The sequence below is a fragment of the Triticum aestivum genome, chromosome 5B, assembly GCF_018294505.1.
Source record: "Triticum aestivum cultivar Chinese Spring chromosome 5B, IWGSC CS RefSeq v2.1, whole genome shotgun sequence".
Taxonomy (NCBI): domain Eukaryota; kingdom Viridiplantae; phylum Streptophyta; class Magnoliopsida; order Poales; family Poaceae; genus Triticum; species Triticum aestivum.
In genome coordinates this window covers 1,698,003-1,767,054 of record NC_057807.1, presented here as the reverse complement: position 1 = coordinate 1,767,054, position 69,052 = coordinate 1,698,003, and the positions used below count along the sequence as shown (strand labels likewise).

At 46.0% G+C, this 69,052-nt stretch overlaps 1 protein-coding gene and 1 long non-coding RNA gene across 12 annotated transcripts; one reads left to right on the top strand and one right to left on the bottom strand.

The window, feature by feature from the left end:
* The first annotated feature begins 29,202 nt into the window (after positions 1–29,202).
* Positions 29,203–35,322, top strand: LOC123110038 (uncharacterized). 11 transcript variants are annotated; one of them, XR_006453116.1, is made up of 6 exons: positions 29,203–29,433; positions 33,127–33,412; positions 33,500–33,638; positions 33,732–33,803; positions 34,629–34,744; positions 35,013–35,322. XR_006453116.1 is itself a non-coding variant. In XM_044530441.1 (2 exons), exon 2 carries the CDS (start codon positions 31,311–31,313, stop codon positions 31,992–31,994), a length of 684 nt encoding a protein of 227 aa, XP_044386376.1. In that variant the 5' UTR covers positions 29,203–29,433; positions 31,281–31,310; the 3' UTR covers positions 31,995–32,195. The 11 variants fall into 11 exon arrangements, 2 of the variants coding, with proteins under 2 accessions (XP_044386376.1, XP_044386377.1); XR_006453113.1 differs by having other exon boundaries at positions 33,120–33,412; XR_006453117.1 differs by lacking the exons at positions 33,127–33,412; positions 33,500–33,638; positions 33,732–33,803; positions 34,629–34,744; positions 35,013–35,322 and adding exons at positions 29,991–30,058; positions 30,182–30,428; positions 31,281–32,195.
* Positions 35,323–37,218: 1,896 nt separating this feature from the next.
* LOC123115379 (uncharacterized) lies at positions 37,219–38,822 on the bottom strand. Its single transcript, XR_006456600.1, has 4 exons — positions 38,774–38,822; positions 38,461–38,660; positions 38,301–38,370; positions 37,219–37,948 (listed from the first exon to the last, which is right to left on the bottom strand). It is a non-coding gene; the product is annotated as an uncharacterized lncRNA (long non-coding RNA).
* Positions 38,823–69,052: the final 30,230 nt, after the last annotated feature.

Genomic DNA, 69,052 nt, shown 5'->3' with positions numbered 1-69,052 from the left:
CCCCGCTCCACCACCGCCGCCGATGATATTTCCATGTAACAAATTTGAACATATTTTTTAAAAAATTATTTCTGTTTTTATAAAAAAATATTACTGTTATGATTTAAACAAGTTTGAACATATTTAAACACAAATAAATATTAAAAATAGCATTTAAAATGCATAAAAAAATATTGGGGAGCCTGGGAATTGAACCCAGGACCTCCTGGTGTGTGTGTGCTACGTGCTGACCAGTCGGGCTAGTAGGTGGGTTCTATTGTAGATAGGGTTAGGTTGTAGATAGGGCTAGTGGGCTAGATTAAAACAAAATTCTAATGGCGCACCGAGCGCTGGTGCGCCATTAGAATAATTGTACTTATGGCGCACGAGATGGTGGTGCGCCATTAGAATAGTCGTACACTAATTAAAGCCCCAATCTCTCTAATCTCTCCCCTGCCTCATCGATCTCACCCGCTGCCCCACGTGTTCGCCGTCCCCCTTGCCGCCCCCCTTGCCTCCTTCGCCGTCCCCGAGCCGAGCCCCGAAGTTGTGCCCCCGCCCGCCTCCTCCTCTCTTCTCCGGCGACCTCCCCCCTACCCCCTCTCAACCGCCCCGTCCCCTCAGCACCGTCCGCCGTCTCCCCGAACCCTAGCTCTGCCGGCGTCGGGGACGACCACCTCATCGGCCTCACCAGGCCGCAGGCACTCAAGCCCCACGCCGTCCTCGGCCTCGCCCTCTCCGCCGGCGGCGCCCCTTCCTCCGCCCCTGCAGCGCAGCAGCAGCAGCAAACAGCCAGGTAAGATGATTATGCATTTTCATTCAGTCTTTCTATTCAGTCTTTCTATTTGTACTACTTGTTTGTTGTGAAGCTAAGATGATGAGGACATGGAGCCTGTCTAGCTTAATTTTCAGTGCCATAGTGTGGTTTTGGAAGAAGATGAAAACACTGTGATAATATAGTGCAAAGCTATTGGCATTGTGCATGGCAAAGGCATTAACTGGTGATAAAAAGAGTGGTGGAAAGCAGTAATATATAGTGTGTTAAAAACAGGGTGAAGATAAGAATAAGACCAACATTATTTGAAGGGGGAAGGAGGAGTGGCTGCCACTGCACCACACACTGAAGCCACCATTGCTAAAATATCAGCTCCAGGGCCCACAACTTTGAGCTGTGACGTAGGACAACCAAATTAACCCCAGTACATCAGCAGCTAGCCCACATGCTCGGCAGCAACATTGCTAGCTTGAGTTTGACCGTCTATTTTCTAGGAATTACCACACACTTAAATTCAGTACCACTACTTTGCCTACTTTTGTGTACTGTATATATAATGCACTAAAATACGGGGTATTTTCTTTCCAACAACTTTTGAGTGCACAACCATAGCCCTCCATTAAGAATGTGATCTGCAGAAAATAGTGGTAGGTGCAACTTCCAAGCCAGAACACTAGAAAACAAAAAGATTTCTCACAACTATCTAAAATACCAGTCTACTTGTCAATGGACCAGTGGCTGATATGATGCGTCTGCTTAAACATATTTGCCATGCAGCACAATATATGGCACTTCCCATAAAGGCTATCAGGAACTAGATTCTGCTTGCCAAGATGGCTGACACAGTACCAAAATCTAGTTGGCTCTCCACCAATGGAAAGCCTTTTGGACGGCAGCACCTTTTTGTGCTACAAAATTGAAGTTAGGTTTTGTGGATAGAGCTCACTGAGACTGAACCTATTTGGGGCCCAATACTAGCTCTTTAGAGGGTATACTGCTTTCTTTTCTTATCTTAAAACATGCTACAAGGGGCAAAGCATGGATCATGACAAAATCAGCTGTTATCTTATTCCAAGATGCACATTTCCTTTAAAACTGACTGAACTATTCTTAATTTTGCAGGTAGAGGGCAAGATAATTTGTTGGTTGCTTGCTGTCATGTTCTTATTACTTCCATTAGGGCATCTGTTGGTTCATTAACCTTTCTAACATTTGCATATTTCAGGTTTTTGAGGAGGTAAAGGAAGTGAAGTTCAGACAGTGCAGCAGCAGCAACACCTTCAAGGTGAGAAATATGTTCCTATTTATCTTTTTTTGCTCAAGTTCTTCAGTACATCATATAATATAGAGAAGTGCAGATCAAGTGGTACTTGTGATGATGTTGTAGGTACCCCGAGAGGCCCTTGAGTTTGCCGGAATGTCGATTAACTTCCGTTCCGGCAAATTCGGGTACTCCATATGTCCTATTTTCAGCAAAGGTTATGCTAAAATTTTCCGTGAATTTTAGCATTACTTTGCTAAAAATAGGACATATGGGGTACTTGCGACTAATGCCTGTTATCATGCATGGGTACTAATTGGTCTCTTCTGCTGCTTATCAGAGATGGCGGGAAGCAGCCACCGCCGATCTGCGACACCGCAGTACGAGTTGGATGCTTCTGAGTTCTTCACTATCATACTTGAGGCTTCAGTATCATCCATGACGCAGGTATATAAAACGAGAGATCTCCCCTTCACCCATCTCATTATGATATCTGTTGTTTGCTACATCACTCATTGTCCCAAACTGCAGAGGCTGCCTGACAGTTTTATGAACATGCTGATGGGTGAAGATCCGCCAAATAATGTGAAGCTGCGACAGGCCGGCAGCGGGTTTCGCAGGCAGTGGGATGTGCAGTTGGTGATCAAGAAGGGCCACATGTACTTGTCTCGTGGGTGGGAGAAGTTCTATCGTGCCTACGACCTGCAGCTGGGGTACTTCCTTCTCTTCAGGTACGACGACGACGCCAACATGCTCATCGTGAAGGTGTTCAACAAGACTATGTGTCGCATGCGCTACGCTGCCGATGATGATGCCGGTACGTTCTGCCTCTTCGTATTCCTCTACATTTGGCTTTGTCTCACATCGATTGTTAACGGTCATTGTTGTATTTTTGGGAGGTAATGGGAGCAGCAGCAGCGACACTGGCTACAGCCAAAGCAGCAGCGACTATGGCTGTAGCGAAAGCAGCAGCGATTCTGGCTGTAGCGAAAGCAGCAGCGATTCTGGCTGTAGCGAAAGCAGCAGCGATTCTGGCTGTAGCGAAAGCAGCAGCGATTCTGGCTGTAGCGAAAGCAGCAGCGATTCTGGCAGCAGCATAGACAACAAGAAGGATGATCCAGACTGGAGTGCGGGAGAAGAGGAGCAGAGTGAGGATGAGGAGCTGCAGGATGACGATGGGCATCAGGCTGAGGATGACCTAGCGCTGGTGGTGGCTGACCAAGGGCAAGAGATGGTGGTGGCTGACCATGGGCAAGAGATGGAGGTGGCTGAGGATGACCTAGCGATGGTCGTGCCTGAAGGTGGCCTCGCGATGGTGGTGGTGCCTGACAATGACCACGCACCGGTGGTGGCGCCGGCGATCCCACAGCTGGGCGACATGACCACGCCAATTGTGGTAGAAGACTACATCCCACTGCCTCCACTGCCTCCACTGCCTCACCGCTCTAGGCGCATCAGGGAGAGGAAGGAGAAGAAGGAGAAGAACAATGCATGAGAACTGAACTTTGTCAGGTATGTCAGATCTCCTATAAGTTAGCTATCCAAAATGATATATATATATACTTAGTTACCTATGTTATCTCTAATATGCTTAGTTTCCTATAGGTTAGCTTCATTTTTACCTAAGTTGGCTCTAATATACTAACTTAGAGCTTATATGCTTAGTTTCCTATATGTTAGCTCCAAAATAACTTATGTTAGCACAAAATGATCAAGTTTACATAATAAGCTTATAGTCTTTTTCTTATTCTTCTTCTTTTCCAAAATGACATAGGTTAGCTTCATTTTACCTAAGTTGCCTCTAATATACTAACTATAAGCTTATATGCTTAGTTTCCTATAGGTTAGCTCCAAAGTAACTTATGTTAGCACGAAATGATCAAGTTTACATAATAAGCTTATAGTCTTCTTCTTATTCTTCTTCTTTTCCAAAACTCTTCTTATTCTTCTTCTAGTGTTCTTCTTCTTCTAGTATTCTTCTAGTCTTCTTATTTTTCTTCTTCTAACTTCTTGTTTATCATTTTGCAGATTTGATTTAATTGATGGAAGCTTGCATGGATGGAGTGCTTCTTTTCCATTTGTGTTTTTATTTTGTATCAATGTGAAACTTTTGTGAATTGATGAATAACGGTGTTGGATGAACAATGTGAAACTTTTGTAATATGTAACGACGGAACTATGTGTTGGCTATGTATGTATATATGATGAAACTTGTGTGTTGGATATGATTGTTATATGGATGCTTGTTGTATATATATGTGTTGAATATCTCATATGTGAAATAGTGACCTGAGATTAAGAAAAAAAATTAAAAAAATTGTTACTAATGGCGCACTACCATGTGGTGCGCTATAAGTATAGCAGATAATAGTGGCGCACTGTGGGCAATACTAATGGCGCACTACGTGGTGCGCCATTAGAATACCAGATTCTAATGGCGCACCAGTGGTGCACCATTAGTAAAAAATTCTAGTGGCGTGATACTAATGGCGCACTGGTAATGCGCCATTAGTAGGCAAAACCAGTGCACCATTAGTAGGCCTTTTCCTAGTACTGAGTCATGGACGTGAGATATCGATAGAATTGAAAACAGGGATGAAGTGTGTGGCAGCACGATCGATAAAGAGTGCCATCGAATTTGTGTTTGCCCACGTCAAAGATACAGGGCGGTTGGCCTAATGGAATTTGAGAGGGCAGAGGTGTAGTTTTTCTCCGTGGCATGGATACCTACCTACAACGTTTGACTATCGGTGTGTGGGGGGGAGGGGGCAGAGACCGATCGACTAGTATATGTGTGGGGAAGGAGAGAGACCTAGCTCTGTATTGAGGGAGATCGATCGACATCCATGGATATGTGTAGCTGAGGAATAAGGTTGGAAAAAGACAAAGGTAGAGCCTCGGAGGGTTGGTGGTGGAGTGGCATCTCACAAATGGTGGGAGAGGCCTGCTAGACAAACGGAGGGTACGAGTGCAATACCAATAAGAGAGGGCGGGGGGTGTCTGTCTGTCTATGCACGTGCGCATGAGAGACGAGTCGAGAGGTATGCAAGGATGATGAGGGGAGATGATATGGTTGTGGTAAGCATACGTAACTACATAGGCAGATCAACCGTCGTGTGTCCGAGAAAGGGAGAGACATAACTAGCGAGGTAAGTGTATCGGTGCATGGGGAAAACGACTTATAGTCGACCTGGCTATATGTAGGGAGATCAGTACATATACACGCCTGCATGTGTTAGAAGCAAATAAGGCCCGGAGAGACACACATGGGGAGAGGGGTGTGGCTAGGAGGTGGTGCGAGAGGCCTACCATGTCGAGGGGGAAGGAGTGTGCGAGTATGAGATCAATGAAAAGAGGGGCGGGAGTGTGCACCTGTGTGGAACCGTATTGAACATAGGGGGGCATGGACGGTGAGAAGAGAAGAGGGGAAGTATATATGTGTTTGTGGTAGGCACACTTGGCTAGAGAGGCATATCGACCGGTGTGTGCAGGAAAGAAGGAGCCGGGGGCCTACACACACCATGGGTGGACGACTTAAAGAGAAATAACGAACGTGCGCGATGGAGGACGCTAAGGGTGGGTGAGAGGGGCGCGCGCATGTGCATGCACGATAGGAAGTTAGTGCTAGCTAGCTACAAATAGAACAGGATCGTGAAGGTGTAAAAGATGAACAAAGATCATAATTCATTATAAAAAGTGGATACGAATACTTGAACAAGATATCATAATGTAGAACATTGATTATAATTTGGGCTAATGTGTCGCTTTTGCAACTCAGGTCTAAATACTTGTCATAATGTAGCGGGCGAGGAACTATACTTTGTGTGATAAACACGGTGTACGTATGGAACGTGGTTGAGATTATGAATATATAGTTAGTACATCAAATGTACTATTATTTGGAATCAACATCAAGTGTATTAAAAAAATAGAATTCAAGTTCATGTAGTACAACATTTGGAACGCACTTAAATGTTGGTATGAGTAAGTTACATGCATTATACAGCAAGCTAAAAAATTTAATTGGACATAACATGGATCCATACTCCCTCCTTCCATATATATAGGGCGTAATGCATTTTTTAAGACCGCCTTTGACTATTGACAAGATTAATAGTACATGACATGCACAATGTGAAAATTATATCATTGAAAGCTCCTTTCACACATGAATTTAACGGTGTGCTTTGTGTACGTTGCATGTCATATATTATTGCTCTAATATTTGGTTAAAGTTAGCATCAAAAAACACATTAGGCCCTATTTAGATCAAAGGAGGGAGTAGCTTTGAATAGCATTTGCATAGTAAAATGGGGCAAGACTCTCTCTTTGTGTGGTGTGAATAGTTTTAATTTTTTTTGTTTTCTTTTTGGTTGAGGGAAGTGCGAATTGATTTGGTACGTACAAGTACAATATTAAACGTTAGGCTTGTCCCTAAAATTCAACCCGCGCCTTGTTATATCCCGAAAATTCAGATATCGTGCTCCCAAAACTGGCGCCTTCACAACCCACGCCTTGCTATCCCGAAATTACAACACGCACGAAAACTCCCTCCAGCTGCCAAATCCCGACACGTGAAATCCCCTTTTTAACCCTGAGCCGAAAGGGCCACTAGTTCAAATCGGCGGGGGGTACTTTTGTAACACACCTTACATTTTGGACAAGCGCGTCCCTAAGTCATGGTTCACCCCCTCCCATCGCCTCCTTTTCGCCATTCCAAATCCCAGGCTGCCATAACCTCTCCGCTCCAGCTGCAAAACCCCACCCTCCTTCGTCCGCCACCTCACCGCTGCCCAGTCGGAGCCTCTTCCCCGATGACGTCGTCCACCGCAACAGCTCGACGTCCCTCGTCCACCTCCCCGTAGGAGGATCTGTCGTCCATCTTGTCGTCCCGCCAGTTCAGCCGCCACATCCTCCACCTCCAAGGAGCTGCTCCGACGATCACCTCGTCTATCGCGGCTGCTCCATCCCCACAGCACCTTAACCTGCTCCACCAGAACTGCAGCATCCTCACCGACTCCTCGGACGAAGCTGACGCCTATTCGGCGCCACCAAAGAGGTTGTACACTAATAGCATCACACCTTCTCCTTAACTCGACCTCCCGGCGCGACACTGGTCCATCTCGCACCCCCATGGAGCGGCTACCTTGAAGCCTGTGTCGTGGGCGACATCTCCATGAAGGCTCTCCCCAAGTGCGAGGCCCCTTTGGCGGTAGCGTCCATACCAATCGGATCTGCTGCTGGTGCTCCGGCTCTAGCTCGCTCGCTCGCACTGCTGCTGTTGCTCCGGCTCTCGCTCGATCGCTTGCTCGCCCAGCTGCTGCTGCTCCGGCTATTGCTCGCTTGCGCTGCTGCTGCTGCTCTCCCCCTTGCTCGCGCTGCTACTCTGCTCCGATTTAGCTACACTTCAGTCGACTGAATCGATTTTTGGGTTAGTCAATTTTCAGGGGGTGGGGGGGGGCTCGCCGGAGTTAAGGAAGAACCACCCGCAGCGTGGATGGGGGCTCGCCGGAGAGGTACCCCACTATCTATCTTAGGGTTCAGGGTGTGGGACGGGGGGCCTAGAGGGCTGGTCGGGGCGGCGGCGGACCGACGGTGGGTAGTTGTTTCGGGGCAGCGAGGCGGCGCTGGGGCCGGCGGTTCGGCCGGTGGTACTTGGCGGCTCAGGGGGGTGCAGGTTGAAGATGAACTGTAGGCCCTCCCTAAACTACATGTCAAGTGCCTCTCTGCTACCATTGCGTTCAGTTTCGACAGTAACATTCAGATTCCACAGTAAATTTCAGTTTCGACAGTTAAGTTCAGAGTCAACAGTTTTTACATCATCTGTTGTAGTCAAGTGGTTTTTGGTGATGTAAATTTTACATCTATTTTACATCATCTATTGGAGATGCTATTAGAATCCCACTTGAGATTGACGATGTATGTCTTGTGCTGCTTCAGCCTTGACGTCTTACGGCTCACCAGAGCTGCTCCAACGACAGAACGATCCATCACAACAGAGCAGTGCCCTGGACGCCGTCTATAGATTCCTCATATCTTCCTCCACACCTCTGACAGCCACCTCTGTCTCAACTTCTTCAGCGACCAACCCAATGATGCTAAGGTCGACACGGCTACGGCAAAGAGGTTGTACACTTGTTGCATCACTTATTACTATACATTCATGTCGATCCATTAGGGCTATTTTGGTTCAACGGAAAAACATAGCAATAGGGAATTTTCCAATGGCACTCTACAATTCAATTATTCATGCATTTTGTTGAAAGGAATGAAGCAAAATATCCACCTGGACCTACTTTTCAAAATCATATGCATGAAAACAAGACCAAGTGCATTAATGGCAGAATAACATTCAAACTGTACACGCTTTCATATGGTTTCACCTTATTTTGGCCATGTTTCTTTGCATTCCTCTGCTCTTCCAATTCCTGTAAACCAAACACCCAAGTTGACGGAAATCCTGTGTTTACAAATGCTTTGTTTACCATGTGCATTCCTATTCTATTCTGGTGTTTTTCCTATCCCTCCGTTTTTAGAATCATGCAAGCCAAATGAGCCCTTACAGAATTACTTCAGTTACAGGTAGGCATCAAAGGGAACTTTGTGTGGTTTGTCCTGCTCCTGCCGCGACGTCGTCCACCTCACCTGAGCTGCTCCATCAACAGAAGCATCCACGAAACCAGACAACACGGCTCCTGACCATCTATCACCACCTCAGATCTCCTTCCCTGTCGCCGGCACCCACCGCAACAGTATCACCATCATCGACTCAACAGATGAACTTGAGGAGTACACGGGTCCACAAGAGAGGTCGCCCTCTTTTGTTTCTGCTTATGTTATGCCTTGATTAAAATTACCTGCTACTTTATCGTCTTGTTCACCTCTTGGACTCCAAGTCAGGTCCAAATTAATGTTCAAACTTGAGTTCTAAATTAGTTGTGGGGAACATATCGAGGAAGTAATGAATAATATCTTTGTCTAATATCTGGTTCACCTAGGGTATGCCTATGTTGTTCATCCTGGGTAGGAAACACATAGTAAAGCAATCATCATCTGTCTTTTTATTAAATTAAAGCAATCATCAGCCTGCTATCATTATTTTTGGATCCATCCACTAGTTGTTACCATCACTCTAAATTTTTGCATGCTCTCCTTACATAATCTCACCATATTTTTTTCGTATGCATGTCAGATATTGTACACAGTCATGTTGAACATGTAGAGAAAAAGAGAAGAGTTTCGCGCGACAATACAATGTCATGCAGACATCACTCCATGGTGGGTTCAATGGAAAACCCTCCCCACCCCTCTCCAGATTGTAATCCAGAGGAAGATATCTGTTCTGAGGTGGATTCAGACGCCGCTGACCACTCCTATTTACCCCACAAGGTGTTTGCTCTACCTTGGCATGATGATGTTAGTCATATCATGCATATGTTGCCTTGCAGTGCCTACTTTTGAGATCATATATGTCATCTGCTTAGTTTAGACATGTTCTGTAATGCCACCTGTTTAGTTTCTATATCATATATGGGAATTATGCAGTCTCATGTCTTTTAGCCAGCCATAATATATGTGAAATGTGCAATGCCATCCTGTTTAACCAGGAATCATATATTTGAATGATATCTTGCCCATCCTTTTCTTCATTACATTTCCATTTGTCGACAATGTTTGTACATTAAACTACTCTTCCTGTGAATAAGCCATTTGGGTGGGAGATGGAAAAATCTGGAGTGAAAACAAGGCCTTCAGAGCAAACAGTGCTACCTGTCGAAGCAGATCTCTTGTTGGGTTCTGATAGCTCCTCAGAAATGGATTCAGAGAAGGATGAATAGTCCTATTCCCCCGCCGAGGTGTATGCTCTAACTTGGCACGGTTATACTGCTCATATCATGCATATGGTGTCTTGCATTGCATAGTTTAAACATCATATACACAATATTTAACACCATGTTCTTAGTTCAGACATCATATTGAATGCCCTCTGTTTAGCATATAAATCACGTATGTGAATTAAATGATGCGATCCTGATTACTTAGATAACATGTACGTCAATTATGGCATGCGATCCTGTTTAATTATTCATCATATCTTTGAATTGTGTTATGCTATGCTATCAAGTTTAGATAGACATCATATATGTGACCTTATGTCATGCTATCCGTTTTAGTTAAACAATATACATGTCAACTATTTCATGCCCTCTTTTTTCCACACTATCTATTGCATCAGTCTCTCATACAATGTCTGTACATTAAACTATGTTTCCTGTTTATCAGCCATTTGAATTGGAGCGGGTGATGCCAGTATCTAGCAGACTAAAAACATGGTCTTCAAATAAAACAGTGCTACCTCTTGGTGGAGATAGCACCCTGGTTGTACATGCACCAGAACCAGCCCTAACACACATAACCCAAACTCTCGCAGATTGTACCCCTACTGCGATGGGCAGAGAACCAGCTCACCCAATCTAATCCCAACCCCAGCAGATAGTAACCCAGTTCCTGTTGACAAAGCACCATCTCCACCACAGAGCTCCCAAACAAGAGCAGTTAGTAAGGAAGCTCCAGTGCCCAAAGGTCCAGTACTACCACGGCGAACCCCAACTCCACCAGTTAGTACGCCTATTCCTGTGGAGGAAGCACAAAAAGCTAGTCGTAGTTTAGCATCTATCACATTTGATGTTGTTAAATCGTATGTGCGTATCTTCCTATCTTGGAAATATTATACTGAAGATAAAGGAAAATGCCAGTTGCAGGTGTTTGTCCAGGAGTTATGTGTAAGTAATGTTATTCATGGCAATTACTTTGCTTTGTCCCATACATCCTACCTCCATGATGGTTATAATACAGCAAATTTTCCCATTTTTCTCTATAGAGAAGGACCGATTTGGAAACTTGGGATGAGGTAACCTGTGCTAATACCTCTGCTATCTTCAAGAATGCTTGGTGGCAGTATCGGAATTACCTGAAGAAAACGTACTTCACTGGCAAAGAAACTCATCAAATTCCCTTACGTTCTCCTGAGACACATTTACTGGATGATGACTGGGAACGCCTTGTTCTGTACTGGTGCCGAACCAAGAATGTGGTAAGGTCTGTGAGCTCATTTTCTATTTTTGAGTACTACATTCTTGAGTCTTACTGTACTCTGTTCATGTAGAACAAGTGTCTAAACCTGAAGAACAATTGTTCTAATTTAAGATTCCATTGCTATCATAGTTCAAAAAAGCGCTAGGCATTAATTGTGCATTTTGCCACCGCCTTGCGCTTTACTGACCAAAGTGCATGCTTATGCACAGTTATGCACAGATTAAGCGTAGTTATGCGCAATGCATTTTGCCAACGCCTAGAGCCAAGGCGCGCTTAAGCGCTCGCTTAGGTGCGCCTTTTTTAACTATGATTGCTATCGTGCATACTGCTTTGCTCTTGTATCACTCTATTTACTCGTACAACCTTATTTTTAAATTGAAGGATCCAATCGAAATTCCAATGGCACAGCAGGTATGTTCACACATGTTTCTTTAACAGGTTTGCTCTTATCAATAGCTCTATTGATTTCAATTTCAATTGTGTATATAGTTGACTTCCCATATCATGCACATTACTGGCATCACAATAGAGCCAATAATGTTGTTGTATATGTAGACCCATAGTACCCATCTGAAATCTTGTTGTGCCGTGTAGTTTCCCACGCTTTGTATTCTTTCACTGCTGCTTTGTCTTGAACTGATATGATTTGAACCGTCTATCTATTTTGATTTGGCAAGACAATGCAGTGACCATAGGACATAGATATATGTTTATTTGATGCTTTTATTATGTACTAGTACTTGGCAATAGAAGACTTGGTAGTTTAATCCTGTCCACCTTACTGATGAACTGGTTCACCGAAATGAGTTTCATATACTAATACATGCTAAACCTGTTATGTGTCTGCTTGTTTCTTCTTTTAGAATGCTGGCAGAATATCGGGGAAGAGTGCCTTATTAAGCAACGGTAAAGGAAGTAATGCAGATAAGGTTCAGGATAGTGAGACATCCTTGTTGGTCTCCAATAAAACTGATAAAATAGCTAAGGAATACTATCTTGAAGACAGTGAGACAACCCCAAAGTCCTGTCTTTGTTTAGTGTTCGAGTTACTGGCCACTACTGCTTGCACAAGCTATTCAAACTCACTGTCTGAATCAGTTCGGTTTCTTGAGTCTCAACTACAAGCTGAAAGACATCGATCAGTTGTGCTGTGACAATAAGCAGAAGGACTGCAGAAGTCCCTGGAGCATTCAGATGCATACTTTCTGGTGCAACAGCAAGTGTTGGAGGATTTTACCAACAAACAGGACAAAGCTAATAAGCTTGCTAAGCTTATTGCCAGCATGGTGGATACCCATGATAATGTTTCTTAAGCTCTTCTGAAGTTGTTTCAGTTATGCTCTTGTTTTGTTGCCGCGTTTATTTGCATTGGTGGCCAATTTTGACGGCCAGTGTATGTAATATGCTGCTTTGTTCCCTATATTTGCACTGGTGGCGAACTTTGATGCCCAGTGGATGTAATATGTGTAATAGCGGTAATAGGCTAGCATTAATTGCTTCATTATTTATTTCCGTATTGTCTTATTTAGTTGTTTGCTTGTAGTCACTTCAGTTCTTTTTCTGTGTTTTTCTAGTGGCCACAATAACCTATTTTTAGAAACTAGGCCAAAATAACCATGGCAACACACGTACTGATGTAACCATGGGCCTCCTGCGGGTCGTATGATCCATGGGCCTTCTATGGGTCGTAGGATCCATTGGCCTTCTATACGGGCCGTAGGATCCATGGGCCTTCTATGGGCCGTATGATCCATGGGCCGTACGATCCATGGGCCTTCTACGGGTCGTACGATCCATGGGCCTTCTACAGGCCATACAAGCCATGGACCTTTTACGCGCCGGAGGATCCATGGGCCTTTTACGGGCCGTACTATCCATGGGCCTTTTACGGGCCTTCTATGGGGCGTATCATCATTTCGCCAATCATGGGTCGTACTATTCGTGGACCATAACGGGCCGTTAATAGGCCGTATTTGATAACTCTATGAAAACAGCCCGATGGATTTTTTTACATGAAAACGGCCCAACGTATTAACGGGCGACAAACGGGTCAACTGTAACGATGGGCTGAATTTGGCCCACAAGAAGAAAATGACAGTAACGGGTCGTAAGTAACTGAATGCTGGAAATGAGCCCAAGAATAAATGGGCCGTGAGAAGGCCGAAAAATAACTTGGGCTGGAAACGGCCGAATGAAATAATGGGCCGTTAATGGGTATAAAGTGATACACTGCTCATTACGGGCCAGTTTCACCACGGGCCGTTAATGGGCCAAGAGTTACAAAGGGCCTCATATGGGCCAAAAGTCGTCATGGGCCATACATGGGCCGGAAGTTAAAACAGGCTGGAATCATATTGGATGGCCCAGATGACGCTACTGGGCCTAATTTGGAGAGGTCGTAACGGGCCCTGGGTTAGCGGGCTGTAAATGGGCTATATGTGAACAGGCCGTTAATAGGCTTTCCGTGGGCCGGCCCACCACCTTTTGACCAAGTCAAACGGGTCGGCCTTTTCACAAGAATGGGCCTCTGTTGGGCCGTGCCATGTGTTGACGTATCATAGGCGCCTTGGGTCCAATGAGTGGATGACATCTGTCCCAACGGTGAGCCGACACGTGTTTCCTCCGGCCAATGATGATTTTACACGTGGAAAATCCCCATTGGTCGGGGCTGTTAACGGGTTATCGGATCCAAAACTGGACCCGATAGCTTAACGGTGTTCCGTTACGGTGGATGCCACGTGTCGGTTACCCTAGACGAAAGCACTTCTATGACGCGTGATTTATCGTCATGGAAGTGGACACTTCCGTGATGATAATTTTGGTAATGTCATGGAACACTTCTATGACAGCACAGGTATGACTATCTTGATTCTGTCACAAAATCGTCACGGATGTATGCATGACAGAAAACATGACCTACTGTGACAAACATGTATCATCACGGAAGTTTATTTTTTTTGTAGTGTAACTGGGATGCCCAGTCCCATGCTCAAATCAAATCAAAATAATTGCAAACAAAACTCATTGTTTCGGACCAGCCATGGAATGCGCTCATTGGTGGTGGGGGAGTATAAACTTTACCATTCTGTTTGGGAACCGCCTATAATGTATGTAGCATGGAAGATATCGAGATCTCTTGGTTGTTATGTTGACAAAGAAAGTAAGCCACTCAAAATATCATTTATCTCTGTTTCAAAACTCGAGCTCTGGCACCTCTACAAATCCCTGCTTCCCTCTGCGAAGGGCCTATCTATTTACTTTTATCTTGAGTCATCATCCTCTTATTAAAAAGCAGCAGTTGGAGAGCACCACTATCATTTGCATGCATTGCTATTCATTTATATTGAGTATGAATGTGGCTGGATCTATTTTGCCATGAATTACAATGTCTAGTCAGTCCTTGATCTTCAGGGGTGCTCTTCATTTATGTTTTGCGGTCTTAGAAAGGGCTAGCGAGATACCATCTTGTTATATCATATTATGATTGTTTTGAGAAAGTGTTGTCATCCAAGATTTATTATTATTGCTCGCTAGTTGATTATGCCATTGATATGAGTAAACAAGAGACCTAAGTGTTATTGTGAATATGGTTAGTTCATAATCCTTGCTGAAAACTTGAATGCTGGCTTTACATATTTCCAACAACAAGGTCAAACGTTTGCAAAAGTTTATCTTTATCACTTTTAGTTTGTCAACTGAATTGCTTGAGGACAAGCAAAGGTTTAAGCCTGGGGGAGTTGATATGTCTCCAACGTATCTACTTTTGCAAACACTTTTGCCCTTGTTTTGGACTCTAACATGTATGATTTGAATGGAACTAACCCGGACTGACGCTGTTTCAGCAGAATTGCCATGGTGTTATTTTTGTGTAGGAATAAAAGTTGTCGGAATGACCTGAAACTCTACGAAGTCACCTTTTGGAATTAATAAAAAATATTGGTGAAAGAACCAACATAAGTGGGTCCACACCTAGTCCATGAGGGTGCAGGGCGCGCCAACCCCCCTGGGGGCGCCCCCTGCCCTGTGGGCCCCCTGGACCTCCACCGACCTCAACTCCGACTTCATATATTCACGTTCGGGGAGAAAAAAATCAAAGAGAAGGATTCATCGTGTTTTACGATACGGAGCCGCCGCCAAGCCCTAATCTTCCTCGGGAGGGCTGATATGGAGTCCGTTCGGGGCTTCGGAGAGGGGAATCTGTCACCATCGTCATCATCAACCATCCTCCATCTCCAATTTCATGATGCTCACCGCCGTGCGTGAGTAATCCCATCGTAGGCTTGCTGGACGGTGATGGGTTGGATGAGATTTACCATGTAATCAAGTTAGTTTTGTTAGGGTTTGATCCCTAGTATCCATTATGTTCTAAGATTGATGTTGCTATGAGTTTGCCATGATTAATGCTTGTCACTAGGGCCCGAGTGCCATGATTTCAGATCTGTACCTATTATGTGTTCATTAATATATGTGAGTTCTTGATCCTATCTTGCAAGTCAATAGTCACCTACTACGTGTTATGATCCGGCAAACCCCGGAGTGACAATAGTCGGGACACTTCCGGGTGATGACCGTAGTTTGAGGAGTTCATGTATTCACTAAGTGCTAATGATTTGGTCCAGTACTCTATTAAAAGGAGGCCTTAATATCCCTTAGTTTCCAATAGGACCCCGCTGCCACGGGAGGGTAGGATAAAAGATGTCATGCAAGTTTTTTTCCATAAGCATGTATGACTATATTCGAAATACATGCCTACATTACATTGATGAACTGGAGCTAGTTCTGTGTCACCCTATGTTATAATTGTTGCATGATGAATTGCATCCGACATAATTATCCATCATTGATCCATTGCCTACGAGCTTTTCACATATTGAACTTTTCTTAGTTACTTCTTCATTGCCACTGTTACGATTGCTACAAAACTACTACTGTTCCTTTTGCCACTGTTACTGTTACCTCCATACTGCATTGCTACTAAATAGTTTCCTGCAGATATTAAGTCTTTCAGGTGTGGTTGAATTGACAAGTCAGTTGCTAATACTTGAGAATATTCTTTGTCTCCCCTTGTGTCGAATCAATAAATTTGGGTTGAATACTCTACCCTCGAAAACTGTGGCGATCCCCTATACCTATGGGTTATAAATAGGGGGCAACTCCTGCTCAGCTGGGTCCTCCGCCCCAGCTCGGTCCCCCCAAAGCCGACTAAGCATCGAACCTCAATCCCGCCATGGTACCGACAAGAAGGAGAAGTTTCACGTGTGGCCCAAATGAAGCCACTTTGGCTGAAGATGCCTACGCGGCTACATTGATTCCGCTCTAGATATCCAGTAGCGCCTTGCGCCAAACTAAGGAATTTTTCCAACAGGAAGACTGGAACTCGACGACGCCCTAATCTAATCGAGGAGGCCGACATGAGACATATAGACGCCTTGGTGCTCGAAGAAGAGTAGAGCGTGAAGTTGTTGCAAATGCCTCAAGCCATCGCGCACAAACAAACGACAGGAGGATTCCATCCCCATATGGCAAGATTAGGATCCACCATCCAGCGGGCCCAAACAAACGTTAGAGCATCTCTAGAACACCCCGTGAAAGTCGGACACGAAAAACGTGTTTACAGTTCGCTGCAGATCAGATTTAGGGTGCGAATTCGTGCGCTGCAGATCAAACATCATATATGAAACTGTAAATTTTGAATAAAAACACGGGAGAAACTTGCAACAACATTCATCATACATAGTTGATAATCATACTACATCATAGATAGTTTTTCATCATACTACATAGGGGGTTCTGCGGGCCGAGTGTTGGGGAACGTAGTAATTTCAAAAATATTCCTACGCACACGCAAGATCATGGTGATGATATAGCAACGAGAGGGGAGAGTGTTCGTCCATGTACCCTCGTAGACCGTAAGCGGAAGCGTTAGCACAACGCGGTTGATGTAGTCGTACGTCTTCACGATCCGACCGATCCAAGCACCGAACATACGGGGCCTCCGAGTTCAGCACACGTTCAGCTCGATGGCGATCTCCGGTCCTCCGATCCAGCAAAGGCTCCGGAGATGAGTTCCGTCAGCACGACGGCGTGGTAACGATGATGATGTTCTATCGGCGCAGGGCTTCGCCTAAACTCCGCGACGATATGACCGAGGTGGAATATGGTGGAAGGGGGCACCGCACACGGCTAAGGAACGATCCGTAGATCAACTTGTGTTCCATGGGGTGCCCCCTTACCCCCGTATATAATGGAGCAATGGGAGGAGTCGGCCGGCCAGGGAGAGGCGCGCCAAGGGGAGTCCTACTCCCACCGGGAGTAGGACTCCCTCCTTCCTTGTTGGAGTAGGAGAAAGGGGGAAAGAGGGGGAGAGGAGGAAGGAAAGGGGGCCGCACCCCTTGTCCAATTCGGACCAGAGGGGGGCTGCACGCCTCCTTCCTTTCGCACTCTCTCCTCTATTCCCGTATGGCCCAATAAGGCCCATATACTCCCCGGCAAATTCCCGTAACTCTCCGGTACTCCGAAAAATACCCGAATCACTCGGAACCTTTCCGAACTCCGAATATAGCCGTCCAATATATCGATCTTTACGTCTCGAACATTTCGAGACTCCTCATCATGTCCCCGATCTCATCCGGGACTCCGAACTCCTTCGGTACATCAAAACTCATAAACTCGTAATATAACTGTCATCGAAACCTTAAGCGTGCGGACCCTACGGGTTCGAGAACTATGTAGACATGACGGAAACACGTTTCCGGTCAATAACCAATAGCGGGACCTGGATGCCCATATTGGCTCCCACATATTCTACGAAGATCTTTATCGGTCAAACCGCATAACAACATACGTTGTTCCCTTTGTCATCGGTATGTTACTTGCCCGAGATTCGATCGTCGGTATCCAATACCTAGTTCAATCTCGTTACCGGCAAGTCTCTTTTCTCGTTATATAATGCATCATCCTGCAACTAACTCATTAGTCACATTGCTTGCCAGGCTTATAGTGATGTGCATTACCGAGAGGGCCCAGAGATACCTCTCCGACAATCGGAGTGACAAATCCTAATCTCGAAATACGCCAACCCAACATGTACCTTCAGAGACACCTGTAGTACTCCTTTATAATCACCCAGTTACGTTGTGACGTTTGGTAGAACCCAAAGTGTTGCTCCGATAAACGGGAGTTGCATAATCTCATAGTCATAGGAACATGTATAAGTCATGAAGAAAGCAATAGCAACATACTAAACGATCAAGTGCTAGGCTAACGGAATGGGTCAAGTCAATCACATCATTCTCCTAATGATGTAATCCCGTTAATCAAATGACAACTCTTTTGTCCATGGCTAGGAAAACATAACCATCTTTGATAAACGAGCTAGTCAAGTAGAGGCATACTAGTGACACTATGTTTTTCTATGTATTCACACATGTATAATGTTTCCGGTTAATACAATTCTAGCATGAATAATAAACATTTATCATGATATAAGGAAATAAATAATAACTTTATTATTGCCTCTAGGGCATATTTCCTTCAGTCTCCCACTTGCACTAGAGTCAATAATCTAGTTCACATCTCCATGTGATTTAACACTAATATTCACATCTGTATGTGATTAATACCCATAGTTCACCTCGTCATGTGATCAACACCCAAAGGGTTTACTAGAGTTAATAATCTAGCTCACATCGCTATGTGATTAACACCCAAAGAGTACAAAGGTATGAATATGTTTTGTTCGTGCGAGAAATTTAGTCAACGGGTCTGTCACATACAAAGTCGTATGTATTTTGCAAATATTCTATGTCTTCAATGCTCTGCATGGAGCTACTCTAGCTAATTGCTCCCACTTTCAATATGTATCCAGATTGAGACTTAGAGTCATCTGGATCAGTGTAAAAGTTTGCACCGATGTAACTTTTACAACGAACTCTTTTATCACCTCCATAATCGAGAAACATCTCCTTAGTCCTCACTAAGGATATTCTTGACTGCTGTCCAGTGATCTACTATTAGATCAAAATTGTATTCCTTTGCCAAACTCAGAGCAAGGTATACAATATGTCTAGTTCAGAGCATATCATACTTTATAGAACCTATGACTGAGGCATAGGGAATGACTTTTCATTATCTTTCTATTTTCTGCCATGGTCGGGTATTGAGTCTTACTCAACTTCACACCTTGCAACACAGGCAAGAACTCCTTATTTGACTGTTCCATTTTGAACTATTTTAAAAATTTATCAAGGTATGTACTCATTGAAAAATCTTATCAAGCGTCTTGATCTATCTATATAGATCTTGATGCTCAATGTGTAAGCAGCTTCACCGAGGTCTTTTTTTGAAAAAATTCCTGTCAAACACTCCTTTATGCTTTGCAGAATAATTCTACATTATTTCTGATCAACAATATGTCATTCACATATACTTTTCAGAAATGTTGTAGTGCTCCCACTCACTTTCTTGTAAATACAGGCCTTTCCAAAAGTCTGTATAAAACCATATGCTTTGATTAACTCATCAAATCGTATATTCCAACTCCGAGATGCTTGCACCAGTCCATTGATGGATTGCTGGAGCTTGCACATTTTGTTAGCATCTTTAGGATTGACAAAACCTTCTGGTTGTATCATATACAACTCTTCTTTAATAAATCCATTAAAGAATGCAGTTTTGACATCCATTTGCCAGACTTCATAAAATGTGGCAATTGCTAACATGATTCGGACAGACTTAAGCATCGATACGAGTGAGAAAATCTCATTGTATTCAACATCTTGAACTTGTCGAAAAACCTTTTTGCTACAAGTCGAGCTTTGTAGATAGTAACACTACTATCAACGTCCATCTTCCTCTTGAAGATCCATTTATTTCTTATGGTTTGCCGATCATCGGGCAAGTCCACCAAAGTCCACACTTTGTTCTCATACATGGATCCTATCTCAGATTTCATGGCCTCCAGCCACTTTGAGGAATCTGGGCTCATCATCGCTTCCTCATAGTTCGTAGGTTCATCATGGTCTAGTAACATGACTTATAGAACGGGATTACCGTACCACTTTGGTGCGGATCTTATTCTGGAAGACCTACGAGGTTCGGTAGTAACTTGATCTGAAGCTTCATGATCATCAACATTAACTTCCTCACTAATCGGTGTATGCATCACTGGAACTGATTTCTGTGATGAACTACTTTCCAATTTGGGAGAAGGTACAATTACCTTATCAAGTTCTACTTTCCTCCCACTCACTTCTTTCGAGAGAAACTCCTTCTCTAGAAAGGATCCATCTTAGCAACGAATCTTGCTTTCGGATCTGTGATAGAAGGTGTACCCAACAGTCTCTTTTGGGTATCCTATGAAGACACATTTCTCCGATTTGGGTTCGAGCTTATCAGGTTGAAGTTTCTTCACATAAGCATCGCAGCCCCAAACTTTAAGAAACGACAGCTTAAGTTTACTGCTAAACCATAGTTCATACGGTGTCGTCTCAACGGATTTAGATGGTGCCCAATTTAAAGTGAATGCATTGTCTCTAATGCATAACCCCAAAACGATAGCGGTAAATCGATAAGAGACATCATAGATCGCACCATATCTAGTAAAGTACGATTACGAAGTTCTGACACACCATTACATTGTGGTGTTCCAGATGGCGTGAGTTGCGAAACTATTTCACATTGTTTTAATTGAAGACCAAACTCGTAACTCAAATATTCGTTTCCGCGATCAGATCGCAGAAACTTTATTTTCTTGTTACGATGATTTTTCCACTTCACTCTGAAATTCTTTGAACCTTTCAACTATTTCAGACTTATGTTTCATCAAGTAGATATACCCATATCTGCTCAAATCATCTTGTGAAGGTCAGAAAATAACGATACTTGCCACGAGCATCAATACTCATTGGATCGCATACATCGGTATGTATTATTTCCAATAAGTCAGTAGCTTGTTCCATTGTTCCGGAGAACGGAGTTTTAGTCATCTTGCCCAAAAGGCACGGTTCGCAAGCATCAAATGATTCATAACCAAGTGATTCCAAAAATCCATCTTTTATGGAGTTTATTCATGCGCTTTACACCAATATGACCTAAACGGCAGTGCCACAAATAAGTTGCACTATCATTATTAACTTTACATCTTTTGGTTTCAATATTATGAATATGTGTATCACACGATCGAGATCCAACAAACCATTTTCATTGGGTGTATGACCATAGAAGGTTTTATTCATTGTAAACAAAACAATAATTATTCTCTAACTTACATGAATAACCGTATTGCAATAAACATGATCTAATCATATTCATGCTCAACGCAAATGCCAAATAACATTTATTTAGGTTCAACACTAATCCCGAAAGTATAGGGAGTGTGCGATGATGATCATATCAATCTTGGAACTACTTCCAACATTCATCGTCACCTCACCCTCAACTAGCTTCTGTTTATTCTGCAACTCCCGTTTCGAGTTACTACTCTTAGCAACTAAACTAGTATCAAATACCAAGGGGTTGCTATAAACACTAGTAAAGTACACATCAATAGCATGTATATCAAATATACCTATGTTCACATTGCCATCCTTCTTATCCGCCAAATACTTGGGGTAGTTCCACTTCCAGTGACCAGTACCTTTGCAATAGAATCACTTAGTCTTAGGCTTAGGTCCAGAATTCGGCTTCTTCACTTGAGCAGGAACTTGCTTGCTGTTATTCTTGAAGTTCCCCTTCTTCCCTTTGCCCTTTTTCTTGAAACTAGTGATCTTGTCCACCATCAACACTTTGATGTTTTTCTTTGATTTCTACCTTCGCCGATTTTTGCATCGCGAAGAGCTTGGGAATTGTTTTCGTCATCCCTTGCATACTATAGTTCATCACGAAGTTCTAGTAACTTAGTGATGGTGACTAGAGAATTTTGTCAATCACTATCTTGTCTGGAAGATTAACTCCCACTTGATTCAAGCGATTGTAGTACCCAGACAATCTGAGCACATGCTCACTAGTTGAGCGATTCTCCTCCATCTTTTAGACATAGAACTTGTTGGAGACTTCATATCTCTCAACTCGGGTATTTTCTTGAAATATTAACTTCAACTCCTGAAACATCTCATATGGTCCATGACGTTCAAAACGTCTTTGAAGTCCTGATTCTAAGCCGTTAAGCATGATGCACTAAACTATCAAGTAGTCATCATATTGAGCTAGCCAAACGTTCTTAACGTCTGCATCTACTCCTGCAATAGGTTTGTCACCTAGCAGTGCATCAAGGACATAATTCTTCTGCGCAGCAATGAGGATAAACCTCAGATCACGGATCCAATCCGCATCATTGCTACTAACATTTTTCAACACAATTTTCTCTAGGAACATATCAAAATAAAGATATGAAAGCAACAACACAAGCTATTGATCTACAACATAATTTGCAAAATACTACCAGGACTAAGTTCATGATAAATTAAAGCTCAATTAATCATATTACTTAAGAACTCCCACTTAGATAGACATCCCTCTAATCCTCTAAGTGATTACGTGATCCATATCAACTACACCATGACCGATCATCACGTGAGATGGAGTAGTTTTCAATGGTGAACATCACTATGTTGATCATATCTACTATATGATTCACGCTCGACCTTTCGGTCTCCATGTTCCGAGGCCATATCTGTATATGCTAGGCTCGTCAAGTTTAACCTGAGTATTCCGCGTGTGCAACTGTTTTGCACCCGTTGTATTTGAACGTAGAGCCTATCACACCCGATCATCACGTGGTGTCTCAGCACGAAGAACTTTCGCAACGGTGCATACTCAGGGAGAACACTTCTGGATAATTAGTGAGAGATCATCTTAAAATGCTACCGTCAAACAAAACAGAATAAGATGTATAACAGATAAACATCATATGCAATCAAAATATGTGACATGATATGGCCATGATCATCTTGCGCCTTTGATCTCCATCTCCAAAGTACTGTCATGATCTCTATCGTTACCGGCATGACACCATGATCTTCATCATCTTGATCTATATCAATGTGTCGTCACATGGTCGTCTCGCCAACTATTGCTCTTGCAACTATTGCTATCGCATAGCGATAAAGTAAAGCAATTATTTGGTACTTGCATCTTATGCAACAAAGAGACAACCATAGGGCTTCTGCCAGTTGCCGATAACTTCAACAAAACATGATCATCTCATACAACAACTTATATCTCATCACGTCTTGACCATATCACATCACAACATGCCCTGCAAAAACAAGTTAGACGTCCTCTACTTTGTTGTTGCAAATTTTACGTGGCTGCTACGGGCTGAGCAAGAACCGTTCTTACCTACGCATCAAAACCACAACGATAGTTCGTCAAGTTAGTGTTGTTTTAACCTTCGCAAGGACCGGGCGTAGCCACACTCGGTTCAACTAAAATTGGAGAAACAGACACCCACTAGTCACCTGTGTGCAAAGCACGGCGGTAAAACCAGTCTCGCGTAAGCGTACGCGTAATGTCGGTCCGGGCCGCTTCATTCAACAATACCGCCGAACCCAAGTATGACATGCTGGTAAGCAGTATGACTTGTATCGCCCACAACTCACTTGTGTTCTACTCGTGCATATAACATCAACGCATAAAACCTAGGCTCGGATGCCACTATTGGGGAACGTAGTAATTTCAAAAATATTCCTATGCACACGCAAGATCATGATGATGATATAGCAACGAGAGGGGAGAGTGTTCGTCCACGTACCCTCGTAGACCGTAAGCGGAAGCGTTAGCACAACGCGGTTGATGTAGTCGTACGTCTTCACGATCCGACCGATCCAAGCACCGAACGTACGGGGCCTCCGAGTTCAGCACACGTTCAGCTCGATGACGATCTCCGGTCCTCCGATCCAGCAAAGGCTCCGGAGATGAGTTCCGTCAGCACAACGGCGTGGTGACGATGATGATGTTCTATCGGCGCAGGGCTTCGCCTAAACTCCGCGACGATATGACCGAGGTGGAATATGGTGGAAGGGGGCACCGCACACGGCTAAGGAACGATCCGTAGATCAACTTGTGCTCCATGGGGTGCCCCCTACCCCCGTATATAAAGGAGAAAGGGGAGGAGGCGGCCGGCCAGGGAGAGGCGCGCCAAGGGGAGTCCTACTCCCACCGGGAGTAGGACTCCCTCCTTCCTTGTTGGAGTAGGAGAGAGGGGGAAAGAGGGGAGAGGAGGAAGGAAAGGGGGGCCGCACCCCTTGTCCAATTCGGACCAGAGGGAGGCTGCGCGCCTCCTTCCTTTCGGCCTCTCTCCTCTATTCCCGTATGGCCCAATAAGGCCCATATACTCCCCGGCAAATTCCCGTAACTCTCCGGTACTCCGAAAAATACCCGAATCACTTGGAACCTTTCCGAACTCCGAATATAGTCATCCAATATATCGATCTTTACATCTCGAACATTTCGAGACTCCTCGTCATGTCCCTGATCTCATCCGGGACTCCGAACTCCTTCGGTACATCAAAACTCATAAACTCATAATATAACTGTCATCGAAACCTTAAGCGTGCGGACCCTACGGGTTCGAGAACTATGTAGACATGACCGAAACACGTTTCCGGTCAATAACCAATAGCGGGACCTGGATGCCCATATTGGCTCCCACATATTCTACGAAGATCTTTATCGGTCAAACCGCATAACAACATACGTTGTTCCCTTTGTCATCGGTATGTTACTTGCCCGAGATTCGATCGTCGGTATCCAATACCTAGTTCAATCTCGTTACCGGCAAGTCTCTTTTCTCGTTACGTAATGCATCATCCTGCAACTAACTCATTAGTCACATTGCTTGCAAGGCTTATAGTGATGTGCATTACCGAGAGGGCCCAGAGATACCTCTCCGACAATCGGAGTGACAAATCCTAATCTCGAAATACGCCAACCCAACATGTACCTTCGGAGACACCTGTAGTACTCCTTTATAATCACCCAGTTACGTTGTGACGTTTGGTAGCACCCAAAGTGTTCCTCCGGTAAACGGGAGTTGCATAATCTCATAGTCATAGGAACATGTATAAGTCATGAAGAAAGCAATAGCAACATACTAAACGATCAAGTGCTAGGCTAACGGAATGGGTCAAGTCAATCACATCATTCTCCTAATGATGTAATCCCGTTAATCAAATGACAACTCTTTTGTCCATGGCTAGGAAAACATAACCATCTTTGATAAACGAGCTAGTCAAGTAGAGGCATACTAGTGACACTATGTTTGTCTATGTATTCACACATGTATTATGTTTCCGGTTAATACAATTCTAGCATGAATAATAAACATTTATCATGATATAAGGAAATAAATAATAACTTTATTATTGCCTCTAGGGCATATTTCCTTCACCGAGCAGCATACCCGAGCCTAGGCTACCAAAATCAACGGGTGCGGCGGTGACGACGCGACGGAGGAGCTTAGTCCTCGTTGGAGTCGAGGTCGGTCCAGATCTTGGCCTGCTCGGCCTTCCTCACGCACAGGTCCGCCTCGTTCGGCACGTGCGCCTGTGACGCCCTGCTCGAGGAAGATCTCCTCCTCCCTTGCCGAGCGCTCCCTGATGGAGCGCTCAAGCTGGTCCTCCTGCCCCCCGGGGGGAGGTAGTCTTCGGGGCCAATGACGCCCCGATGCGGTGGGTCTGCGTCGGCCTCGAGCTTGACAGTGAGCGGCCCGAGCTCCTCCGACTCTCTCTTGATTGGAGTGAGCCGCGAGGTCAAGGCGCCCGCGGACAAGCTCCCCGCGGCAGAGGAGCTGGAGGAAGCGCGACGGCAGACTACGAGCTCGTGGCGTTCGAAACCCGGCGGTGGCTGGCTCCCATAGTTGAGGCACTTCTGCGTCCCCTGCTTGCGTGCGGCGACGGCGGCGCTCCGTGTCATCCCCATCACTTCTATAGCCGTCCATGGGTCGGGAAGATTCGCTAGGTTTTTTTTAGGCTCGCCCGCAGCGGACCGCGAGCTCGTGGTGTTCGAAAGCCGGCGGTGTCCGCATCCCATACTTGAGGCACTTATGCGTCCCCTGCTTTCATGCGATGGGGGCGGTGCTCCGCATCATCCCCACCACTTCTGCAGCCGTCCATGGGTCGGAAAGGGTTGCTAGGGGTTTTTTTACGCTCAACGACGGCAGATCATGCGCTCGGGGCGTTCGAAAGCCGGCGGCAACCGGCTCCCACAGTTGAGGCGGTTTTGCGTCCCCCGCTTGCATGCGGCGGCGGCGGCGCTCTGCGTCATCCCCACCACTTCCGTAGCCGTCCAAGGGTCGGGAGGGTTCTCTAGGGTTTTTTTAGGCTCACCGCCGGTGGACCGCGAGCTCATGGCGTTTAAAAGCCGGTGGCGGCCGGCTCCAATAGTTGAGGCACTTCTGCGTCCCCCGCTTGCGTGCGGCGGCGGCGACGCTCCGCGTCATCCCCACCACTTCTGTACCCGTGCATGGGTCAGGCAGGGTGGCTAGGGCGTTTTTAGGCTCGCAAGCGGCGGACCGCGAGTTCGTGGCGTTCGAAAGCTGCCGCCGGCGGGCTCCAATAGTTGAGGCACTTCTGCATCCCCTGCTTGAGTGCAGTGGCGGCGGCGCTCTGCCTCATCCCCACCACTTCCATAGCCTTCTATGGGTCGGGAAGGGTCACTAGGGCTTTTTTTAGGATCACTGGCGGCGGACAGCAAGCTTGTGGCGTTCGCAAGCCAGCGGCGGCCGGCTCCCATAGTTGAGGCACTTCTACGTCCCCCGCTTGCGTGCGGCAACGGCGACGCTCCACCTCATCGCCACCACTTCCGTAGCCGTCCATTGGCTGGGCAGAGTCGATAGGGATTTTTTTGGCTCACCAGTGGCGGACCACGAGCTCGTGGCGTTCCAAAGCCGGCGGCGGCCGGCTCCCATAGTTGAGGCACTTCTGCGTCCCCCGCTTGCGTGCGGCGGCGGCGGCGCTCCGCGTCATTCCCACAACTTCTATAGCCGTCCATGGGTCGGGAAGGGTAGCTAGGTCTTTTTTTAGGCTCGCCGGCGGCGGATCATTTGCTCATGGCGTTTGAAAGCCGGCGGCGGCTGGCTCCCATAGTTGAGGCACTTCTGCGACCCCTGCTTGCGTGCGGCAGCGCTCCGCGTCATCCCTACCACTTCCGTAGCCGTCCATGAGTCGGGAAGGGTCACTAGGGCTTTTTTTAGGCTCGGTAGTAGGGGACCGCGAGCTCGTGGCGTTCGAAAGCCGGTGGCAGCCGGCTCCCATAGTTGAGGCACTCCTGCGTCCCCCGCTTGGATGCGGCGGCGGCGGCGCTCCGCGTACTCCCCACCACTTCCGTAGCCGTCATGGGTCGGGAAGGGTCGCTAGGGCTTTTTTAGGCTCGCCGGCGGCGAACCACGAGCTCGTGGCGTTCGAAAGCCGGCGGCGGCCGGGTCCCATAGTTGAGGCACTTTTGCGTCCCTCGCTTGCGTGTGGCGGCGGCGCTCCGCGTCATCCCCACCACTTCCGTAGCCGTCCATTAGTCGGGAAGGGTTGCTATGGCTTTTTTTAGACTCGCCGGCGGCGGACAGCGAGCTCGTGGCGTTCGAAAGCCGGCGGCAGCCGGCGCCCATAATTGAGGCACTTCTGCGTCCGCCGCTTACGTGCGGCGCTCCGCATCATCCCCACCAGTTCCATAGCCATCCATGAGTCGGGAAGGGTCACTAGGGCTTTTTTAGGCTCGCTGGCGTTGGACCGCCAACTCATGGCGTTCGAAAGGCGGCGGCCGCCGGCTCCCATAGTAGAAGGACTTCTGCGTCCCCCGCTTGCGTGCGGTGGCGGTGGCGCTCCGCGTCATCTCCACCACTTCCGTCGCCGTCCATGAGTCGGGAAGGGTCGTTAGGGCTTTTTTAGGCTCGCCGGCGGCGGACCGCGAGCTCGTGGCGTTCGAAAGTCGGCGGTGGCCGGTTCCCATAGTTGAGGCACTTTTGCGTCCCCCGCTTGCGTGCGACAGCGGAGGCGCTCCGCGTCATCATGAGTTGGGAAGGGTCGCTAGGGCTTTTTTTAGGCTCGCCGGTGGCAGACTGCAAGCTTGTGGCGTTCGAAAGGCGGTGGCGGCCGGCTCCCATAGTAGAGGCACTTCTACGTCCCCCGCTTGCGTGCGGCGGCGGCGGCGCTCCGCGTCATCTCCACCACTTTCGTAGTCGTCCATGTGTCGGGAAGGGTCGTTAGGGCTTTTTTTAGGCTCGCCCGCGGCGGACCGCGAGCTCGTGGCGTTCGAAAGTCGGCAGTGGCCGGCTCCCATAGTTGAGGCACTTTTGCGTCCCCCGCTTGGGTGCGGCGGCGGCGGCGCTCCACGTCCTCCCTCCCACTTCCGTAGCCGTTCATGAGTCGGGAAGGGTCGCTAGGGCTTTAGGCTCGCCGGCGGCGGACTGCGAGCTCGTGGCGTTCGAAAGCTGGCGGCGGCCGGCTCCCATAGTTGAGGCACTTCTGTGTTCCCCGCTTGTGTGCGGCGGCGCTCCGCGTCATCCAAACAACTTCCGTAGCCGTCCATGGGTCGGGAAGGGTCGTTAGGGCTTTTTTTAGGCTTGCCGGCGGCGAGAAATTGGGGCGGAGGGGGAGGGGAATCGCGGCGGTGGATAGAGTTTGACCTGTATCTGAACGGTGAAACCACAGAAATAGGGATGGAGAGGGTCTTTTTTAACTTTTTACGGGTCGGGTACGAGATATGGTGTCTGTTCTAACAAGGAAAACGGGTCAAACTCGTATGCTCGCTGGAATTTTACGGGTTCGGCCCTTTTACGGAATGTGTTAGAGATGACCTTACTGTCCGAAACGTACGAAGAAACGAAGCAGGTGAGGACTCTTGGGTTTGACGTGACGCCTCAACGAACCGGAAATCATTACTCTACCTGGAGGAAAGAAAGGAACACTTTTTTTTGAACGCAAGGAAAGAACACTTTAGACCAATGGATGGAGTGTACCGGGATCGTGTGCTTGTTGTGATGGGTTGTGCGTCGTTGGATCCAAGAATCATGTTCGGTCTCAGCGGGTCGACCATTGAGCGCTAGCTAGGTACATGTACTGGTAGGCACCCGATCCGAGCCAAAGCTAACTGCATCCAGTAGGAGCCGTGACCACCGAGCCTCCGCTCTCTCTCTCTCTTGGCCCTCGCTCACTTATACTATATCTCTAGGGAAACCTAGCTAAGACGCTCCCTCCTCTCCTCTCGCAATAACAAGACGGAGGAGAGCAAAGCTCTTCTTCCCAAGTAAGTAAGATAGTGATCAGGGAGGGAGGGAGGGCATGCCATGTGCTTGGCCTTCCAAGTTAAAGGAGCTAGCTCTTTAGACCAGGTAAGGTTTGTTCATGGCGTCGTGGTTCGATCGTGCCAACTTGATAACTCGGTTTGTTCGCGAGACCGTTCCTTTTAGACTTTGGCCATGGTTTTTTGTTTGTTTGTTTTGTTTAGATTAGATCGAGATGACCCGTACAAACCAACCTCATGATTTTTAGATTAAGCTTTTGATGTTGCCCAACTTGATGCAATTTTTTTTTTGTCGATTCTAATTTGCTACAACTAGCTAGTCGCTTCTGCCATGCATGCTTCTATCGGATGGGTCGATCGAAGGAGGGTTTTGAGTCCCACTCCCACTTCTTCTTCATCTTAATGTTCTTGTAATCACGCCGATGCCGAAACCACATACGCTATAAATGAGTTACCTTTGATTTCATGCAATGCACTGAATTACCTTTGATCAATTTAGAGATTTGTTTGTTTGATTAATGAAAATATGTATGTATGTATGTTTCCACTGGCTGGGTTGGGCTGGGCTGTTTGGGAACTGGGATTTTTAAATGGTGGCCAATAGTAACTAAAATTCATACAAGGTTAATTACCACACGGACACAGTCAAAGAAGATAGTAAGTATATATGAAGAAGAAGAGCACATGTGCATCGTGGAGGACACAATCAGAAAGTAAGTTTCTTTGTCACAATCATTCACTCCTCATATTCTATAAAGAGCACGCCCACACAGTACCACTCCCAAACACACAGCTAGCATACAACTCTCTCACACTCAACACACAATGACTCGCAGCAAGATGCCTGCACGTAAGGTGATGGGGGTGCTGCTCTTTCTTGCTCTCCTGTGGAGCAGCCACCTGGTGATGGTAGCCGAGGCTGCCGAGGATATCCTTCCGTCAGACGAGCTGAGCCTTGAGGTTCTTGCACTGCTCGAGGACATCATGAAGTCCAACCTGTGCCCGGCAGCATGCGTGACCTGCTTGTGCAGGTCGGGAAGAGCTGCCCTCTCATCTTGATGATGTTTGCTCCATGCGTCCTTGGTAAGGTCATGGCAGACCAGAGCTGCCCTCTCACCTTGATGATGTTTGCTCCATGTTTGCTCGCAGCGCCGCTTCTTCTTCTACCTTGAGCTGCCTCACACAACTCTCTCTCTCTCTTCTTTCTATCTTCTCTCAGGAACACACGCACACGCTCACGCACACAACCAAGGGAGAAACCGACTACTAGCTTTGCCAAGAGGTCAGCTCGTTGGTTCACACGAGAGACTACATTTTTTCTACCAGAGCCCTCACGGCTTCATTCTCATTAATCAAAGCACTATTTATACAAGGGACTATGCACACACGAACCAGCCACTGCTCTCGGCAGCCCCACTAATGGCACGATCTCCATGCACGCACACTCTCAACGGCCACACGACGTAGCCCACTGGGACCTTTTCTCATCCCAACTAACTCACGCATGAAGCTAGCAACTATCTGCATGCAACTAACTACCTAAACCGAACGCATACACTTATCACTACAAGAGTTGACCGGATGAGCCGGCTCAACCTGTCACGCTCCAGCCTCTTGTGCGACTTGCCGCTTCACGCAGCACCACGGCTTCACGCCGCATCGGCATCTTTCCATACTCGCCGCATCGCACGACAGCGCGACATCTCGCCTCCTTCGCACACCTTCCCTGAAACTTGACAGGACTCTCTACTCGATCCCTAGACCATCTAAGTTACATGCAGGACTCAAAACAAATATTCAGATACAAATATCAGTTTTGCTAGAACTCATCTAGATGAGATTTAATTTGGTCTCATTCATCATTTATAACCGTTGGATGTGGTGCTATAAGATGCATGTGTGCTGACATGGGCTGTATCCGTTCTTGTTTTCCAGGTGAATAAGACCAAATTACGTCTCATCTAAATGAGTTCTAGGTACTCCCTACAAATATCAAGATTAAACCTAACAACATTGACCGGAGCACTGCCGCCCGAGATCCGCCGCGGGCAGGCCCCAGGCCGCCGCCTGGTCGCTCGCCGTGCCTGCAGGTCACGCCGCAGGGAGGCCCCAAGCCACCGTCCGGTCGCCATTGACCCATTTGTGCTCGTCGGCGTCCGCGGCGCCGTTAGGGCGCTCCATGCGGGGAGCGGCGAGGAGCAGAGGCTGCGGATTCCACCCTCCACCGAGCAGGTGACTCCTCGAGGCGTGGCGGGAGGCGGGGCAGCTCCGGTGGCGAAGGGCGCGGGGCGGGCGGCTCCAGCGGCGACCCGTAGTCTGGCGGCTCCAGCGGCGACCCGTGGCTCCAGCGGCGAAGGGCAGCGGTGGCGGCTCCAGCGGCGACCCGTGGCTCCAGCGGCGAAGGGCAGCGGTGGCGGCTCCAGCGACGACCCGCGGCTGCCGCGGCGAGCGGCTCCAGGGGCGAAGGGCGGCAGGCGACACCCGCGGCCAAGGGCGGCGGCTCCAGCGGCGAGAGGTTTCCGCGGCTGCACCTGCGGCGAAGTGCGGCTCCGGCTGCACCTGTTGGCCACGCTGGCACCTGAACTATGGGCCCGGCCTGGCAGAAACGTGATTAACCGCAGTGAAGCGGGCGGTTCCACGACTTGGTAGTTTTTTGCCACTGATTAGGTAAAAAGTGGTAGTTTTCCACACAAAATCGTAAAGTGGTAGTTTCTGGCCACGTTTCCATGAAATGTGGTAGTTTTTGGTTAAATACTCCATCCTTGAGGAAGATTATCCAGATTCGCAATCTGTAGCAACATATTTGACACGTTGGAGTTTCGGTAAACAGTTGAGTTGGATGGCTTCAAATTCCCCATAGTCGATGTGGAGCGCAACAAGTTGAGCATGTTGTACTTGAAGCACGGAGCAGACCCCTGCGTCACAATGGGTGAGACGCAGAGATTCCAAGCGCTTGCAGGTGTTGAGCATGTTGTGGATGTCCAGTTGACCAAACCTCAAATTGCGCAGCCACAGGTGCGTGAGAACAGCAAACACAAGTGAGCAATCACCAAACTAAGTATTGAACCGTTTGGCAAAGGAGAGGAGATCATGTTGAGTGCCTCTCCAACTAGTCTTCTCCGTGAGGACGACAAACTCAGCGATGTCGAGCTTCTTCTGGGTCGCCATGGTGCGGGCGACGACTTGGCTGATGGAGAGACACTCATCATGCCTCAAACAGCTTGCGGATGGGGATCTCGGGTTTCCTTGCACCAAGTATCGTGTCCGTGATAGCAGCCACAACAATGTTGTAGTGAAAAATACGATTAAAGGTGTCGACATCGGGCTTGAGTAACCAATATCTATATCAAGTAGCGACATCATGGGGGGAAGCTTGAGCATCCTGTTAGACAGGATGCAGGCTCTCAAGGCATCTAGTGTTTCAACCCTCTCCAATATGTTGAGTAGAAGGTGATCCGGCAGCTTGCTAAGACTGTCAACTTTCTGCATCATCATCACATTATATAACCTAGGAAAGAAAAAATGAGCCTCCCTGGTGGACATGAACAAATTAAGGAGGAGAAAACATGAAAGAAAGGAAAAAGGTGCTTACATTATTATTGTTTTCCATGTCCGCAAAGTCTAGCTATTTGCCTTATCGCGTTTTTCAGAAAAGTCCTTGTGTTTTTTTGATATTCAAACCGCAGTCCCTTTTTAAGTGGATATCGAAAAAACGTTTCGCTCTTACGAAAAGAAGCCTGCATTTTTCAGCATTCAACCCGCAATTCTTTTTAGTGGACAGGTGGGCGAGCGGGAAGGACCGGGGCGTCGCCCACGACGCAGACGAGACCGGCGGCGGCTTATGGTGGCGCGGTCGATGAGGACCTGCTGGATCTCGCCGGATCTGGTGGGATGGCGCGCAGATCTCTCTCCGATCCTTTCCCAGATCTTCTCCTGCTACCTAGGGTTCCCCACCGCAGGCGCACCTCGGCAGCCATCGAGGCGACCACTGCCGCCTGCAGGCGGAACGAGGCGGAGGAGAACCTCCTGGTACGACGTGAGGAGGAGACGTACGGATGAACTTAAAGGTAGAATTTCTAATCTTAATCTTGCAGTGTTCAACAAGGCGCCCAGAAAATCAATTGACACCATCCCTTCTCTGATTATGCACACAGATCAGGAGAGACATACTGGCCGGGACAATCTTTAAACCATGAAGCTACACAATCTATTGAATCGGCCAATAGGTGGATATCATAATTAGAATCAGGGCATTTCTATGAAAGTCTATATATCACAGTTAACTACAGGGAGGTAAGCCGTAGTGTTATTTCACATGCTACACTTGCATCAACAAAACATGCATGTGTATTGACTGCATTTTCCATTGTATTTCTGATGGAGCAGAAAACAAATGAGACATTCCCATTCACAAGTGTTTATGCTGAACCCAGACTTTTCAGACCATCAGACCAACCAGTAAGTATCAATTATGCAAAACATGTGAAACAACCAGTAAGTATGGGTACTGATTGTAAGAAAATAAATATCAACGAAACGGAACGGAACTGGAGCCTGTAGTGGTTACATGGAGCCAACTGTGTGTTTGTGACAACATTGAATTAACATTTAATCGATGTATCTAAATGTATATATTTTATATGTGTAAACGAAGGGGTTGGAATAAAGTGGGTTTTTATATCATAATTTTTTTAACTCCACTCCGTGGCCCTCCTCCTCCAGACCCCGTTCAACCTCATCAAACCAACTTGTGTGTCGAGGAGCTTAGCTCAGCTAGCTGTTTGCACGCTCTGTAGTTCCTATTCTGAACATATGAGTCAACTTCCCGAACCCATGCTTACGGCATCAAGTATTACATAGACTTTTTTTGCTTAATTTACTTGTCCATGGAAGAATCTGGACGTTTCATTTGGTTCAGTTACTATCAGCAAGGACACATTGTGAGTGCCAGATCTTTAACCGTTTGCCTGTGAATGTATGGTCTTCCAACAGTAATTATATTGGCCGTAGCACACCCGTGCGTCGGGATGATGTACACCGCTTGGGGTTTAATACCAAATTGGTGTATGTCGATACTGAAATATCCAAAGATCACTTGACCGGATCAATTTTCTTTTCTCTGGAATTGTTTCTTATGTATATGCACAGATGTACTAGATGCTATGTTTTTACAATTTCAGTACACATATGCTTGCTAATGTGATTACTTGTTCATTTCACTAGATAGTGTGTTCCCATCGATCCATCCATGTACTGAATTGACAATTTTCTTACTCTGTTCAGGTTGCAATCACGAACGAGCAGCAAATGTTTGCACTGAACTACTGGGGTAAGGCAGTGAAATACTTTTTGCTCGCGGGGGTGAAAGTTTGGAACAGAGAAAGAACAGACAACAAAGTGTATGCACTACACATATGCTACTACTTAGATCCTTATTTCTTGTCTTGCAATGAAGGAGTACAGGTCCTTCCATATAGGACTTACAAACTGACTGAAGACCGAATATTTCTACTAGCAGTTTATTACTCATCTTTGTAATTTTATTGTCTCATAAGCATAGACCATTCATATGCATAATTGTCAGGTTGCACTTTTCTCATCTTTTAAGTTCATAGGGAAATTTGTACAGATGACATGTTTATGTGAATGACACTATTCTAATGGCAGAATGAGGATGGGGCATTCGGTGATCCAGCATCTGTTCTACCATCAGGGCTGATGGCATTCTTTGGCAATACTAAGCCGCTTGATAAATCCATGGCATGAGATGGGCCTTGGGTATAATCCAAGCATCGAACCTGGGTGATCCGTGGTGATACAATTTAATGAAAACATGAACCATGGCTTGATGTTGCTTTCAACCAGTACAAGGCTATGTGGAGAAAGTATGTAGATACTGAAAAGGAATTCCTGACACTATGTAACTTTGGTCTCTCAAGTAATTAAAGAAATTCTCCAAGAATAAGGCCACCATCAATATATTTGTTCTTTTATGGGCAAAAGAGTCTTCATGTGAATTGTCTCTTTTTAGTTGTTGCAAAGTTTCTTACCTTTGTGCTGGTCAACTATTTTTATGTAGAATTTGATAATATATTTTTAGCTAAGGTGCAATCATTGTAGTATATATAGTTGAAGGGGATGTTATAGATGAACATTTGTGTACTATTTGTAGCAAACACATCCTCAGTTGTATTAATGGAAATGGAAGAAAAATATGACGTTTGCTTCGTAGCGAAGTACTTAAGAGGCATGCGGGGACACGCGCATGACTCACCCTCCCTCCATGAAACAACTCCACAACATTATGAGTCAAAAGCAAGCAGAAGTATGGGGGCGGTATATGGTAATATGGACTTGGTGCAGGAGTAGATAGGTGTATAGACTAGGCGCGGGAGTAGTTCACAGAGTGCAACCCTCAAATCCAGCTCGACGAGATTAGTTTTTTTTAGTTAGACGAGGTGAAGGACTAGCTCATAGAGGGCGAATCTCATATCTAGCTCGACGAGATTAATTTTTTTAAGTTTTAAACATTCCATTGCACGGTTTAAGGACAATTGTGTCATGCAATGGTTGACCTTACCACTCTGGAATCAACCATGTTCCAACATGTTTTGATCAGGTAAACAACACGACCACCGTTGTCAAGGGCGCGATCACTGTTGTCGAGGACTTAATGGAGGATAAGTGGCAACACAGGCAGGCTATTGTGTTGAAATATATGTCAAAAATAGAAGACACAAATGAAAGGATATTGTAGGTATGCTTATTGGGATAGGGAGTTTTATTCTCCCGTTGCAACGTACCGGCATTGTTATAATTTCAGAAATTATTGACCTATTCAAAATCATAAATTAAATCTAATATTGAGTATACCTTAACTAAATGAAAGAGCTTCTTGAAAAATTATTGACCCACTCAAAATCATAAATTATATCAAATGTTGAATATCTTATCTGAATGAGAGAACTCTTTGAGAAATTGTTGAACAAGTCAAAATCATGAACCAAATCCAAGATTGACACCTCAATTGAATGAGAGGTCTCTAAAATTAGGGAGCATAGTATATTATAATAGAATAGATGATAGATGATTGAACCATTAAAATGTATACACCCCGTTGCAACGCACGGGCATTTTTACTAATATATATATATATATATATATATATATATATATATATATATATATATATATATATATATATATATATATACTAGACGAATACCCGTGCGTTGCCACGGGAGAGATGCTACCGATCAAATCATTTCACTATCAATATTTGATGTGCTTTACTTTGAAGTACAAGACAATCTGATCAGTTTGGTTATGGCGAATATATTATTTATTTAGGCGTATCATAGAAGTTCCATGAGCTCTAAGTTTTAGGAATAAATTTTTTAGATGACTACTTTCAAAGATTAAAATTGAATCTGAAACTTAAGTGACAACTCTATTACTTTGACAATTCGTTTCCTTGTCCGTGTCATACCATTTTCTTCGCGTCGCAGACAAGATCTATACTGAAGCAATCTGACTCTTGTCCATGCCCATTTTCTTTGCCTCCTTTCTAATACTCCCTCCTACCCAACATGTAAGACGCGCTTGACTTTTTTGGATTTTCATCGCACGACTTTAACAATTATTATCAATTATTGTAGGTCTACAAAATTAGTATAAAATATATGAAATAAAATTGCTTTGCAAGAAAAATAATACAATACAATTTATATGTGTCCAACCCATGAACTTTTGTATAGAAAAATGATCAAAGTCGCATAAGCAAAGTCAGGGGCGTTATATTCCATGGAGGGAGTACCTAAGGCAAAAGTCTGCTTCATGTCCTCCCAGCTTCAATACTTACGGGGGACCTTGAAACATGAATAATGACTTTTGACCAACAGAACCATTTACCAAATCTTTCATGTGCTTGGTTACAATTTACACAATACAACAATGATACACCTTCCCTAAAAAAATGACACACCAAGATAGATGGTTTATCCTTTACAGTAGCAAATATAAGTAGAAGGCAAAGAAGTATTATATTACAGCGTCATGAATACTTACACCAGTGTGAAGCTGTCCACCTAATGGCTACACAACTCTTTGATCTGGTTCACTAAATTGGGAAATCAAGAAGTTGAATTTAAGTTTCAGTTGATCTCAAAATATTTGCACAAATCCATCAGTTAATCAGTGAAACCTGACCCTGATCATCATACCTAGAATGCTGGGAGTAAAGGGAAGTACTTAAGGAATGTTAAAATTCTAATATGAGAGCTTAAGAGTATAGCAATATATCTACAATAAGTAGCATTGACAGTCTAATAGGAAAGCTTAGTAGCATATCATATCTGTTTTGTTGCACTTGTGAAAGATTAGAAAACCATATTTAAATTATGATGATAAACTCATGTATAACTACATTGTGAATGTTGCCACTTATCCAAGAGTAGTAGAGTCAAACTCATTGAATATGTTCTACAAAAAATGGGATGAGAAATGTAACACGTGAGATCATAGATGATGAATCCGCAAGAAGTCCCTTCTCCATTTTTATGAAGCTCGACGTTATGGAATGGAGCAACCTCAAAAGTCAAAACCTGCAAAATAAATATTAGAATCTTCAGTTTGAAGCGAACATATAAAATATGTGGTAATGTAGCTATTCTATTTCTAGGAAATAAAGACTTTTGATGGCATGAGCATATATATAGAGTGATAGAGATGTAATATACATATATCAAGCAAAGAAAGTACGTACTATGATCTTATATTAATATTCCATGGTGATTTCGTATCATTATCACTAATAAAATAACATGTAGAACAGTATTCCTTTCTCTTGATAAGACCATGCTATACCCATTAGTACTCTCAATGTTGGTGAAGAATCACAAATCATAACGTCAAAGTGTAAGAACAAACTTGTTTTGTTGACCAGAAATAAACTACCTTGTTCTTCTTCCTCACCAAAATCTTCCCCTAGATTTTTCATCTTTATCTGCACAAGTCGTTGTTAAAGCTACAGGATGCAAGAGGAAAGCATAGTCAGAGCTACAGGATATAAGAAGAAAACATAGTCACAGAGGACGAACAGAAGGGAGAGACGAACATGATTACATGAACACAACGTGTCCTAGGTCCTCTCCCGCCGCTCTGGCTACTGCCTGCCCTGCACTCGCGCACGCCGCTCCGCAGCTGTCTCAAGCATCAACCACGTGCCCCGGCCGCTCCTTTCAGTAGCCCCAGGAGCAGCTGGCAGCCGTCACCGGCGCCCTCGCCTGCGATTCTGCGAAGCCGAGACGAGCAGTCCTGCACCGGGAATCCGGGATGAATGTAGCTAGCGCGATGGCCATCGCTGTAGGGATGGAGCTCAGAGATCATTGAGATCGTTACGAAATACGGGAGTAGAGGCAGAGGTTCACCGTTCACCATGGGAGAAGCCCTAGCAGATAGTGCATGTATAGATGTGCGTGGATTGTGACTGGTCTAGCGGCAGTTCGGGATCACATAGGAAACGTGCATGCGTGGGTAGGGTTGTTTCTTTTTTGTTTTTTCCCCTTGTAAACGGGAGGATCGGAAGTGTGGGTGAAAAAAATCGTTGTGCTTCTCGGGAGAGGCGATCGTGGATGGATCGTGGGAAGGAGGTGGCCCAACGATACGACTACGGGTGTTCCCGTGCGATCTTTTCTACCGCGGGGTCGTACGAGGGGAAGGTTGAACCACGACGTTCGATCCGCCCTTTAAGTATATATAATCTATCCTTATTTTTTTAATAATAAAGTACGGATTGACTTCGTGGGTTCATCATCACAATACACTTTTTCTCACGAATTTACGCTTTCAATTTGAATTTAAAACATATACGTGAGGTGGTACTAATGTTGGGACCTCCTGTGTGAGCCTCTCTGTGTCAATTTGCTGAGGCTTCCCACATGCGTGTCTTCGACTGGGCCGGCCCATGAAGATAGAGACGCGCGCTGTAGCTCAAAAAAGAAAATTGCGCCGCGGACGATTGGAACACAAGATCGACCACTATAAATCTCGTGTACCTGCCAGCTAAGCAACGAGCCGTATGTGACCATACTGGAGCATCAAACTTAAAGAACAAAACACGCTGCGCAGATCCGAATTAGTTCAGGAATTTCGTAAGCAAAATTTTTTCTTCAAAAAATGGAATGTTCCGTGAAACGCAAACACTTTTCAAAATTGTGAAAAATATTTTGGAAAACTATAACATTTTTTGAAAATCACGAACAATTTTTTGAAACGAGAATATTTTTCAAATTCCAAAAAAAATTGAGAAACACGAACATATTTGAAAGCATGATTTTTAAGAAACTTGTGAACATTTTTTAAACTCCTAAAAAAATGAAAACGTGGACAATTTTCTAAAATAGGAACATTTTCTGAACATTGTCAAAAATTTGAAAAGAAAACTTTCAAACATTTTTCCAAAATGAGAACAATTTTTTAAACAGAATTTTTTTGAATTTATATAAAAAAATAAAACACGAACATTTTTTCAAATTTCAAAACATTTTTTGAAAAATTGAACAATTGTCGAAAGATGATCTTTTAAAAAATAAAGTTGAAAAATAAAATAAATTTCAAAGCGAAAAAACAAAATTAAGAAAGAAGAAAAAGAAATAGAAAAGCTGAAAAAACAAAAAACAAAAAACAAAAACAAAACCCAAGAAGAAACAGGAAAAACCGGTCAGAAAAGAAACGTAAAGGGAGGAGCATGCTGTAGTAATGCTGACTGAAGAACATCGTCATATTACTTGGGCCTGGAAAAAAACATTGGCCTTCCCTTATGGACTGCGTGCACGCGAGTGGGCTTTCTATCTGAGATATTAGAGAAAGAAAAAAAAATCAATTACTGTGGAGAATCGAACGTGAGATCTCTTCTATATTTCTTTGGGCTATGAGAACCAGCTGAGATAAGCATGCTACTTGATGAATAGTCCCACCTCGGGATTTTAAGTACGCACATACCGGTTAATATAGCGCAGTAATTAACCAACAGACGTGAAAAGAGATGACCTAATTAAGCAGATGGGCTAATTAAGGAAAGGAATGTGGCTAAATAGATGCGGATAATTCAAAGGAAGGATTGTGTGGGCTGAGCAGAATATTTGAATGGATGGGATATAAGGTAAGGTAGGGAAGGAACAAAAAGATTTTATTTCTTTAAGTTTTTTACGCTTGCTGATGTGCCCGTCAGTGCCGTACCAAAAACTGATCATATTACAAATTCTAATATTTTGATGATGGGTACAATGGCACTTAAAATACCGTCACCAGAACCAGAGCCTGAAGAAGTCAAGCCTAATTTTCGTACGCCAAGCTGGATAATTGTCGGTGCTATTTCGGTCCAGGTCACATGAGGTTTACGTACAGAAGCGTTCTAAATCCAAGATGACATAGTACGGTGAAGGTATATTTTGGATCCTAGTGATCAGCGTGGCCGGATAGTTAATTAGTAAATTCTTGGTTGTTAGGTAAAGGAACTTTTCCTTAGGCGTGAGATTTAGAGGAGTCGTAGTAGTACTAGGAGTCCTGTTCGGTTTATGGTTAGGAGAGAGAGTCCGTATCAATTTTGCTTTGCTCGTGGGACGGTTTGATCGGGTGTGTGATGCCTATATAAAAGGCTGGCTACGGCCGATGTAAAGGGGAAGTTTTGTTTAGATCGTGAGTTGAATAAAAGTCAGAAAAGTCCCATGTCGGGGGACACCAAATATCGTGTTTGCTTTTGCTGATCCGTGACGGATTTTGTCGCTGCTACGCGTGGAGTTGATTCATCTACTCGACGCCAGTTTTTGATATTACGATCTTGTATTTTTGCTCGATCGGAATTTCTTATTGCTGCTAGTACCGTGGAAGTTCGGACCGACGAACGACTCGCCATCTAGTCGAGTCTTCATCAGGTGGTATTCAGAGCTAAGGTTGTTCACGGTACTGTGTTGATTAAGATGTCAACCTCGGCCGACAAGGGTGACGAGGTTGCTGCTGATTCTGAGGAAATAGTGCGTCCAGTGTATGCGGATGATATTCCTCAAAATATTCGGGATGGTTTTGACCACACATGCAACTACATCAAGCAATGTCATGACGCGCTCGGCAAAAGGATAGATGTCCTGATCACTCGGTTCGATGGTTTGGCAGACATCATCAATATGCCGGCAGCGACTTCTGCACCACTACAGACTGCTCCGGCTGCTCCACTGTATTATGCACCACCAGCTCGCGACGGATATGCTGGCGTGCATGATCGCCGTCTGGCGGCACACCCCCATGCTGGAGATGATGGTTTCGGTGATGGCATTGACCACGCGGGGTACGCGCCACGACCACGACACTATGAGCCTCGTCCCGAAACATCCATTCGTGGTGGAGTGCATGACCGAGTTGGTCAAGCTGTGCGTGTGCCTTTGGATGATGGAATTGGGCGCATAAAAATTTCAATCCCTTCGTTCTCCGGCAAGTGCGAACCAGAAGGCTATTTGGAGTGGGAGATGCGTGTTGATCAAATTTTTGATGCCCATCATTATGGCGAGGAGAAGAAAGTTCAACTTACTGGAATTGAGTTCACCGGATACGCGCTAATTTGGTGGAATCAAATTTGTCGTTCAAGACATCGGCCGACGACTTGGCGAGGTATGAAAGAATTCATGAGGCGACGTTTTGTTCCTGAGCACTATAAAAGAGATATGTACAACAAGTTGCAGCGGCTCTCTCAAGGTAATATGAGTGTTGATGAATATTACAAGGAGATGGAATTGCTTATGATACGTACAGGGACAACGGAGGATCCGGAGGCGACCATGGCACGTTTCTTTAACGGGCTAAATATCGAGGTGCAGGATCGTGTTGAGATGGTGATCTACTACAACATACAAGATCTTGTGCACCAAGTTGTGCGTGCGGAGCAACAGATTAAGCGGAGCCAAGTCAACACAGTTCCCAGTACCACTTTGAACACATGGCGACGCTCACAGTATAAGAGTGAGGATGTCAGTCCTAGCTCCAGGGCGACATCGTCAAATCGTTCGCATGGTTCCGTGCAGAAGGATGCTTCAAAATCAGGACTGTCGATGGTTGATTCTAGTGCACAGTCGACCGGACGCACTAGTGACATAGAGTGTTTCAAGTGTGGAGGAAAGGGACATATGAAGCGTGAATGTCCTAATGAGAAAAGAGTGTTGCTCACGAGAGATGGCTATGCATCCGCTAGTGATGAAGAGGCAATTTCTGACACTTCCAGTGAAAAATCTAAGGATGCTGAAAATGTGGTTGCGAGTTTTGAAGCTGCTGAATCGTATCCTTCACTAATGGTGCAACGAGTGCAATAGGATCGCATTGAGAATAAGGGACAGCGTTGGAATATTTTTCAGACTCAGTGCAAAGTCAATAACACCAATTGTAAGTTGATTATAGATGGAGGAAGCTACACCAACGCGGTCAGCAAGGAATTGGTGGAAGCTTTGGGGCTACCTACATGGAAACACCCACAACCACACCGCATTGAGTGGTTATACCAGTCTGGTAAACTGAAAGTTACTCAGAAGGTGCGTGTGAATTTTTCAGTAGGTGACTATAAAGATACAATAATTTGTGATGTCTTGCCAATGGATGCATGTCACTTGTTGTTGGGAAGACCATGGCAATATGACCGTCGTGCCACACACGAGGGCCGGTCCAACACTTACTCCTTTTGGGATGCCGGAAGACGTTGTGTGCTCCAGTCTATGTTTGCGGAAGAAATCAAGGTGGATACAAATATTTCCTTGAAGAAGAAGAAGGTCAGTAAAATTGTTGCAAAACCGAGGACGGTTTTGATTCAAGGAGGAGGGGATGATGTGCCCGTCAGTGCGGTACCAAAAACTGATCATATTACAAATTCTAATATTTTGATGATGGGTACAATGGCACTTAAAATACCGTCACCAGAACCAGAGCCTGAAGAAGTCAAGCCTAATTTTCGTACGCCAAGCTGGATAATTGTCGGTGCTATTTCGGTCCAGGTCACATGAGGTTTACGTACAGAAGCGTTCTAAATCCAAGATGACATAGTACGGTGAAGGTATATTTTGGATCCTAGTGATCAGCGTGGCCGGATAGTTAATTAGTAAATTCTTGGTTGTTAGGTAAAGGAACTTTTCCTTAGGCGTGAGATTTAGAGGAGTCGTAGTAGTACTAGGAGTCCTGTTCGGTTTATGGTTAGGAGAGAGAGTCCGTATCAATTTTGCTTTGCTCCTGGGACGGTTTGATCGGGTGTGTGATGCCTATATAAAAGGTTGGCTACGGCCGATGTAAAGGGGAAGTTTTGTTTAGATCGTGAGTTGAATAAAAGTCAGAAAAGTCCCATGTCGGGGGACACCAAATATCGTGTTTGCTTTTGCTGATCCGTGACGGATTTTGTCGCTGCTACGCGTGGAGTTGATTCATCTACTCGACGCCAGTTTTTGATATTACGGTCTTGTATCTTTGCTCGATCGGAATTTCTTATTGCTGCTAGTACCGTGGAAGTTCGGACCGACGAACGACTCGCCATCTAGTCGAGTCTTCATCACTTGCCAGTATGAAATACGTATCACTTAATATATTAGGAGCATTACAAGTCCACAAAATTGTAGTATGATGATAAAACTCATAGTTGTGGGATTAAATCACGTTTGTCATGAATAGGTGGGCAAGAGAGACTACCGTCGACAATTGTGACGAAAAGAAAAATTAGCGACAACTATGGGTCTCTAGAAATGTTCAATTTTTTGGTTCTACAGTTGCAACGATAATCACCGGTTGTTTCGGCCAAAAAACAATTTGTCCTATCAATATCAACGAGCAAACCACATGGTCCAGGTGGTAAGCTACCAGAAAACAAAAGAAAACAAAAAATATCAACAAGCCTAATAATAAAAGCAAATCCCATGCTACTTAGTCAACTAAAGTCAATGAGCCCCAGATATATCCGTTATCTTCTTCCATAAATAACATTAATGTGTCAACCGTGTGATTTCATTATTTATGCTTTTTTATTAATATTAATATTAATTATAGAGATAAGTCGATACGTCTTCTTCTTGACATGTGTATCATCCTTTCATAATTGAAACACATGTTTTTAGGACCTCTAGAGCTTGCTACCTACTATTTTTGTTTTGTAGAATTTTTTTTGTAAAATGCTAGCATTTCCTCTATAATTTTTTGTTTTGTTAATATTGTGTCACAACGGCACGGATCGATGACAACTGGTTCTCACCAGGCACCCAACACATGCCGACACCACCTCTATTACCATCATGATATATTTCAAACTGGGATCAAAGATAAGAAGTTTTGTTTTAAATTCGAATATGGTGATGAATTATAGCTCTATATAAACAAATTTTAAGTCCATTTGGAATCACTATACAAATTGTTATTGTGTTCATCTACGGATTTTTGTGAGCATTAAATTTCGCATGAACTATCATTGTGTTTCCCATATAATTCTAACTAAATTTAAGTACACTTCAATTATGTCTCCCGTTGCAACGCACGGGCATTTGTGCTAGTAATAATATATATATATATATATATATATATAATTATAATAATAATAATAATAAAGCATGGATTGAGTCTGTTGGGTTTACCGTCGCACACATTTTGCAAAGAAGTCCTTGTGTTTTCTGATAATTAAACCCGCAGTCCCTCATTAAACTCCCACGCAAGAGGAAAAAATGGTTCGCTGAAGAAAAACACATCGGCCTCCTCTCCTCGACCCTCGCGTGTGCCTAGGCCAGAGCCAATCCCTCAAGCCGCCGCCACACCTCAACCTACTCGCTGCCGCCGCCGCCCACTGGTCGTCCCACCGCACTAACCTAACCACCTCCGTCTCCTTCCACGATTGGATCGACATCGCCCCCGTCCAATGGATGCGGTCCCCGCCCCCCATAGATTTAGACTTCACCCCCTTCCTCTAGATGCCCAAGGTGAAGCCGACCCCGACGCCTCTACCTCAAGTCTACCCCCGGCCCCTCTCCCTTCATGCGCGCGCTGGCGAGATCAAGCATAGCAGTTTGCGGGAATTCGGCCGCGGATCTGAGCATTAAGAGCCGCTGCCAGGCCACCCGGTGTGCCACTGATCCCGTGCGCTGCCGCTTGAAGTTGCCCTGCTCGCTGCCCTCCATGCATCGCCACCCTGGTCTAGGTCTAGCAGATGAACAGAGGATGGCCCGTTGTCGGACGCAAGCATCTCATGGTGCACCTGCCCTCTCCTTTGACGCATGGATAGCTGCGACCTTGTGACTGCCGTGAGTAGTGCTGAGGACTTGGGGGTATTTCTTCTTTTTCCCTTCGATCAATATCTGTTTAGAGATTTGTTATAACCAAATGAAGAAAAGGATTCGGTTATTCTAAAAATATGCCCACCAATATATAGGTTATTAGGAAGGCTCTTTGCAAGCATAAAGTGAATCTCTAACAGTCAACTTCTTAATATAGGTTGGCAAGTACATGTGTTTATATTTCTGAAAATATATTACCACTATAGATTTTGATGAAAAATATATTCTCTGCCTTGCAGTTTTATGTGGTGAAAGTTTTAGAGGCTGTCGATAGCTTTCAAAAGGTACCTCAGTGTTCTATGGTTAGAAATAGAAGATAGCGTACAGGAGGCCAAATCTTGACATGGTTCAGTCATCCACATAATACAGAAACATCAGATCGGATTTAACAACTATCTTTGGAGTAGCAGACACATATATATATAATTTAGAAAAGAGTGGTCTACAGTAGAGAAAGAAAATGACCTTGAAGGCATGCAGTGGCAGTTTTGCACCTCCTTCCTGATGACATTGAGCTTAGAGTTGATGAGCTCAGCTCCCTCCGAAGTGCCTCTTTTCCCAATTGTTGGCTGCACCAGACTGCCAAAAGATGAAATTTGAAAAAAGTATTTCATTCATATAAGAAATCATAGATATATAAACTAGACATACAAGCTATAGGACTTACAAAAAAAAAATGTCAGTCCTCATGCAAATAAAGCCTCGAAGTCAAGGGGTTATGTGTGCTTTTCGACATATATTTGAAGTGTAACAAGCCTTTCCCAGTTGGATCTATTCTGAACATATGAGTCTATCTCTTGAACCCATGTTTACTTCCTGAACATAGCAGAGAAGCAAAACTGAAACTATATAACTAGAGGCATTAAACCAACTACTTTCTCTATTTTTTATGTATTTTGCATTATGTTTTAGCTAATCACGATACATGCCTCTGTTTTGGGTTTTTTTCCTGAAAAAATGGTAATTCTAGAGAACATACTGGAAGCTGATGTTGTAGCATTGCAGTGTTGCATTGCATATATTTGCATACGGGAGTTACTGCCATGGCATGTTAATGTCAAGAGCCATTGGTAGGCAAGTTGCTTCCTATAGTGACTAATTGTGGCTCTGCCAGGTTTCTTTGCACTGATAGTGTGCAGTGAGAAAAAATGAATACAGATAGGCTACGTATGGACATGCATGTTGTAGATCTTCTTATAATAATTTTCGAATACTCAAATTTGTTCATGTCTTATTTCTTCAGTAAAAATGCTTTCCCTGTTCCACGGCAAGATGAGTAGAGAACTATTGGAATGTTTGACATACTTCTCTTCCCTTCAAAACACAGTCTATAAGCAAATGGAAATAGCTTGTTTTTTTCACCAAAAACCCATCATCTTACCATGGGGATAACAGGCCCACCACTTATTTTCCCATCTCCAAAGGAAACAACAACCGAATTCTGCACTGTACTGTCTTTGCATCATTTGGCAGAATACATTTTTGCAGACAACAAAAAAGACCTTGGCAGAGGATGTTAGCCCATTTACAAATCTGATGCCATGAGCATGGAGGCTTCAAAAATGTTGGCAAACTTATTAGACTTCATAAGCAGAGTGCTTCGTAAGGAAGCACTCTGAAATTGACCTTGGATTTCAATGCCTCACCCGTCCTGCGGTCCTGCCTCGATCCAATGAGTCGTCACTCTCTACCTCTGACAGCCTCACTCTAATGCCGCTTATATCACCGGAGGCGCGCCGGAGGCGCGTTGAGGTGAGCATGGCCTGCGTTGAGGTGGTAAGACGGGGCATGTTGGCGTACCCAAAGCAGACATGCATGAATATTGGAGCAGGAGAGATTGGTCGCCCATTAGGCATCAACCCAACTCCACTGTACTCCCTTTTCTTTCCATAACCAATTCTTTGGAGCAGACATGTGGGTATATTTACATAGTCTGAAGATAGTTTGCATTTTTTTGGTTAGTTCAGATTTAGATTTCTCACTATTTGATCAATCGATCTATGTCTATCTCATTAACATGGTTTGTAGAATGTACCTTTCCGCATTTACCCTGTTTGGTTAAATGTTGAGCTGGTGATAAGAGGTCGTTCGGAAAAAAATAGTAGAGGAAGAAAGGGAGGAGCAGAAGTAAGGTTGGGCTTGGTGGCCTCGACGCATATGAACTCCTCTATGCCAAGCCTCGCATCACCCGCTTATTATGTTATCTGCTTCGATTTAGAATTGTGACTGATGTACTGCCGTATAGAAATATGATTGTTTGATGTATGACTTAGCTGAGTTCCCTCTTTATGAAAATATCTGAATCAGTATTTAGTTGATAACTTGTGGCAACAAAGGATCGTTTGCAAACAAGGTTCTCACCCCTTATATTTTAAGGCATGGAAAAGAATTGTGATTAAATCTGTTGAGTATGTCTTTATAGCAGACTAGCAGTAAACTTCATATGAATGGACCTTGAATGTTGAATTAAGACAAGTTTACAATTATGTGAGGAAGCGAGCATCGATTGTAAGAAGGCAGAGATGGGAACATTTATTTTTTGTAAGGCATGAGGACGAATGTTTCCACGTGAGAATTCTCAGAAGTTCTTTTATCTTTATACCACAACTGAACAGTCTAATTATCTCACATTGAGCACTCTGTTCTTTTAGTAAAAGTGTGAGATTTTTTCTCTCCCGATGCAACGCACGGGCATGTTTATACCCTACCCCTGGACGGAGGAGGAAAGGGCCGCCGCCGGCGGCGGCGGCCGAGAAGGGCTCAGCTGGCGGCGGCCTGCCCAAAGGAGACCGGGTCAGTTAGGGTTTTTCTTATTTTCACAACATGGCCTCCCTCGACCACGACAAAACCTGCAAACACTGTATTAGATGAGACGGGCTAAACGTTGTTAATTCAGTTCGGTCTGGGCTTTACCCTTTTGTGTCTGGTTTCGGCCCATGGATACCTGGTTTCTAGTTACTCAAAAAAAAGGACAACTGGTTTCTCAAAATAAAATAAAATTGGTAGGCCGAAAATTTGAAGAAAATAACCCAAATTTGAGAAATTTTGCAACAACTTCCCTTTTATTACCTTTTGGACACTCATCTGCATCAAACATGGCAAAATATAACCTTTCTTTACAATTAGTTAGGTCGAACATTTTATCTAGGCCCAGCAAAAAAAACATTTTATCTACGAATAAAGCGTGCACATGGGCAAAATGGACAAGAATAACCTAGAGGCGAAACAAATTCACATAATAAAATCTCCTCAAAAATTATTTGACAGAGGTAACCCTTTCGGGTAGCGTCAAACGCGTGGATGCTATGCTTCATGCCGTAGCGCTGTTCTGATGGGCGATACACGCCTTTGCCAGCATGGCGTCATGGGGCCAGGATGGGCCCCACCCCTGGCTAAGTAGCACCTGAGGCTCGGGCGCTATCCTACCTCGCATGGCGCCTCTCTGTCAGGCGCTATACTGCCACTTAGTAACCGGCGCGAGCCGGCCCTCCCGCCAGCTCGCACACCCCTTCCACAAACAAAGAGGATGAGAGGGGTGGCCGCAGTTTCCTATCTCTCCCCGGGATTTGAATTTTTTTCTCTCCGTGGATTTCAACCCTAGTCCCTCCCAGAAGGTATTCTCCGCCGCATTCCTCCTTTTCATCTGAAAAATCCTTGCCATTGTTTATCCTTGTGCAAGTTAATTTGGGTGAAACCCTAGCTAGTTTTTTATGGATTCAAATTTTCTATGAGAAACTGAAATAATGTGGCGGTGATTTAGGCTTTGTAGACGAGTTGTAATCATTGGGGAACATGTGTGTTGTTGATTTGTATTTTGAATCATGCTTGCAGAGGATTTTGTGTCTATTTATGAAATAATACTCACAAAAGCCTTGTGCACCGGCTCATTCCGATTGCGCAAGCGTATTATATTCGGGCTCATCCCGTGGAAGGCCTTGTGCACCGGCTCATTCTTCCAGCCGTACAAGCAGTGTATCCGGGGTTCACCCCTGCTTTTTCTTGAGAGAACGTCGGCCTTTATTAATCAAGCAAACAAATTACATAGAGTTTTCCGGATACAATCCGGAGCAGAAAGAAAAATACAAGGACTCACAGAGTTCAAACTAGACTTAGCTAAAACATGAGCTAAAATATTACAATGCCGACGAACATGCATAAAAGAGATCGAAGACAAGGCACAAGACACCATCTTGATATCCGCGATGATCGAACCCACCATGGACCTGTCCCGGAGCGGAGAGTTAATCCTTTGAACAACCGAGAGGCAATCGGATTGAAAGATCACCCGATCAAAGTTCTGCTCGCCCGCCAGCTGCACCGCCCAGGCAGCTCCATCCATCCTCCTACCTAAAGACGCCTTTTCTTGTGCGGAGCGCCAAGGCCTCAGCCAGCTCTGGCGATGAGACACCGGGCAAAGGTTCGGAGGCAGCCGCCACACACAGGCCTGAGTGATCCTGCACCACCACCCCAGCCGCAGAAGACGCATGGTCAGAGGACACCGCTGCATCCAAGGAAACCAGAAGCGTACCAGGCGGAGGCGGAATCCAACGAAAGCCCGTCCCTGAAGAAACACGTCCAGGGTCGGCGGCCGGTTTGAAAAGGTGCTGGAATATCATCTCCACGTACGCCATGGACCTCGCCGCAGTCCGCTTCGGGTGAGGGGGCTCCGGTTCATTGCGAGCGGCATTGCGGGCTTCCCAGATGTGCCATAATGAGACCGTGATGACAGAAATTTCCTTTTCGGAGCATCGGCCAAACAGTTCGAAAATCCACTACTTAGGAGAAGTGAAAGACGAACGACACAGTTTGATGCCAAAAACCTCCTTGATCTCCTCCTAGACCAGCCGAGCATGGCCACAAAATAGCAATGCGTGCTCAATCCCTTCAGCTCTGCCACAGAACACGCAATCCGTCCTAGTTGGGACCTGACGACGCTGCAACTGTTCTCCCGATGGCAGGCAGTTCTGAACAAACCTCCACAGCAATATCTTCATCTTGTTCGGTACCTGGATGTTCCATATTTTCTTCCACATCTTGTCCTCCGAAGACCAACCTGAATTCTGGCCGCCACCATTAGCACTGTGCGCCAACAAGAACAAGCTCGTCCTGGCCATATTGTATGCTGAGCGAACCGAGTAGTGTCCATACCTTGTAAACGGCCAGCGTACATAGTCCGGGCCACCCTCCAGGTTCACATTAATCTTGAGGATCTCATCAGCCACCTCTTGAGGGAAAAAAGCACGTACAAATTCCTCATTCCAGCCTCCAAGCTCTTCATCAAGCAAGCAGTGAACTGTAGCCGTGCTTGGGATGGGAGAAAGAGTTTGAAGCAAAGCCGGTGGAGTGGAAGGGATCCAGTCATCCTTTAGAATGAGAGTACTCCTGCCATCTCCTATGCCCCATTGCACACCTTTCTTTAGCAGGTCCCTCCCATGCAAAATAGCACACCAAGTAGCCGAGGCAGAACTGGGAGCAGAAGCATTCCAAAAATCACCAAAAGGAAAATACCTTCTGAGGGAGTCCTGGATTAGGGGGTGTCCGGATAGCCGGACTATACCTTCGGCCGGACTCCTGGACTATGAAGATACAAGATTGAAGACTTCGTCCCGTGTCCGGAAGGGACTTTCCTTGGCGTGGAAGGCAAGCTTGGCGATACGAATATGTAGATCTCCTACCATTGTAACCGACTCTGTGTAACCCTAACCCTCTCCGGTGTCTATATAAACCGAAGGGTTTTAGTCCGTAGGACAACATACAATCATACCATAGGCTAGCTTCTAGGGTTTAGCCTCTCTGATCTCGTGGTAGATCTACTCTTGTACTACCCATATCATCAATATCAATCAAGCAGGATGTAGGATTTTACCTCCATCAACAGGGCCCGAACCTGGGTAAAACATCGTGTCCCCTGCCTCCTGTTACCATCCGCCTAGACGCACAGTTCGGGACCCCCTACCCGAGATCCGCCGGTTTTGACACCGACATTGGTGCTTTCATTGAGAGTACCTCTGTGTCGTCACTTTTAGGCCCGATGGCTCCTCCGATCATCAACGATGATGCGATCCAGGGTGAGACTTTTCTTCCCGGACAGATCTTCGTATTTGGCGGCTTTGCACTGCGGGCCAATTCGCTTGGCCATCTGGAGCAGATCGAAAGCTACACCCCTGGCCATCAGGTCAGATTTGGAAGTTTGAACTACACGGCCGACCTCCGCGGAGACTTGATCTTCGACGGATTCGAGCCGCAGCCGAGCGCGCCGCATTGTCACGACGGGCATGATCTAGCTCTGCCGCCGAACAGTGCCCTGGAGGCCGCACCCGCATCAGCTCCGACCCTTAATTCGGAGCCAACTGCGCCAATCGAGGATGGGTGGTTGGACACCGCCTCGGGGGCTGCAATCTCTACGGTGATCGAGCCGAACACCAGCCCTATTCTCTGCGAAGCCCGTGACTCCAAGGAGCTGGACTCCTCTCCAAACTCCGAGCCCTTCGCGCCCCTGCCGATCGAACCCGATTGGGCGCAGATCATGGAGTTCACCGCTGCGGACATCTTTCAGCACTCGCCCTTCGACGATATTCTGAATTCACTAAAGTCTCTCTCTCTTTATCAGGAGAGCCCTGGCCGGACTATGGTCAGCAAGGTTGGGATGCGGATGATGAAGAAATTCAAAGCCCACCCACCACCCACTTCGTAGCCACTGTCGATAATTTAAATGACATGCTCGACTTCGACTCCGAAGACATGAACCAACGCCTATAAGGCACTGGACAACCACCTCATCTCATGATGTATACATGGTGGACACACCCAAAGGAAGCGACGACGAGGAACACAGGGATGCAACGAGGGATCGTTCACTCGAAAAGCAATCAAAGCAGCGGCGTAAGCGCCGCTCCAAGCCTCGCCTCGACAGAGACAGCAGCCATACAGACCCAGCCATAGAGCAGGATGAGCCGGCGGACGACGAACATGCCTTCGAGCAACCGTCCGAACAGGACAACTTGGATAAACAAACCGAACACCCTGTCCCCGGCGAAAACAACCATCCGGACGACCTTACGCCGGATAAGCTCATGGAGCAGAAGAACCTCCATATAAGGCTCATTGCCACTGCGCGTAGCCTGAAAAAGCAGAAGCGAAAGCTCAAAACTACGGAAGATGCACTCAGAATCAGATGGAGCAAAGTACGCAGCACCGCAGACAAATATGGCAGCAGTCGCCGCACAAAAAGCTATCCAAAGCAAAAGCTACTGCCTGAATTTGACAAGGAGGCCTTAGATCCCCCGCAGTAAGAAAATAGGAAAGCCACCCGGTCGGATAGACGACCGCATGGCCAACATGGAGCGTCAAGCGGCGCCGCACACAAGCCAGCATGCGATCCACCAAAGGATCCACATCAAAAAGATGGCCCAGCCAGATCTATCTACGGGCCAAGAAAGCAAGCTCTAGTAAGCAATGCAACACAACAAATATCCAAACATCACGGCACACCCAAATACAGGGGTGCTGCACACCCCCTATGTTTCACCGATGAGGTGCTGGACCATGAATTTCCAGCGGGATTCAAGCCCGTAAACATAGAGGCGTACGACGGAACAACAGACCCTGGGGTCTGGATCGAGGACTATATCCTCCACATACACATGTCCAGAGGAGATGACCTCCACGCCATAAAATACTTACCCCTCAAGCTTAAAGGGCCAGCCCGACATTGGCTCAAAAGCCTTCCCGAAAACACCATTGGAAGTTGGGAAGAGCTTGAGGATGCTTTCCGGGCAAATTTTCAAGGGACCTATGTCCGCCCTTCGGATGCAGACGATCTCAGTCACATAACTCAACAGCCCGGAGAGTCAGCCCAGAAATTCTGGAACAAATTTCTTACTAAAAAGAATCAGATAGTCGACTGTCCGGACGCCGAAGCCCTAGCAGCTTTTAAGCATAACGTTCGAGACGAATGGCTCGCCAGACACCTCGGCCAAGAAAAGCCAAGAACAATGGACGCATTAACAAGCCTCATGACCCGCTTTTGCGTAGGAGAGGACAGCTGGTTGGCAAGATGTAGCTCCAGCGACCCAAGTACATCCGAAGTTAGGGATGGAAACGGAAAACCCCGACGCAGCAAGGACCAGCGCCGGAATAAGAGAAACAGCCCAAAGAGCACGACGGTCAACGCCGGATTCAAAAGCTCGCGGCAGAATCAGAGAAAGCCGTCCCTCAAGGATAACAGGGACGAGCTATCCAACTTAAACAAAATCTTGGACAAGATATGTCAAATACACAGTACTCCCGGGAAGCCTGCGAGCCATACCCACAGAGATTGTTGGGTTTTCAAGCAATCCGGCAAACTCAACACCGAACACAAGGGGCTCGACACACCAAGTGAGGACGACGAAGAACCCCACAAGCAGAGCACCAGGAGACAAAAGGATTTCCCACAAGAAGTCAAAACAGTAAACTTACTTCACGTAATGAACAGAATGGCGCTAGTAGAGATACGTGCCATACGGCCTATCCCAAAGGAGTCTCGCCAATGGTTGTTAAAACCGATCATCTTCGACCACCATGATTACTCTAGAAGTATCCGGAACGCAGGCTAGACTGCCTTGATATTGGATCCAATAATCGGCGGACTCCACTTTACAAATGTCCTGATGGACGGCGGCAGTGGTCTAAACCTGTTATACCAGGACACAATCCGCAACATGGGGACGCGAAGCTTTCGCCCGCTTTAACGCAATACCGCATTATGCATCTCTTACGCTTAAGATGCCCGGTCCACGAGGCATAATCTCATTAAAGGGAAAACATTGAGTGTTCCTCCCGCGCGGAAGACAGTGCGGCTGCCTGGACAACCCCACAATAAAGCGGCTTCACCAGCCAAAGCACCTAAACAGGTCGTCAAGACCACGGACACGGCTAGACGAGTCCGGCATAAACATACAATTGATAAAGGCTCAATAGTCGTATACCCCTGTACTAGGGGCTCCGCGCATATAAAACAAGAGACAATAAAGCTCAATTTTACCCATTTCGATTTATACTTTGTTTATTTAGTATAACTCATGTTTGGCATGATCTTTCTTCAACTAAGTTCCTCTCTTTTGCAGATGAACATCGTGCTACGCCCGTCCAGGATACGGCACAACGGAGACACAGGCGCAGACGTGTAGCAGGGACCCGTTCCAAGGATTCTTTTTAGATTAAGACCCTGCGTAAACCTTTTTTACTGTCTCCTGTTGATACACATCCCCTGGTTTCTTGGTATAACCAAGGAGGAGGCTGGCATTTTGGCATGTGGCCACATCAAAGTTTTGCGCGTACCTGGACACTAGGGGCTTATTACTAAGGGCGTTATCCCGCCCGCCCTTATAAAGACCGAATACCTTAGGGAGTGTTCGGCGTCGCGAGTTTGTCCTTATATGCATCAGCTCCGAATCATGTCTTTGGTCAAATGTTGGGTTTGCCTGGCTCCTGTGTTTTGCTGCCTTACGTTCTGCTCTATCGGCTAAGGCGACACCAGGAGAACTACTGCGATTGTGCCCCGGATCGGCCAGGCGAGCACGTTAGCAGAGAAAGCCGAAAAATGACTGTCATGATATAGCGTGAGACTGGTCAACCACTCGATGACTTACCAGAATCTTTAGGATTCCTCCGCATTAACGAAGGGCCGTTTCCCGGCCAGGCACATACGTGCCCCGAGTTCGGGCGAGCGCAGGTGCCACCAGGGGCTATATAAGTATCCTCACTGTCAAACTCCTATGGCTAAGTGAAAGTGATAAAGCATCATAGTCCGATTGCCTAGTTCGCTGCACTATCACCTCCTTTGTAGAAACAAGACGTTGGATCAAGTGTGAAAATGCGCCTTCTGCGAACACCCCTGCATTATGTGCGTGGGGCTGAAGCCGACGACTGCCATCTTTCAAATTATATATACATATATGTTAAACGGCCGCACAGGAGGTGTTATAATACTTGCAGGCACAAGTATAAAAAAAAGCTTCTACAATTTATCACAATATTGTTTTACAATAATATATGCTATTCGAATATAGTATCCTTCGAGCACTGCATCTCTATTAAACGAGCGCCTTGTAGAACTTCCTGAAAATAGTGCTCGACAGGTACTCGGCTTCCACCCGAGTCTGGGGATGCAACAGCGGTGGCTTCCATTTCCGCCTAGTATGTCTTGACATGGGCAAGAGCCATCCGTGCACCCTCTATACACGCTGACCTCTTTATTGCATTGATATGCGGCGCCGCACCAAGGAACTGCTGCACCAAGTTGAAATAACTTTTCGGATCTGGCCTCTCTGGCCACAGATGACTCATGACATACTTCATGGCATGTCCGGACAACCTATTTAGCTCGGCCCATTCGGCCAAACGATCGGCTAATGACAGTGGACGCTTTGGATTGTGGAACTGCGACCAAAAGAGCTTTTCCACTTCGCGATCTTCTTGATCTCGGAAGTGTTCGGCCGCATCTGCGGCACGCGCTGCCAAATCCAGATAGGTGTCCGCCGTACTCCACATCCGGTCTAACGGAGCATGTTTAGGATCACAGAACTTCCTCCGCAGCATAAAGGCTTTCCAGCCGCGATCTCTCCGGCCTGACGCAGCTCCTCCTTCATAGCTCTCATCACAGAGCGAGCATCCTTGGCATCGGCAACGGCCTTCTCCAAGTCCGTCTGTTCCGCCTGATCTTCTTTTTCAAGAAGCTTGCAACGGTCAGCAGCGCTCTTCAGCTTCTCAGCCATCTCAGCCATTTCCTTCTTGCTTCGGCAGTGAGCAGCCTGTTCGGCTTTCAGCTCTTCAATTGCCTTTCCGGCAGCCGCATCACTTTTCCTGGCTTGCTCTTTGGCTCGGGAAAGTTCCGCCCGAAGATTCTCCATGGCAGCAGCACCATCTGCATCAAGCGCACACATTGTAAGATAATGGCATTAAGCTCATCTTTACCAGGTGTCGTCAGAGGAATTACATACCTTGTGCCTCGTCAAGCCGCTTGTTGACAAGCACGATGTCGGCATCTGCCACGTCAAGTTGCCGCTTTAGCTCGGCAAATTTATCAGTCCGGCTGGCCACCGGACACTTCGCCACCTACGTATGAAGGCGGCATATTAGACCTGGGATTATGATCCTCTGCGCGCCGTCACTTTTGACAACGCACAGAGTCTCAGGGGCTACTATCTACATAGGGCGCATCTTATTTATGTGCAACTGTCCAAAAAGGGTACATTATTTCGCGTACCTCAAAACCTATCAGTAAACTCCTGACGGCCTCGTGCAATCCGCTCTCTGCGGATGAAATCCTCTCAATCACCGTACCCATCAATGCACGGTGCTCCTCTGAGATAGATGCTCGCCCTAGCAGATCCTTCAGCTCCTCCGACCGCGCATCGGACGGTGCCGGACTCGTCCGATGGCCCTTTTCGAAGGCCGGACGCAGAAGGCTTTGGGGGGCCATATGACTACCTTCCGGCCCTACCGGATTCGGAGAAACCCTCGGCGATGATACCTCAGGGTCGCCCGCCTCGCAAGGCGGTACAGCAGGGGGAGGCGTTCCGCTCTCCATCATCTCCGGAAGAAGATCCCCCGAAGACGAGCTCTACTGAGAAGGGCTAAGGTCCGAGCTACAAGGTAAATTTCCGATTACTTTTCTCAGATATAAAGCAAGGATTTCTCTCGTTTCTTAAGAAGAAAACTCCTCTCTACTTACGGCTCGGTGGAGGGCTGATCCCCTTGAGGGCATAATTCGGCTGAAGTATCCCCCAGCACACGACTCTCTGGCGAAGATTTCTTCCCCCGCTTTGAGGCCTTGGCCTCCGGGTCTTCAGAGACGGTCCTCTTCTTCCCCTGAGGAGAGGAATTTTCGATTCCTCCCTTCCAAACAGCCTCCTTCGAGGAGGCCATAGCTTCCTTGTCCCCTCCCTCACTTTCCTCCGAAGGCACAACCTCCAACATCCTGACTAGCATGGGATCCGGCGTGGTCTCGGGGAGGGGGGCCGGACACCTGATTAGCTTTGCTTTCGCTATCCACTCCTGTTTGAAGGACAACTCTTTTAGGGGCAATTTTATGATAAATATACCGATAGCGAGTCCGGTCACAAGGCTACTTACTTGAGTATCCGGACAATTGCAGCTCAGACCTGAGTCCTCCGTAGAATCCGGACACACTACTTGTGGTCCAAAGAACAATTTGTACATCTCCACGGGCGTCATGCCAAGAAAATGTTGGAGAACTCGAGGTCCCCCCAGGTTGAACTCCCACAGGCGGAGGGGGCGACGTTTGCAGGGCAGAACTCGGCGAATTAACGTAACCTGCGTCACCACGACCAGACTAATGTCTCTTTCTAGGAGATCTCGGATGCGGCCCTGCAATAGGGGCACGTCCTTTGTCGGCCCCAGTCCAGCCCCTTATTGTTCCATGACGCCAATCGTGGCGGGGGACCCGAGCGAAAAGCAGGCAGCGCCACCCACTTGGTGCTCCTGGGAGCTGTGATATAAAACCACTCTCGTTGCCATAAGCTGGACTCCCCTTGGAAAGAGCCATCGGGCCATGGAGCACCAGCATTCTTGCTTACAAAAGCACCTCCGCACTCCACGTGTCGTCCCTCGATCATCTTCGGCTCTACTTTGAAGGTCTTGAGCCATAGTCCTAAGTGAGGAGTAATACGGAGGAAGGCTTCACACACGACGATGAATGAGGAAATATGGAGGATGGACTCCGGAGCTAAGTCGTGAAATTCCAGCCCATAATAAAACATGAGCCCCCTCATGAAGGGATCCGTCGGGAAGCCTAGCCCCCGAAGGAAGTGAGACATGAACACCACACTCTCACCAAGCATAGGAGTGGGAATGACCTGCCCTTGAGCAGGCAGCCTATGCAAGATTTCGCCGGTCAAGAACCTGGCCTCTCTCAACTTCAGCACGTCCTCCTCCGTGATGGAGGAGGGCATCCATCGGCCTCGAAGGTCGGAACCGAACATTGTCGAAGGTCCGAAGCGCCTGAAATCTGGAGCCTCGGGTGTTGGAACTCGAGGCGAAGGGCGAACTCGTTTGAGATTGAAAGAAAGGAGTAAGGCCTTGGTCTCTTTATAGAAGGTTGAATACCAAGGGCCCTCCCCGTGACTGTTTGGGACTCGCCTTTGATCGAGAAAACATACCAACGGGTACGGTTGGGTTACCCACGCCCGTATTGATGAGGATCCCGGAATAAGGGGACACGATCTCTGCTTTGACAAGACGTGCCAAGGAAACCGCCTCGCTAAACGCGCTGAGGTGGAACAGTAAAACGATTCGAATAAAGACTTGGACGTGGTGTGATGTCACGCTGCGGAATACGTCAGCATATTAGATTTGTGTAAATATTATTCTCTCTATGGCAATATGTGGAAACTTATTTTGCAGAGCCGGACACTACCTTTGTGTTCAAAATCTTCTATGAAGTACTTGGAGGAGGAACCCGCCTTGCAATGCCGAAGACAATCTGCGCGCCGGACTCGTAGTCCTTGAAGCCTGGTTCAGGGGCTACTGAGGGAGTCCTGGATTAGGGGGTGTTCGGATAGCCGGACTATACCTTCGGCGGGACTCCTAGACTATGAAGATACAAGATTGAAGACTTCGTCCCGTGTCCGGAAGGGACTTTCCTTGGCGTGGAAGGCAAGCTTGGCGATACGAATATGTAGATCTCCTACCATTGTAACTGACTCTGTGTAACCCTAACCCTCTCCGGTGTCTATATAAACCGAAGGGTTTTAGTTCGTAGGACAACATACAATCATACCATAGGCTAGCTTCTAGGGTTTAGCCTCTCTGATCTCGTGGTAGATCTACTCTTGTACTACCCATATCATCAATATCAATCAAGCAGGACGTAGGATTTTACCTCCATCAAGAGGGCCCGAACCTGGGTAAAACATCGTGTCCCCTACCTCCTGTTACCATCCGCCTAGACGCACAGTTCGGGACCCCCTACCCGAGATCTGCCGGTTTTGACACCGACACCTTCCCTTTAGAACTCGAGCACACAATGAATCATGGTCAGTTAGAAGCATCCATCCTTGTTTGCCCAACATAGCTTGGTTGAAGAGCACTAAATCCTTCAAGCCCATGCCCCTGAGGGACTTCGGAGTAGAGAGCCACTCCCAGGACCGCCAATGCATTTTCTTTTTGCCCTCCTCACGGCCCCACCATTGATCAGATACAATTTGCCTGAACTTCTCACAGATAGCCACAGGCAGATGGAAGCAGCTAGAGATGAAGGTTGGGATAGCCTGTGTCTTTGATTTGAGCAAAGTTTTAGTACCAGTTCGAGACATAGGCCGATCCGACCAACCAAATATGTTCTGCCACGCCTTATCAGCCAGAAACTTGAAAGTGCTCACCCCTGCTTGTGAATAAAAATGTGTCGCTATTTCTCGCACATAACATTGTCCCGTTTTGGAACGACCGACCTGATTCTGGGCGCAACGAGCCAAATGCCGGGGTTCGAGGATGAGAGCGGACGCCAAGGCCAAGCCCTAAAAACATCTCTAGCAGACCCCGTATAAAGCCGCGACCCATAAAATAACCGCCAAAATACGGGTCGGCGCAGAAAATTACACCTGACCAGACCCAGCAAACGCGTTCCACCCGTATTTTTTAGGGCTGCGGCAAAATCCCGTCCCCAACCGGCGAAAACGCAGGTTTCCGCCCCGCCCCTACGGTGCCCCGTATCCCAGAAAAGCGGTTGGCGGGAGGGACATTTCAGCCCGCGCTCTTTCCCCACCCCCTTCTGCCGCCGCTCGCCATTGGTTCCGCCCGTCCACTGACGGTGATTCCGGCCAAATCTGCAGGCGGAATCGCGCCGCGGGGGCGCCCCTACCCTCTTCCACCGAGCTGCTGCCCCGGCTCCCCGGATCCGCCGATCCGAGCCGCCCCTAACCGTCGTCGCCGCCTGGGATCCACCGCCCACGAGCCACCCCTAGTCGTCGTCACCGCCTCCGCATCCCCTGCCGGAGAGCCACCGCTCCAAGCAGCCAGTGAGTATGTACTTGTGCTTGTGCCGATCGGTATGCATAGTTAATTAACGCGTGGGCATGTTTGTGAATTAAATGGAATTGAGCCCGTGCGAGAAGTTTTTACTAGATGATTCGTCCGATTAGGACGACTCGGATGTTGAGACGCTGCTTGTCAACTACTGCTAGCAGACGTTGGTGATGGCCCTTGCCGTCAAGGAGCACAAAGATGAGAACCAAAAGAGGTGGCGAGGATCGACCGTCAGACGTTTTTGCATTCCTCAAAATCGCCATCTCGAAAATGAGATGTTGATGCAAGACTACTTCTCGGACAATCCAACATATCCGCCGAATCTCTTCCGAAGAAGGTATCGAATGCGCCGATCCCTCTTTGTGAAAATTGTGCAAGCTTGCGAGGCCAATTGTCGGTATTTTACTCAAAGAATAAATGTCGCGGTCTTGAAGGGATTTAGTGCATATCAAAAATCTCGGTAGCTATGCGGGTAATTGCATACGACATTCCGGCTGACTATGCCGATGAGTGCCTTCGCATTGGTGAAGATACTACAATTGAGTTAGTGCATAGGTTTGCCAAAGTGATCATTCATGTCTTTGGTCCTGAATATCTTCGGGCACCCAACGAGGAAGACATAAAAAATTGATGGCAGCTAATGATAGAAGAGGTTGGCCTGGCATGCTAGGTTGTTGGGGAACGTAGCAATTTCAAAAAAATTCCTACGCTCACGCAAGATCATGGTGATGCATAGCAACGAGAGGGGAGAGTGTTGTCCGCGTACCATCATAGACCGAAAGCGGAAGCGTTAGCACAACGCGGTTGATGTAGTCGTACGTCTTCACGATCCGACCGATCAAGTACCGAACGGACGGCACCTCCGAGTTCAGCACACGTTCATCCCAATGACGTCCCTCGAACTCCGATCCAGCCGAGTGTTGAGGGAGAGTTTCATCAGCACGACGGCGTGGTGACGATGATGATGTTCTACCAACGCAGGGCTTCGCCTAAGCACCGCTACAGTATTATCGAGGTGGACTATGGTGGAGGGGGCACCGCACACGGCTAAAAGATCAAACGATCAATTGTTGTGTCTTTGGGGTGCCCCCTGCCCCCGTATATAAAGTATCAAGGGGGTGCGGCCGGCTAGGAGGAGGGCGCGCCAGGAGGAGTCCTACTTCTACCGGGAGTAGGACTCCCCCCATTTTCCTAGTTGGATTAGGACTTGGGGGGGAAGAGGAGGGAGAGAGGAAGGAAGGGGGGCGCCGCCCCCCTCTCCTTGTCCTATTCGGACTAGGGGGGAGGGGCGCGCGGCTCTGCCCTGGCCACCTCTCCTCTTCTCTGCAAAGGTCCACTAAGGCCCATTATCCCCTGGGGGGTTCCGGTAACCCCTCCGATACTCCGGTAAAATCCCGATTTCACCCGTAACACTTCCGATATCCAAACATAGGCTTCCAATATATCAATCTTCATGCCTCGACCATTTCTAGACTCCTCGTCATGTCCGTGATCACATCCGGGACTCCGAACAACCTTCGGTACATCAAAACATATAAACTCATAATATAACTGTCATCGAAACTTTAAGCGTGCGGACCCTACGGGTTCGAGAACTAAGTAGACCTGACCGAGACACGTCTTCGGTCAATAACCAATAGAGGAACCTGGATGCGCATATTGCCTCCCACATATTCTATGAAGACCTTTATCGGTCAGACCGCATAACAACATACGTTGTTCCCTTTGTCATCGGTATGTTACTTGCCCGAGATTCGATCGTCGGTATCTCAATACCTATTTCAATCTCATTACCGGCAAGTCTCTTTACTCGTTTCGTAATACATCATCCCGCAACTAACTCATTAGTTGTAATGCTTGCAAGGCTTAAGTGATGTGCATTACCGAGAGGGCCCAGAGATACCTCTCCGACAATCGGAGTGACAAATCCTAATCTCGAAATACTCCAACCCAACAAGTACCTTTGGAGACACCTGTAGAGCACCTTTATAATCACCCAGTTACATTGTGACATTTGGTAGCACACAAAGTGTTCCTCCGGTAAACGGGAGTTGCATAATCTCATAGTCATAGAAACATGTATAAGTCATGAAGAAAGCAATAGCAGAATACTAAATGATCGTGTGCTAAGCTAACGGAATGTGTCAAGTCAATCACATCATTCTCCTAATGATTTGATCCCATTAATCAAATGACAACTCATGTCTATGGCTAGGAAACATAACCATCTTTGATCAACGAGCTAGTCAAGTAGAGGCATACTAGTGACACTGTTTGTCTATGTATTCACAAAGTATTATGTTTCCGGTTAATACAATTCTAGCATGAATAATAAACATTTATCATGATATAAGGAAGTAAATAATAACTTTATTATTGCCTCTAGGGCATATTTCCTTCACTCTCCCACTTGCACTAGAGTCAATAATCTAGATTACACAGTAATGATTCTAACACCCATGGAGTCTTGGTGCTGATCATGTTTTGCTCGTGGAAGAGGCTTAGTCAATGGGTCTGCAACATTTAGATCCGTATGTATCTTGCAAATTTCTATGTCTCCCACCTGGACTAGATCCCGAATGGAATTGAAGCGTCTCTTGATGTGCTTGGTTCTCTTGTGAAATCTGGATTCCTTCGCCAAGGCAATTGCACCAGTATTGTCACAAAAGATTTTCATTGGACCCGATGCACTAGGTATGACACCTAGATCGGATATGAACTCCTTCATCCAGGCTCCTTCATTTGCTGCTTCCGAAGGAGCTATGTACTCCGCTTCACACGTAGATTCCGCCATGACGCTTTGTTTAGAACTGCACCAAGTGACAGCTCCACCATTCAATGTAAACACGTATCCGGTTTGCGATTTAGAATCGTCCGGATCAGTGTCAAAGCTTGCATCAACGTAACCGTTTACGATGAGCTCTTTGTCACCTCCATAAATGAGAAACATATCCTTAGTCCTTTTCAGGTATTTCAGGATGTTCTTGACCGCTGACCAGTGATCCACTCCTGGATTACTTTGGTACCTCCCTGCTAGACTTATAGCAAGGCACACATCAGGTCTGGTACACAACATTGCATACATGATAGAGCCCATGGCTGAAGCATAGGGAACATCTTTCATCTTCTCTCTATCTTCTGAAGTGGTTGGGCATTGAGTCTTGCTCAACTTCTCACCTTGTAACACAGGCAAGAACCCTTTCTTTGTTTGATCTATTTTGAACTTCTTCAAAACTTTGTCAAGGTATGTGCTTTGTGGAAGTCCAATTAAGCGTCTTGATCTATCTCTATAGATCTTAATGCCCAATATATAAGCAGCTTCACCGAGGTCTTTCATTGAAAAACTCTTATTCAAGTATCCCTTTATCCTATCCAGAAATTCTATATCATTTCCAATCAGCAATATGTCATCCACATATAATATTAGAAATGCTACAGAGCTCCCACTCACTTTCTTGTAAATACAGGCTTCTCCAAAAGTCTGTATAAAACCAAATGCTTTGATCACACTATCAAAACATTTATTCCAACTCCGAGAAGCTTGCACCAGTCCATAAATGGATCGCTGGAGCTTGCACACTTTGTTAGCTCCCTTTGGATCGACAAAACCTTCTGGTTGCATCATATACAACTCATTCAGGAATGCAGTTTTTACATCCATTTGCCAAATTTCATAATCATAAAATGCGGCAATTTCTAACATGATTCGGACATACTTAAGCATCGCTACGGGTGAGAAGGTCTCATCGTAGTCAATCCCTTGAACTTGTCGAAAACTTTTGGCAACAAGTCAAGCTTTATAGACAGTAACATTACCGTCAGCGTCAGTCTTCTTCTTGAAGATCCATTTATTCTCAATGGCTTGCCGATCATCGGGCAAGTCAACCAAAGTCCATACTTTGTTCTCATACATGGATCCCATCTTAGATTTCATGGCCTCAAGCCATTTTGCGGAATCTGGGCTCACCATCGCTTCTTCATGGTTCGTAGGTTCATCATGGTCTAGTAACATGACTTCCAGAACAGGATTAACGTACCACTCTGGTGCGGATCTTTCTCTAGTTGATCTACGAGGTTCAGTAACAACTTGATCTGAAGTTTCATGATCATCATTATTAACTTCTCAACTAATTGGTGTAGGTGTCGCAGAAACCGGTTTTTGTGATGAACTACTTTCCAATTGAGGACCAGGTACAGTTACCTCATCAAGTTCTACTTTCCTCCCACTCACTTCTTTCGAGAGAAACTCCTTCTCTAGAAAGATTCAGAATTTAGCAACAAAAGTCTTGCCTTCGGATCTGTGATAGAAGGTGTACCCAACTGTCTCTTTTGGGTATCCTATGAAGACACATTTTTCCGATTTGGGGTCGAGCTTATCAGGTTGAAGCTTTTTCACATAAGCATCGCAGCCCCAAACTTTAAGAAATGACAAATTTGGTTTCTTGCCAAACCATAGTTCATAAGGTGTCGTCTCAATGGATTTTGACGGTGTCCTATTTAACGTGAATGCAGCCGTCTCTAAAGCATAACCCCAAAACGATAGCGGTAAATCAGTAAGAGACATCATAGATCGCAACATATCAAGTAAAGTACGATTACAACATTCGGACACACCATTACGCTGTGGTGTTCCGGGTGGCATGAGTTGTGAAACTATTCCGCATTGTTTCAAATGAAGACCAAAATCGTAATTCAAATATTCTCCTCCACAATCAGATCATAGAAACTTTATTTTCTTGTTATGATGATTTTCAACTTCACTCTGAAATTCTTTGAACTTTTCAAATGTTTCAGACTTATGTTTCATTAAGTAGATATACCCATATCTGCTTAAATCATGTGTGAAGGTGAGAAAATAACGATACCCGCCGCGAGCCTCAACATTCATCGGACCACATACATCTGTATGTATGATTTCCAACAAATCTGTTGCTCGCTCCATAGTTCCGGAGAATGGCGTTTTAGTCATCTTGCCCATGAGGCATGATTCGCATGTACCAAGTGATTCATAATCAAGTGGTTCAAAAATTCCATCAGTATGGAGTTTCTTCATGCGCTTTACACCGATATGACCTAAACAGCACTGCGACAAATAAGTTGCCCTATCATTATCAACTCTGCATCTTTTGGCTTCAATATTATGAATATGTGTATCACTACTATCGAGATTCAACAAAAATAGACCACTCTTCAAGGGTACATGACCATAAAATATATTACTCATATAAATAGAACAACCATTATTCTCTGATTTAAATGAATAACCGTCTCGCATCAAACAAGATCCAGATATAATGTTCATGCTTAACGCTGGCACCAAATAATAATTATTTAGGTCTAAAACTAATCCCGAAGGTAGATGTAGAGGTAGCATGCCGACCGCGATCACATCGACTTTGGAACCATTTCCCACGCGCGTCGTCACCTCGTCCTTAGCCAATCTTCGCATAATCCGTAGTCCCTGTTTAGAGTTGCAAATATTAGCAACAAAACCAGTATCAAATACCCAGGTACTACTACGAGCATTAGTAAGGTACACATCAATAACATGTATATCACATATACCTTTGTTCACCTTTCCATCCTTCTTATCAGCCAAATACTTGGGGCAGTTCCGCTTCCAGTGACCAGTCTGCTTGCAGTAGAAGCACTCAGTCTCAGGTTTAGGTCTAGACGAGGGTTTCTTCTCTTGAGCAGCAACTTGCTTGCTGTTCTTCTTGAAGTTCCCCTTCTTCTTCCCTTTGCCCTTTTTCTTGAAACTGGTGGTCTTATTGACCATCAACACTTGATGCTCCTTCTTGATTTCTACCTCCGTAGCCTTTAGCATTGCGAAGAGCTCGGGAATCGTCTTATCCATCCCTTGCATATTATAGTTCATCACGAAGCTCTTGTAGCATGGTGGCAGTGATTGGAGAATTCTGTCAATGACGCTATCATCCAGAAGATTAACTCCCAGTTGAATCATGTGATTATTATACCCAAACATTTTGAGTATATGCTCACTGACAGAACTATTCTCCTCCATCTTGCAGCTGTAGAACTTATTGGAGACTTCATATCTCTCAATCCGGGCATTTGCTTGAAATATTAACTTCAACTCCTAGAACATCTCATATGCTCCATGACGTTCAAAACACCGTTGAAGTCCCGGTTCTAAGCCGTAAAGCATGGCACATTGAACTATCGAGTAGTCATCAGCTTTGCTCTGCCAGATGTTCTTAACGTCATCAGTTGCATCAGCAGCAGGCCTGGCACCCAGTGGTGCTTCCAGGACGCAATTCTTCTGTGCAGCAATGAGGATAATCCTCAAGTGACGGACCCAGTCCGTGTAATTGCTACCATCATCTTTTAACTTTGCTTTCTCAAGGAATGCATTAAAATTCAACGGAACAACAACACGGGCCATCTATCTACAATCAACATAGACAAGCAAGATACTATCAGGTACTAAGTTCATGATAAATTTAAGTTCAATTAATCATATTACTTAAGAACTCCCACTTAGATAGACATCCCTCTAATCCTCTAAGTGATCACGTGATCTAAATCAACTAAACCATGTCCGATCATCACGTGAGATGGAGTAGTTTCAATGGTGAACATCACTATGTTGATCATATCTACTATATGATTCACGCTCGACCTTTCGGTCTCCGTGTTCCGAGGCCATATCTTATATGCTAGGCTCGTCAAGTTTAACCTGAGTATTCCGCGTGTGCAACTGTTTTGCACCCGTTGTATAACATAGAGCCTATCACACCCGATCATCACATGGTGTTTCAGCACGAAGAACTTTCGCAACGGTGCATACTCAGGGAGAACACTTATACTTTGATAATTTAGTGAGGGATCATCTTATAATGCTACCGTCAATCAAAGCAAGATAAGATGCATAAAAGATAAACATCACATGCAATCAATATAAGTGATATGATATGGCCATCATCATCTTGTGCTTGTGATCTCTCCATCGTAGCATCGTTGTTGTCTCGCCAATCTTATGCGTCTACGACTATCGCCACCGCTTAGTGATAAAGTAAAGCATTACAGGGCGGTTGCATTGCATACAATAAAGCGACAACCATATGGCTCCTGCTAGTTGCCGATAACTCGGTTACAAAACATGATCATCTCATACAATAAAATTTAGCATCATGTCTTGACCATATCACATCACAACATGCCCTGCAAAAACAAGTTAGACGACCTCTACTTTGTTGTTGCAAGTTTTACGTGGCTGCTACGGGCTTAGCAAGAACCATTCTTACCTACGCATCAAAACCACAATGATAGTTTGTCAAGTTGGTGCTGTTTTAACCTTCGCAAGGACCGGGCGTAGCCACACTCGGTTCAACTAAAGTTGGAGAAACAGACACCCTCCAGCCACCTATGTGCAAAGCACGTCGGTAGAACCAGTCTCGCGTAAGCGTACGCGTAATGTCGGTCCGGGCCGCTTCATCCAACAATACCGCTGAACCAAAGTATGACATACTGGTAAGCAGTATGACTTATATCGCCCACAACTCAATTGTGTTCTACTCGTGCATATGACATCTACGCATAAAACCTGGCTCGGATGCCACTATTGGGGAATGTAGCAATTTCAAAAAAATTCCTACGCTCACGCAAGAACATGGTGATGCATAGCAATGAGAGGGGAGAGTGTTGTCCACGTACCCTCATAGACCGAAAGCGGAAGCGTTAGCACAACGCGGTTGATGTAGTCGTACGTCTTCATGATCCGACCGATCAAGTACCGAATGGACGGCACCTCCGAGTTTCAGCACACGTTCAGCCCGATGACGTCCCTCGAACTCCGATCCAACCGAGTGTTGAGGGAGAGTTTCGTCAGCATGACGGCATGGTGATGATGATGATGTTCTACCGACGCAGGGCTTCGCCTAAGCACCGCTACAGTATTATCAAGGTGGACTATGGTGGAGGGGGGAACCGCACACGGCTAAAAGATCAAACGATCAATTGTTGTGTCTATGGGGTGCCCCCTGCCCCCATATATAAAGGAGCAAGGGGGGGTGCGGCCGGCCAGGAGGAGGGCGCGCCAGGAGGAGTCCTACTCCTACCGGGAGTAGGACTCCCCCCTTTTCCTAGTTGGATTAGGACTTGCGGGGGAAGAGGAGGGGGAGAGGAAGGAAGGGGGGCGCCGACCCCTCTCCTTGTCCTATTCGGAGTAGGGGGGAGGGGCGCGCGGCCCTGCCCTGGCCGCCTCTCCTCTTCTCCGCAAAGGCCCACTAAGGCCCATTAACCCAGGGGGGTTCTGGTAACCCCTCCGATACTCCAGTAAAATCCCGATTTCACCCGGAACACTTCCGATATCCAAACATA

What these genes read in the sequence shown, in the direction of transcription:
- LOC123110038 (XM_044530441.1), top strand. Translation starts at nt 31,311, where the DNA reads ATGAGTTCTAGGTACTCCCTACAAATATCAAGATTAAACCTAACAACA.